Genomic DNA, 72,089 nt, shown 5'->3' on the forward strand with positions numbered 1-72,089 from the left:
TAAAATAAAAGAAAAGAAAAAAAAATTGGGTTGCTTCCCAACAAGCGCCTTATTTAACGTCGCTGCACGACGCCATCACTTTCACCACTTTTTCTTCCACTTTGAGGATATGAATTGCGCCCCCAGTTTTGCATCAATTTTTGTGTCACGTTCTTTGGTCGGTGGTGTGAAAACAAATGAACCAAGTAATAGGTATCGCATCTTGCACTTCTTGGCCTTTAAGTGAGGAATGTCGTTTTGTCTCCTTGACATCACAAATTTAAGAATATAAGCACTTTGTTCCTCATCCATTGACTCCTCTATATGCTCGACTGGATCAATTCCCATGTCACCAACCAAACACAATGTTGAAAAGTGTTTAGAATGAGGTCCAATACGCTCCAACTCCAAAATTGCATAACTTTTGACATCCTCAATTTTGCACTCTTCAACCTCGGCAACATCAACAAAAGCATGGTCTAATGATTGGTATTCTCGTTTTAGCTCCTCAATTTGGCCTAGAAGATCTTTTTCAGCTTCACACAACTCATCACTAATTTGTTGAGCGTTACACGCATCAATCTTTGCACTCAATTCTGCATCCACGTCGCGAATAGAGCTGACAAATTGGTCGATTTCTTGCCTGAGCTCAGTTCTTCCTTCTATTAGTTGTTCTATCATATTTGAAAGACCATCACGTAGAAAGTCATGAGATTTTATCAGTTGAGCTTGTTCCTCTAGCCAAGATTGGCTCACTATATCTATTTCTTCTAAATTATCTTCTAGTGGGAACTCGCTCTCTTCAGCCACTTCCTTCGCCTCGGCCTTCATTCTCATGATTGCTGCACTAATTCTTTGTGCAGCCTTTCGAATTTCATCTTGTTGCTCGACTACCTGCCTCATCATGTCCATAATACGAGCCATGCTTTCCATATCCTCCACTTCCTTGCTCCTATCAAACTCGTAAACATTATTAGAAATATTATAATAAGAACTCTGAGAAGGAAAATAAGAATTAGGACAACCATCCCAATGGCCACCTTGACCACCACACATATTACAAAAATTCCACACATCAAATTGAGATGCACAATTTTGCCACAAGTGTGGTCCTCCACAATATGGACAAGGATCACTATAATAAGAATAACCAATATTTGACCAATTCTCATTCCAAGATGCCATGTCAACAAAGATAATAAAATATTAAACTAAGATTAAAAAAAAAAACTTGAATAGGCAAAACGTAAAAATCTAATCTAGTAGAATAGTTAATTTCTAAGTCCCCGGCAACGGCGCCAAAAACTTGTTGCTCCCTAACGCACACGCAAGTATACGTGGTCGACAAGTAATATATGATTGTAAGTCCAGATATCGTACCCACAGGGACTTGTGATTAACTATCAACTAAATTAAACCAAACAATTAATCTATTCAAGTGAATCCAAAGTATGAATATTTAACTAAAGATAATCTAAAGTAATAAACTGAGAAACAAAGGAAACAAGTTGGTGAATTATAGAGACGAATTCAATCTGAGTGAATATTCTAGAGCTATGGGTTGGCTAACAATCCCGTTGAGTTTTCTACCTAAATTGTCTAATTAATTTATCTAGTTTATTGGTTGACGGGGTTAATATTGCTCGTAGCCTTCTCCCGAAGTACAACTCGCCTATTCAAGCTAACCTAACGCCTATATTCCTATGGAATTAGGATTAACAAGAACGCATTTATAATTCCCGTATAATAACCAAGCAAGGCGATTAGGTATATTCCTATCCTAACCGCAAATCCGCTCCCCCTAAGAGTTAAGATCTTTCTCTAATCAATCTTATATGCAATCTAGAATTCCCTCTCCCGAGTTCAATCTTAGATTCGTAGATAGTATTCAATTGGTGATCAAGCAATCAAATAATTAAGCGCAAGATTGAATAAATAAACCAACATGATAAAATAATAAGAACAATTCAAGCTTCAAACTACAACGTTCATGTAGCACCCAACAACTCTAGAACAAATAAACTATGAAACTAAAGAAGGGAAGAGAAGAAAAACTAGTTGGAAGCCTCCTCCAAGCGCGGTGTGTGTTCCCCCACGTGAATTCCCATTCAAAGTATGTTATTTATCACCAAAGTGGCGTCCTCCCCTTCAAAAAATAGGTTTAGTCTTGCTTTTATACGTGTTGGGTAGGTCTAGGGTCGAAATAACCTTGTCCCGGGCGAAATAGGACACATTTCACGTCACCGGCGCCCAGCACGGCGCCACGCGCCCTCCATAGCGCCCAAATATTTGTGCATGCTGTTTTGGCGCCACAGGTCGCGCCAGGCGCTGCCTGTGGCGCCCAACTGGCCATTTTTCCCAGGTTTCGTTCGTTTTGGCTCAAATCTTGCGCGTCTCGCCCCGTTCTGTTTGGAATTTGGAACAACGTAAAACATGAAAGTTGTAAACCTTTGAGTTATCTTTCCAACCATATATTGTGGAGACCTAATGTAGTTCTGAGCAAAAAGTTATATCCATTTTACTAGACAGTACGCAATATGCCTACTCGATTCTTCGTTCGCTCTAACTATCATCCGTTGACCCCCAAACACGATTCCGGCTTAATTCCTTGAGCTTTTACTCGGACTTCAAAGCTCCAAATCACTTGAATTCATTCCATAACATCTATATAGCTCGGAATCACTCCTACAAGGCATAAAACACACAGTTAGTGCAAGACACTAGCGATTAAAGCTCAAACTCAATCAAAGTGCGGTAAATTTGAGTGTAATAATCGACTAAAATACGCAATTATAGCCTATCATCAACACCCCACACATAAACGTGGTCGTACCATAAGCTTGCCCGTAGTGTATATCTCTACTAATTTAAGCTAGCCAAATCTAGGATCAATTAAGACTTTTAAGGTTGTAATGTAGGCTAAGGGACATGTATGATACAATTAGAAATAGTGGCTCCCTCCTAAGCACTTTAATACACTACATTCACAATTCAAGCACATATTCTTCTCAACCAAATCACTTGCCATACACAACATAGCCCTCTTTTTAATTAAGCACTTCTCTACTTTTCACTAGCGCAAATCAATAAGAATTGGAGGTGTTTTATGTTTCTACATACTTTCACTATCATTTTTTTTCTTTAAATTTTTCTTTCTCTTTTTTTTCTTTTTCACACACTCCATACAATAAGGTTCATTGTCTAGTGACCTTTAATTTCAACTTTAGTGCACCAACGGGCCCTTCCATGGTTCCACTCGAAAGCTACTCCCCAATCTCTAACCTTACTTCTTTTAGCGACTAAGTGCCTTAGGAGGTACAGGTTCAATCAATATCAAATTAAGAACAAAATAGGGGTATTGCTTGTAATGTGGGTGCCAAAGAAAGGTTTATAGGCTCAAAGGGGCTAGCAACAGAAAATTTTATTTTCTGAAGCAGGGTGCGGTCAAGTTTTTTCAAAAAATGCTTCACACGGAATATGCAAACGGGCCAAAATCGTTCATTTCTGCTCACTTGTCTTTGCACGAAAACTCTTCATGTTTCCGGGCAAAGAGGGGCAGCTGTGAGCACGTGATTTTTGCTCTAAGCAATAATTCCCAAATTTCAAATAATTTCTCTAGTATTTTATAAATTTTTGTGAATTTTGTGGCATTTTTTGGTAATTGTTGCATTTTTGTTTGTGCATATGAAAATACAAAATATGCATTTTTGCATTTAGGATTTAATTTCATATATTAGCATTAATTGATTTTAGAACAAAATGTTAAGAAAATAACAAAAAAAAGGGGGTCCATTTTGCATTTTTGGTATTAGTTTGCATTTCCGTTTAGGAATTAATTAGGAAATATAATTGTTAGAGTCAATTTATTTTGGTTTTATTTTAGCATTTTATAAAATCAGAAAAGTAAATAAATACAAAAATAGATAAAAGAAATAAAAGGAAAAGGGGTATTAAAAAATGGTCTTAATTGGAGACCAAATTTGGGCCAAAATCGGTCAGCCCAAACGAAATACCCCAANGATTAGGTATATTCCTATTCTAACCGCAAATCCGCTCCCCCTAAGAGTTAAGATCTTGCTCTACTCAATCTTATATGCAATCTAGAATTCCCTCTCCCGAGTTCAATCCTAGATTTGTAGATAGCATTTAATTGGTGATCAAGCAATCAAATAATTAAGCGCAAGATTGAATAAATAAACTAATATGATAAAAAAATAAGAACAATTCAAGCTTCAAACTACAACGTTCATGTAGCACCCAAAACTCTAGAACTAATAAACTATGAAATTAAAGGAAGAGAAGAGAAGAAAAACTAGTTGAAAGCCTCCTCCAAGCGTGATGTGTGTTCCCCACGTGAATTCTCCTCCAAAGTATGTTAGATATCACCAAAGTGGCGTCCTCCCCCCTCAAAATACCGTTTTTCCATGTATATATACTAAGTAGGGTTGGGCCCAAACAATTATACCTTCTCCAATGTGAAAAAGGACATTTTTCCCGGGTTTGACTAGCGCGGTCGCGCATCTGGGCGCGCTAATGGCCGCGCTAGTTGGACAACTTTCTGTCCTGGGCGCGCTAAAACTAGCGCGATCGCGCATCTGGGCGCGCACTGTTCACCCTATTCCATTTGGAATTTGGAAAAACGTAAAACAGAAAAGTTGTAGCCCTTTGAGTTAGCTTTCCAACCATATATTGTGGAGACCAAATGGAGTTCTGAGCAAAAAGTTATATCCATTTTACTAGACAGTGCGCAATATGCCTGCTCGATTCTTCGTTCGCTCTAACTAGCATCCGTTGACCCCCAAACGCGATCCCGGCTCGTATCCTTGGGCTTTTACTCAGACTTCAAAGCTCCAAATCACTTGATTTAATCTATAATATCTACATAGCTCGGAATCACTCCTATAAGGCATAAAACACACAGTTAGTGCAAAACACTAGCGATTAAAGCGCAAACTCAACCAAAGTGCAGTAAATTTGAGTGTAATAATCGACTAAAATAAGTAATTATAGCCTATCATCAACACCCCACACTTGAACGTTGCTCGTCCTCGAGCAATGGGACTATCTAATAAATCCCCCAACTACGTACAAGTATCAATTATAGAGGAGTACTTATCTTTTACCCACACACTATACCCTAGACTATGATCAATACCGGCACACAAGCATGAACACACAAAAATTCACATTATTCCCGTCTAAGCATGCCCAAGTATAATATTTCACTTCAATCAATTCCAACAACCTATTTGTCACCACCCAACCTCAAAAGCCGACTTGTAACCACTGAGCATCCTTAATTCATGCACTTACCTAACAAGAAAGTTTACAACATTACCAATCATTCATGAGATCATGTGCCCCTCACCAACAAACAAAAGAGTGACTATTTATAGTCCATACATTCAAATATACTTTTGAATATAGATTAAGAACATCGCACAATTGAACCAAATTCACTCACTCTCACAAAGAATTCATATGCACCCCGTGGTCGTACCATAAGCTTACCCGTAGTGTATATCTCTACTAATTTAAGCTAGCCAAATCTAGGATCAATTAGGACTTTTAAGGTTGTAATGTAGGCTAAGGGACAAGTAGGATATATTTTGGAATAATGGCTAACCCTCCTAAGCACTTTAATACACTACATTTACAATTCAAGCTCATATTCTTCTCAACCGATTCACTTGCCACATCCAACATAGCCCTCTTTTCAGTTACGCACTTCTCTATTTTTCACTAGCGCAAATCAATAAGAATTGGAGGTGTTTTATGTTTCTACATACTTTCACTATCATTTTTTTTTCTTTAAATTTTTCTTTCTCTTTTTTTTTCTTTTTCACACACCCACATTACAATAAGGTTCATCGGCTAGTGACCTTTAATTTCAACTTTAGTGCACCAACGGGCCCTTCCATGGTTCTACTCGAAAGCTACTCCCCAATCTCTAACCTTACTTCTTTTAGCGACTAAGTGCCTTAGGAGGTAAAGTTTCAATCAATATCAAATTAAGAACAAAATAGGGGTATGTCTTGTAACGTGGGTGCCAAAAGAAAGGTCTATAGGCTCAAAGGGGCTAGCAACGGAAAATTTTATTTTTATGTGACAAACACATCCATGATCAAGCAAGAAAATGTCTACGTTATCTCCTAGATTAGCACACTTACAATTTCGCTTCAATTAACACACGGGGCAAGTTCTAGACTACACAGGATAGCATAGAAAATCACAATCCCTCACACACACGTTGCACATGACTCAATCAAGACGGTTCTATTCAACTCTCAAGTCAAGTAAGCACACATAATTAAGAATTTAAGCAATATTGCACTATGTAGCATACAAGTCAAACAACTGAGAAAAGGCGTCACAAAATAGGCCATTTACTTTACTTAGGCTTCACAATTCAAACCAAATATACGGGAAAACAGAATGTATGTCATAGCCTATTGTGCCAGCATCAACCATGTCAATGAGTATCTCGGAGTGACTCAGTTTCTTCCTAAACTACTCCTAAAAAAAAATAAAGTACCCGGTTCGAGCTACACCATTGGAAAAGAACCGGCGCCCAAAGAAAAACCAAGGGATACTACCTAACTATCCTAAAAAAAATTCTTTTTGGTATTTTTAATCGGACTTTTATCCCTCTAGAAAATTGTCCAAAAGATCCATCGTCGGGAAAAGTCCGAACTTTTTCTAAATTTTTTTTTGTTTTTATGTTTTTAACAAAAATTACTACACTAAGAACGAGTACTACAACTACACTAAGAACGAGTACTATAACTAAGTTAAGATAGCACAAAAAAAATCACCCAGACAATCCCCTCACCCCACACTTAAAATTGTGCAATGTCCTCAATGCACACTAAAAATAACAAGAGGGTAAAAGAGACTCCCTGGTAGGCCAAAGGCCGAAGAATTAGCAGCTCACGGGATACTCAGACTTCTCCCTGGTATGATCCCTTGTGCGGGTACCTCACACTTAGTTTCAACCACCTGCTCGCTTTTGCACATGCCTCTTGGCTTTGATTCCATGCTCGTACTCCTACAAAATACAAAAATAATACTACAAAAAAAAATATTAACACAATAAAATAAAAGAAAAGAAAAGAAAAAAATTTGGGTTGCCTCCCAACAAGCGCCTTATTTAACGTCGCGGCACGACGCCATCACTTTCACCACTTTTCCTTCCACTTTGAGGATATGAATTGCGCCCCCAGTTTTGCATCAATTTTTGTGTCACATTCTTGGGGCGGTGGTGTGAAAATAAAGAAACCAAGTAATAGGAATCGCATCTTGCACTTCTTGGCCTTCAAGTGAGGAATGTCGTTTTGTCTCCTTGGTGTGGCGAATTTCAGATTGTAAACACTTTGTTCCTCATCCATTGACTCCTCCATATGCTCGACTGGGTCAATTCCCATGTCACCAACCAAACACAATATTGAAAAGTATTTAGAATGAGGTCCAATACGCTCCAACTCCAAAATTGTATTATGTTTGACATCCTCAATTTCGCACTCTTCGTCAAGCTTGGCATCATTAATAATATTTTGGTCTAATAATTGGTATTCCTCTTTGTGCTTCACAAGCTGGCCAGTATCCAACAAAATTGGTTGTAGGGCATCAGACGCCTCAACTTTTTTATTCAATCGATCGTGCAAGTCATGGATATCTAAGCCAAATTGGTCTATCTCTTGCCTGATCTAAGTTCTTCCTTCTATTAGTTGTTCTGTCATATTTGAAAGACTATCACGTAGAAAGTCATGAGATTTTATCAGTTGAGCTTGTTCCTCAAGCCAAGATTCGCTCACTACATCTGTTTCTTCAAAATTTTCTTCTGGTGGGAACTCTCTCTCTTCAGCCACTTCCTCCGCCTCAGCCATCATTCTCATGATTGCTTCACTAATTCTTTGTAAAGCCTTTCGATTTTCATCTTGTTGCTCGGCTACTTGCCTCATCATCATCTCATGTTGCTCGACTACTTGCCTCATCATGTCCATAATACGAGCCATGCTTTCCATATCCTCCACTTCATTGCTTCTATCAAACTCATAAACATTATTAGAAACATTATACTAAGAACTCTGGAAAGGATAATAAAAATTAGGACAACCATCCCAATGGCCACCTTGACAACCACACACTTTACAAAAATTCCACACATCAGATTGAGATGCACAATTTTGTCCTAAGTGTGGTCCTCCACAATATGGATAAGGATCACCAAAATAAGAATAACCAATATTCGACCAATTATCATTCCAAGATGCCATATCAACAAAGATAGTAAAATATTAAACTAAGATAAAAATAAAAAATAAAAACTTGAATAGGCAAAAAGTAAAAATCCAATCTAGTAGAATAGTTAATTTCTAAGTCCCCGGCAACGGCGCCAAAAACTTGTTGCTCCAAAACGCACACGCAAGTATACGTGGTCGACAAGTAATATAGGATTATAAGTCCAGATATCGTACCCACAGGGACTTGTGATTAACTATCAACTAAATTAAACCAAACAATTAATCCATTCAAGCGATTCCTAAAGTGTGAATATTTAACTAAAATTAAACTAGAGTAACAAATTAAGAGATCAAAGAAAATAAGTTTGGCGAATTATAGAGACGAATTCAATATGAGTGAATATTCTAGAGCTATGGGTTAGCTAACAATCCCGTTGAGTTTTCCACCTAAATCGTCTAATTAATTTATCTGGTTTATTGATTGACAGGGTTAATATTGCTCGTAGCCTTCTCCCGAAGTACAACTCGCCTATTCAAGCTAACCTAACGCCTATATTCCTATGGAATTAGGATTAACAAGAACGCATTTATAATTCCCGTATAATAACCAAGCAAGGCGATTAGGTATATTCCTATCCTAACCGCAAATCCGCTCCCCCTAAGAGTTAAGATCTTGCTCTAATCAATCTTATATGCAATCTAGAATTCCCTCTCCCGAGTTCAATCCTAGATTTGTAGATAGTATTCAATTGGTGATCAAGCAATCAAATAATTAAGCGCAAGATTGAATAAATAAACCAATATGATAAAATAATAAGAACAATTCAAGCTTCAAACTACTACGTTCATGTAGCACCCAAAACTCTAGAACTAATAAACTATGAAATTAAAGGAAGAGAAGAGAAGAAAAAATAGTTGAAAGCCTCCTCCAAGCGTGGTGTGTGTTCCCCCACGTGAATTCTCCTCCAAAGTATGTTAGATATCACCAAAGTGGCATCCTGCCCCCTCAAAATACCGTTTTTCCATGTATATATACCAAGTAGGGTTGGGCCCAAACAATTATACCTTCTCCAATGTGAAAAAGGACATTTTTCCCGGGTTTGACTAGCGCGGTCGTGCATCTGGGCGCGCTAATGGCCGCGCTAGTTGTACAACTTTCTGTCCTGGGCGCGCTAAAACTAGCGCGATCACGCATCTGGGAGCGCACTTTTCACCCTGTTCCGTTTAGAATTTGGAAAAACATAAAATATGAAAGTTGTAGCCCTTTGAGTTAGTTTTTCAACCATATATTGTGGAGACTGAATGGAGTTCTGAGAAAAAAGTTATATCTATTTTACTAGACAGTGCGCAATATGCCTGCTCGATTCTTCGTTCGCTCTAACTAGCATCCGTTGACCCCCAAACGCGATCCCGGCTCGTTTTCTTGGTCTTTTACTCAGACTTCAAAACTTAAAATCACTTGAATTCATTCCATAACATCTACATAGCTCGGAATCACTCCTACAAGGCATAAAACACACAGTTAGTGCAAAACACTAGCGATTAAAGCGCAAACTCAACCAAAGTGCAGTAAATTTGAGTGTAATAATCGACTAAAATAAGTAATTATGGCCTATCATCAGCAGCTCTTGTTCTTTTGCTTGTTATTTTCATCTTTTTCTTGGGGGCCCGCTTTTGGCCTTTTTAGGCGCAACTGTCGCGTATGTACATCTTCTGAATAAAATAGTCGTTTTGCCTTTGGTTACATATCTTTTGACTTTCTCTCTCTCCCTTTGTTTTTAAAAAAGATCTTCGGATTTCTCCGCTATTGATACCCAATTTTTCTTCATATATTTTTAAAATGCATATATACTTTCAAAATAGTGTATGAGCATCAACCAGTATTTTTTCATAATTTTAAAAGGATTTTAATTAATTTATTCTAGCATTTTATTATCCAAATAATTACTAATTGCATCACAAATAATTTTATGATGATTTATTACTTGATTTTTTTAATCATTTATATTTATTTTAAGCTGTAATCGTTATATGCATATTTATATTCATGTCTTTAAGCTATAATTGCAATAACTTTGCAATAATAGCCCGTATATGCATAATTACATTATTTACACGAAAAATGACATTTTATATTTTTGTAATATTAAGTAATTATTTTAAATCATTTTTATGCATAAAAATCATTTTTATCATTTATTAACTATTTTTTACAAATCATTTATCAATTAATTGGGTATTTAACAAATAGCCTCTTTTAATTTGGTTTAATTTCGGACCCGGCCCAAAATACTACCCTAGCCCACTTAAATAACCCTGATCTGTAACCCATAGCCCAACTTCCTATTGACCTGCCCAACCCCAGATCAAATCCTGGCCGTTGATCTCAGAGATCAACGGTCCAGGATGTTATTTCCTTTTTAATTAACCCTTAACCCCCCAAACCCTACTCACTTCCCATAACCCGCCGCCCCTGTTTCCCTTCCCTCCTCGCTTCTCTCTCAAACTCTCCCCTAACCCTAGGCACCGTCACCTGACCCCTTCAATCCATTGGGTTTCCCATCGATCTTAGGCCCCATCCGGCCTCCTACCTCTACTGGTTGTTCGATTTCTTCGTTGTTTGATGGAATCTCAAGGAGATTCGAACAATACTCGGTCCAAACCTTTCATTTTCTCGATGAACCTTCCTGTGTTCATCTCTATGTTTGTGAGTACTGTTATCTTCATGTTTATGGCTTAAACCTCTGGTTCCAAACCAGATTTTTTCTCACCTCTGTCATTTTTTAAAACCTTAGTCACTTTCTACTCGAGTCTGTTCAGATCTCTATAGATCTGAGATGATTTTGAGTTTATCTGATATTTCTCTTTAAAAATCTTTTGTTTTTCTTGTTATTAACCGATTTTAGCTTTTCTCTAAAGTTAGGGTTTCATCTTTATGTTTCTGCAAAAAATTTCTAAAAGTGTTTGAGTGTTTTAACTCCGGTTCTCTTTGTTTGCTCGTTTGGTTTTCATATCTATGTTCCAGCCCCTAGGGTTTCTAATCATTTCACTGTTTGTTCTGATATTTGCCCGTTATTCTTTGGCCTTGCCAATTAACAGAGATTAACTGATTTTATTTCCCTAATTAGGGTTCAAAATTATATTTTCTGTTGAAATTGGTATTTCTCTGCGATTTTACTTATTTTTCCTTATTTGTGACTCATAATTGGTATTACTTGCCTTTATTAGGTTACTAGCCTGATTTCTGGGATTCGATTATTTTAATCGGCCCATAAATGGTCTTTGATTTATTTGTGTCACGCCCCGAGACTGGGGGCGAGACGGAACCCAGTGCCTCACCTATCCTTGCATACCACTTGCAACTAAGAGACTCTGAACATGTAATGTCATACTTTGGCCATGAGCCACATTGCAAGATAATGCGCGATGCAAAGTATAAAACTGAATAGAGACTAACGCTGACTAAATGTCAACATAAAGCTGGGCCGGCAAGGCCGTCATAGTTACTACAACTGACAAGCCAACAAAATATACGTACAGGGCCTACAAGCCCAACATACTGCACTAACTGACAGGATATATCTACAAGCCTCTACTGATAGATGTATTGTGATCGGAATAGGGCCTTGACCTACCCTTAACCTATCTACATATATGCACAAGATGTACACCAAACTGCTAGACCCGACAACTCTGAAAGACGGGGAGCTTACCGATAAGGCTGAACTCGGGCAAACACCTACTGAGGAGGTCTACCCGTCTGTATCTCCGAACCTACATGCATGAAATGCAGCGCCCCCAGAAAGGGACGTCAGTACGAAATAATGTACTGAGTATGTAAGGCAATATATTGAAAGTTGAAACTGAACTGAACTGATAACTTGAACATATGCTTACCTGCTGACACTGACTCAATTCTCTCAATATAATAAGTAAAATAGCTGTCCGGCCCAATAAGGCTCAGTATATATATATATATATATATATATATATATATATATATANGGCTCTCTCATAGGCGCTCGGCCACAGTAGGCTCGGTGTATAACTTACCATCTGATCAGAGGTTGCCCAATAGGGGCCTGCCCATCGATTATAGCTCGATGGTAATGAAAATACTTTAATACTGTATATATAAATTCTCTGCTCTCTTGACTGGAAGAAGGAAATACTCAATTGAATATTAATCCCGATAAGGAGAATATAGTAACTTACAGAACTAGGAAAATATACGTAACTTGCGAGACTAGCAAAATATACGTAAATTCCGGGATATGAATTTTTCTTTATGACTCGTTATTAAACTTGTGTAATTACGAGATCATGCAAAATGAAGGAAGAGCTTAGCCTTAACATACCTGGAGTGAAAAAAACCCGTATGATGTTCACAGAAAAGGTTGCATCGTACGCCTTTAGAATCGCAAGATTTTTACGTTGGACTGTGGAAGTTTTCGTTGCTACATGCCTTAAGCACGCTAGTTAATGTGTACAAATTCTTGAGAGAATTGCTGAATTTTTAGGAACTCGTTAGTCTCTGGTTATAAGAACTTAGTTGAATATCTCTCTTAAGAAATCTCCTCTTTTAGCCAATATAAGGGTGTAGTCATTTTGCCTTGGAAATGTTTGTATGAGGTGTAATTTAGTTAGCACCTTAAATTTCCACCTACCCAACATGACTAATGAGTCATTTGGGTTGGGTGGTGGCTTGATGCCACATAAGGTGGCGGAGGGTTTTTATTAAATCTTATCCTATAATTAATAATTAATTAGGTATTGTCCGGCTACCCGATAATTAACCAATTACCAACATAATTAAGAATTATCTCAAATTACTTAAAATTTTACTTATTTTTGATATACTTTATACATCGTATTATCACGGTCATATGGTACATTGTATGGTACTAGTCCATAAATATCGGGTAGTATCGCTTGGCCCGTATTTTATCCAAATTGACAACCTTCAACAAAACTTATTTTCTTTTATTCCTGTACCTTTATCCTTCATGGCCCTTACTTATTGCTTGTTATAAATAACATAAATATGCTAATCTCAAGATAATCTCATCCCCGAGTCTACGTCAATTAACTGAAGACGAAACTTTAACGTACGAAAAACGCGAGATGTAACATCCTTCCCCCCTTAGAAACATTCATCCTTGAATGTTTACTCTTAGATACATTTTTTGCCAGAGTCTCCTCCGTATATTAGACTGAAACCAACTTGTACGCAGCCAGAAAACATACTATACACGCCACACATGGCCACTGTCTATACATAGCAGCACTTGGCTTCACACAACTGTTCATCATTAATTCTGACAGTCAAAATGAGAGCTTACCCGATGAGACCTACTGGCCCGAGTAGAGTTCTGCTGAGGTATCCCTTAAATCTCAAGCCATATCTCCAGTTTGAAATAGGTGGGGGTATTTAGACTTCATTTCTTCCTCCGCTTCCCACGTCATCTCTTCCACATTCTTGCTTCTCCATAAGACTTTCACGGAGGCTACCTCCTTATTCCGTAACTTGCGGATTTGTCGCTCTAGGATGGCAACCGGAATTTCCTCGTATGACAAGTTTTCTGTAATCTGTACATCATCCGTGGGCACCACTCGGGTAGGATCGCCAATGCACTTTCGTAACATAGATACGTGAAAAACCGGATGAACAAACTCCAATTCCGAGGGCAATTCTAACTCATAAGCTACTTGGCCCACTCTCCGAATGATCCTATAAGGTCCAATATACCGTGGGCTAAGTTTGCCTTTCTTGCCAAACCTCATCACACCTTTCATAGGTGACACCTTTAAGAATACCCAGTCATCAACCCGAACTCTAAATCTCATCGCCGCACGTCAGAATATGATTTCTGACGACTCTGAGTTGTCAACAGTCGCTCCCGAATAAGCTTTACTTTTTCTATGGCCTACTAAGCAAGGTCTGGCCCATGTAACCCAGATTCTCCAACATCAAACCACCCTATAGGAGATCTGCACCTGCGCCCATACAAAGCCTCGTACGGAGCCATCTGGATACTGGAGTGATAACTGTTATTAAATGCAAACTCGATAAGAGGTAGATGTTCATCCCAACTCCTTTTAAAATTCAGCACACATGTTCGTAACATTTCCTCGAGCGTCTGAATTGTGCGTTCGGCTTGACCATTAGTTTGTGGATGAAAAGCTGTGCTGAGATTCACCTGAGTCCCTAGACCTTTCTGAAATGACCTCAAAAAATGTGCTGTAAACTGGGCCCCACGGTCAGATATAATAGATATTGACACTCCATGTAGTCGCACTATCACTTTAATATATAAAATTGCATAATCTTCTGCTGTATATGTAGATCTGACCGGTAGGAAATGAGGTGATTTCGTGAGCCTATCGACTATCACCCATATGGAATCGAACTTACGTTGAGAACGAGGTAAACCCGTGATAAAGTCCATGTTTATCGCCTCCCATTTCCATGTCGGTATCTCTATAGTCTGCATTAGCCCTCCGGGCTTCTGGTGCTCTATCTTCACCTGCTGGAAACTAGGGCATTGAGCGACATACTCAGCAATGTTCTTCTTCATATCGTTCCACCAATGCACTTCCTTAATATCATGATACATCTTCGTCGACCTAGGGTGAATGGAGTACCACGAATAATGTGCCTCTGACATAATCCTGTCTCGTAGCCGTGCTACATCTGGAACACACAAACGACCCCTGTATCTGAGAACCCCATCTCCTTTGAGTTCTAATAACGGCTTCTTTTGTTGTGGAACCCGCTCACTCAACTCGACTAACTCTGGGTCCTCGTACTGCCTCTCCTTTACTTCAGCTATGAGAGATGATTTTGCAGTATTTTGGAGTACAACTCCTCCATTACCAGAGTCTATTAACCGAACCCCAAAACAAGCCAGTTGATGAATCTCTCTAGTTAATTGTCTTTTTTCGGCCTCTACATGGGCTAAGCTACCCATGGATCGACGACTTAAGGCATCTGCTACAACATTAGCTTTCCCTGGATGGTAGAGAATGTTAACATCGTAATCTATTAATAACTCAAGCCACCGCCTCTGTCGCAAGTTCAATTCTTTTTGCTTGAAGATATATTGCAGACTTTTATGATCTGTGAATATATCAACATGAACACCATATAAATAATGCCGCCATATCTTAAGTGCATGGACAACCGCAGCTAATTCGAGGTCGTGGGTCGAATAATGTCGTTCGTGCTTCCTTAACTGCCTTGAAGCATACGCAATTACTTTCCCATGTTGCATCAGGACACATCCTAACCCGACACTTGAGGCATCATAATACATGGCATAACCATCTGGACCCTCTAGAAGTGCTAAAACTGGCGCTGAGGTCAACCTGTTCTTAAGCTCTTGGAAACTCTGCTCTCAGGCCTCTGTCCACTGAAACTTAGTCGCTTTCTGCATCAGTTTCGTTCATGGTGCTGAAAGAGAACAAAAACCCTCTACGAACCTCCGGTTGTATCCTGCTAAGCCTAGAAAGCTACGAATCTCTGTCGGAGTGGTAGGTCTAGGCCAGGATTTCACAGCCTCAATCTTCTGAGTGTCTAACTTTATACCTCCGTCGGATACAATGTGACCCAAGAATGCTACAGACTTCAACCAGAACTCACACTTAGAAAACTTAGCATACAATTTATTATCACGGAGGGTTTGGAGTACCGCTCGTAGGTGGTCCACATGCGGATACTGACTCAATTCTCTCAATATAATTAGTAAAATAGCTGTCCGACCCTATCTATCTATCTATATATATATATATATATATATATATATATATATATATATATATATATATAAAACTGCTCTGTCGTAGTAGGCTCGCTCATAGGCGCTCGACCATACTAGGCTCTGTATCTNGCAACACCTACTGAGGAGGTCTACCCGTCTATCTATCTGAACATGCACGCATGATATGCAGCATACCCCGAAAAGGGACGTCGGTACGAAATAATGTACCGAGTATGAAAGGCAATAAAATAACTGAAAGCTTAAACTTAACTGATAATATAATAACTGAAGTAACTGGGGGTCAAAGATAATCTGAAGATATGCTTACCTGCTGATACTAACTCAACTCTCTCAATACAGTAAGTAAAATAGTTATCCGACCCTATAAGGCTCGGTATATATATAACTGCTATGACGTAGTAGGCTCGCTCATAGGCGCTCGACCATACTAGGCTCTGTATCTCGGCCAACTGGGCTCGCTCATAGGCGCTCGGCCACAGTAGGCTCGGTGTATAATTTACCATCTGATAAGGGGTTGCCCAATAGGGGCTTACCCATCGATTATAGCTCGATGGTAATGAAAATACTTTAATACTGTATATATAAATTCTCTGCTCTCTTGACTGGAAGAAGGAAATACTCAATTGAATATGAAGTCCCGATAAGGAGAATATCGTAACTTATAAAACTAGGAAAATATACGTACTTGCGAGACTAGCAAAATATACGTAAATTCCGGGATATGAATTTTTCTTTATGACTCGTTATCAAACTTGTGTAATTACGAGATCATGAAAAATGAAGGAAGAGCTTAGCCTTAACATACCTGGAGTGAGAAAAATCCGTATGATGTTCCCGAAAAAGGTTGCACCGTACACCTTTAGAATCGCAAGATTTTTACGTTGGACTGTGGAAGTTTCCGTTGCTACATGCCTTAAACACGCTAGTTAATGTGTACAAATTCTTGAGAGAATTGCTCAATTTTTAGGAACTCGTTAGTCTCTGGTTATAAGAACTTAGTTGATTATCTCTCTTAAGAAATCTCCTCTTTTAGCCAATATAAGGGTGTAGTCATTTTGCCTTGAAAATGTTAGTATGAGGTGTAATTTAGTTAGCACCTTAAATTGCCACCTACCCAACATGACTAATGAGTCATTTGGGTTGGGTGGTGGCTTGATGCTACATAAGGTGGGGGAGGGTTTTTATTAAATCTTATCCTATAATTAATAATTAATTAGGTATTGTCCCGTTATCCGATAATTAACCAATTACCCACATAATTAAGAATTATCTCAAATTACTTAAAATTGTACTTATTTTTATTATACTTTATACATCATATTATCACGGTCATATGGTACCTTGTATGGTACTAGTCCATAAATATCGGGTAGTATCGCTCGGCCCGTATTTTATCCAAATCGACAACCTTCAACAAAACTTATTTTCGTTTATTCGTGTACCTTTATCCTTCATGGCCCTTACTTATTGCTTGTTATAAATAGCATAAATATGCTAATCTCAAGATAATTTCATCCCCGAGTCTACGTCAATTAACTGAAGACGAAACTTTAACGTACGAAAAACGCGAGATGTAACAATTTGGTTACCTTATTAAACCTCAAACTTGGCTGTTAATTGATCCTCCCTAATTTAAGGGGTCTTTCCCGGATCCTGCTGTGTTAATTGATTGTGTCTAGCCCTAATTAACTGGTTAATTTATTTGCATGCCTTATGTGTGAACTCTTAACTTTCTTTGCCTTATTTCTTTTGCTTTGCTGAATGCTATATAAACCTCCATATTCTGATTTTTTAGAACACACGAAAATCACACAGAAAGATATAGAAAGAAACACCTACACACACATAAACTCTTACTCACACACTCACAACTGTAGTTCTTTCTGTTACTTCTATTTGCTATTCTGTCTAGCCGGCTAAAAGCCAAGGCTAGACTCTTGGATTCCACTTGCCTTCACCTTCCTGTTTTCTATCTCTTAACTGGTATGCCTCAATTTCTGTTATCATGCTTTCCTCGATATGCTATGTAGTCAGTTCATTATGAATTTCAACATGCTTCTGTTTGCTCTATGTTCTCATTTATTGCTCTCTTAACTAGCATGCCTTAATTCCTGTTAACTTATCCTGTTCTACATGTTATTATGATTAGTTTACCTTAGCATGTCTCTGTTTAGTCCATGACACTTGTTACTTGTTTATGAAAATAGCATGTTTAAATCCTATTACCCCACCCTGTTTTGTATGGCTGTTTGGCTAGTCATTTTAATTTCAGCATGTTTTCCTCTGCTTAATACCTGTCTGCATGATTCCACCTAGTGATAACCAGTAAATCGAGTTAACTCCAGCAATGTGAACTTTGTTTTGATTACCTGGTCCCTATTAAGAAGTTTTTTAGGGATTATGAATGTGTGTGGTCAGTTCCGTCTATGATTCAAGTGTTCCTATTTTGTTGTGATTGTTTAATAATTTGTATCTATATCTGAACCAATCTGCGGGAATATGGTTCTGTTCTGCTTCTGTTCACTTCTGAAAAATCAAACTGCTTTCTTTCTGAAACTGTCCCCTACCCTTATACACTATTTTCAAACTTCTACTCTTAGTTATCTAGGGTCCTACCACCCCTAGTGTGAGCACTGCCTGGGGTCCATGAGTCTCCTCCGAACTCTAACACACTGGGGCTGGCCTTCCAAACTCTTTACAAAACTATTTCTTTGAAAAGGTTCTGGTGTGAGCATTGCCCGGGGTCCCTGAGGCCCTTGGGAACTTTGACACACCCGAAGCCCATTTGTGTGTTATGAACTACCTGTGGACATCAGACTTGCTTGAAGGCCTGGCTTCCAGTTTGACATTGGGCCTGCCAAGGGTCCCTATAGTATAATGATTTTTTCATTGTGTAATTTATTCATAATGGTCTGTAATAATGTAATAATCTTTGTAAAAACAGATATGGGGTTATTTGTAAAAACTGGGGAGGGATGTTTATATATTTTTGTTGAGTTCGGGTAGAAATCATGCCTATAGGTTGTTGTGATTCTTTATGCCATTAGAAACCATGCCTATAGGACTTATCTCGTTATTTGTAATCCTGAATTTTCACTTTGCATCCTAGAAATCCTATTTCTAGTCAGTTTTATCAATTCTGCATCAAGAACCATATTTTTCAAACCCGCATGTGTGCATTAGAGATCATCTCCCTAGGATATTCTTTATTGAACTCGCTTGGAAACTGGTTAATGCCTATACCGCTTAGATATCACGCCTATAGGAAATAAGCGTAAAAACAGTTTCAACACTTAGATATCATGCCTATAGGAAATACATATAAAATCAGTCTTGACACTTAGACATCAGGCCTATAGGAAGTAAGTGTAAAATATCAGTTTCTGTGTTTAAATATCGTGTCTATAGGAAATAATGCTTATAATGAGTTTCAGCACTTAGAAAGCATGCCTATAGGATCTAAAAAGATAAAATCTGCCTGTCAAAATCAATCAGTGGTTTATAAACTGTAGTCGTTAATTAACAGTTTTAGGATTCTGCTCTGGTCCTCACTTAAGAAAACTGATAGGGTACTTAAAGAAGTCTGGGACTAAAATTGTGATCTCCTGCTGTTTGAAAACACGTCCAGATTCAGAATATGAACAAAAATCAGTAGGCAAACTGATAGATACTGTTGCCCGCTTTAATAGAGCTGTTATGTATTCTGTTCATGCTCATCTAGATATCCTGCCTATAGGATCCTAAACTATAAAACTTTGTTTGTTTGAATTGCGTGCATTGGTTGGCTATTTGTGGAGGTTAACATGAGCCCCTTTATTTGCTCCTTACATGATAGTCCTATCTGAATTTTGTTTGTCGCTTAGTTTTCTCATTTTTAAGCAACGTAGGTGAGTCTAGATCTATACAAAATAGAAGTCCTAAACACCTCCAGGACTATAGGTAAGGTACGGGTAGTGCACGCATAAGGTACGCATTAGAAGCTATTAGAACGCTTAGGTAACAACTAAAAGATAGTAACGGGGTAGTAAAGGAGATGATAACCTGTGCGCTAATGCTACGCGTAACACCCCAATTTGGGGAAAGTTACCAAGTATTGCATGAAAATGATCCTATAGGCTAAAAAACGTAGGACCCCTTTAATTCTTGTTTTGAAGTAATTGTCTATTTGTTTTAAATTGCTTAACTTTCCTTTAAAGACTAATTCGCTTAATTGAGTTTGGTTGGGACCCACCGTTGTGGACCTCGAGGGGTGCTTAATACCTTCCTCTCGAGGTAATTTTGAGCCCTTACCCAATCTCTGGTAATGTAAACTGGTTTCACGAGTTAATTGTTCTAGGTGCCCTAACGCACCTTAATCCGTTAGGTAGAGACTCTTCAAATCTCTTACCCAATTCCAAAAGGAAAAGAGTTGTCCCAATATGTCGAATCCCGGATTCCGCAAGGAAAAACGGGGCGCGACACCCGCGATGAGTCCTTGATTTTTAATTGGGAACTCGAATGCGGTTTCATTTCGCTTGATTCGAGCGAGATCGAAGTCAGGCTTGCCAGCTTGGGCGAGGTCAGTTTTGACTTATAAATTTGAGCGAGGTCGAAGTCTCATTTGCCAACTTGGGCGAAGTCAGTTTTGACTTATAAATTCGAGCGAGGTTGAAGTCTGACTTGCCAACTTGTGCGAAGTCAATTTTGACTTGTAAACTCGTACATTACTTCTGCTTGGCGATGGCCAGGGGCCGTAAGGGTGTAAATTCGAGCGAGGTCGAATTGTGGCCCGTTATGAATTCGAACGAGGTCGAATTTCACTTTCACTTGGCGATGGCCGGGGGCCGTAAGGGTGTAAATTCGAGCGAGGTCGAATTGTATCCCGTTGTGAGTTTGAGAGAACTCAAATTTTACTTTCATTGGAGAGTACTGTGTTGTATGGTTCGTATGCGACGGTGGAGTCCCAGTTTATCTGGTCCCTTCGTTGCTCGGCCTGGAGAGGTCATTGACGGGACGAGCGAGGAACTTATTGCTTGGGATACTGGGCACCCTGGGGCCATCACTTCAAACGACGTTCGGACGTGATTTGTAATAGTTAGTCGGCCGAATTGGCGTAGGATTGTCATGGTGAGTATACGTGCGAGCTTTTCGAGTTCATGTTCTGCCTGTGTTGGAGAGGCTATGCGTACAATGGGCTTATTACTCAGTCCCAGGTTATGGAGATTGTTTCTTAATAATGTTGGCCTGTTCTGAGCCGTTTCTGTTATTCGCAATATGGTATGGCGCGGAGGGTTTTGCTTGGTGCGTTTAGTGGTGTTTGTTCCTTGTTCGCGCACCTGTGAGAATGCTCGTGTTCCTATCCCAATCCAAAAAAGAAAAAATGACAAGTTAAACCTAAAAGAAATTGCCTGTTACCTTGACCTGGTAAGTCGGCGAGGGGGGAGGGCGCTGTAGGGCGACCCGTTTCATCCCGTACTCAAATGGCGGTTTCAGATCTGGCAGCCCCGTGTTCGGCTTCGCCGTTAGTCGCGTCTAGGCTTCTTATGGGATGAACTTACCTTGCCCGTTGGGATCTCGAGCCCGAGTCCCGGTCTGATTTGCGCAAACAATAAGGGAAACGTGTTATACTCTGTACATAAATTACACCGTGCGTACGGGTACAAAAAATAAAGCAGGATAAGCTGGTTATTTCAAAGAATCATACAGTAGGCTATTGTCCCTTCCTAAGAGGTGAAAGTATAACGTTAATACGGAAAATAGGGTTTCAGATGTGCTAAGTGAGTAGTGGCCATAATCCCACTTTGAGTACTCACACGACGTGCCAAACCCATCGCTACAGGCGAGGCGTGGGTTTTGTATAGATATCAGACATAATTTCGATTTCATGTAGAGACCTGACCTTGATTGGTTTGGTTATTTCCAAAAGCTTGCCTGCAACTTTCTCAAGTTGGTATTTATACTAAGAGGGTGAGGCTACGACAACCGGGAAGTGAAACTCTGGTTAGCTTTAGATCTAGAGGGAACTAAGATTTTGGCTAGAAAATCCCCACAGACGGCGCCAAATTGTTTGACCAAAAAGTGTTAAGCTTTTTGTTAAACTAATTAATAAGAAAATAGAGGATAAATACTAGCCAAGGATAATTAACTCTAGATCAAAACACATTGAATAAGAAAATAAGATATAGTTAAGCTCATGAACTTTTAAGATTTAAAAGAGATATGGAACATAAATGACATGCTTATCTTGATGTACTGTTCCATAATGTAAGAGCAAAGAAGGAAAAGAAGGAATGCCATTAACAACTGCGGGATCTATCTTTATTGATTCAAGAAAGATGATTACAAAGATTTGTCAATAAGATCCGAAACTTCTCTTATTTTTCTCATGCAGCCTTCTCCGATTCTTCCCCCTCTCTCTTCAGAAGCAGAGCCCCCCATCTATATAATGAGTATTCCCTTTTACCCAACGGTTCTTAGCCATAATACCTTAATATGTTGATTGTCCGTTGGGTCGTTCCCCTTAAATGTCACGACATATGCTTCGCCGTACAAGCTTTCTGATAGTTCGGTCCCGGCAGCGGCTGAAATACTCGTCGTTACGATGTCTTACGAATATGACCACGGCTTAGTCGGCCCCTCGCCATTCCTTTTAGTGCTGATCCACGTGTGGTCAGATTTCGACCCATACACCAGTATGTGTTATGGTTCCACAACATAGAAATCTCGGTATCCCAATTCTCAGTAGAGGAGTCATACTTGAATGATAAATAAAAGAAAATTGATGACAAAAACAGTAACAAGGAAACAAAAATACATAGTGCCTGTTAGACCATCAAAATGTAGACTTGAAACTTGAAAAAATCACTGTTAGGAAAACACCAAGTGCGCTTTTTTAACCACAAGCTCGCAAGTGGACTTAAATGAAGAAAGGTGCAAATGAAAAAAGAATTAATATAACTACATGTAATGCAAGGAGAAATAACTATAAACACAAAAACAATTATATGGACAAATGAACTGACAAAACTACAGTTAAGTGAAATATATGAATAAAAATCATATATATAGTTCAAAAATCAATTTAAATATCTGATTCAGGTTTAATTAGTGGTATTCTTAATTAACCTTCTATATTCCTAGTCTAGCCACTATTTCAAAGAACATGTGTTATCACTTTTCCAGTTGTAGCTATTTTTTGGTCGGAACAGTTTTATAATGAGGTATACACGTTAGCACCTTGGTGCAAGTACTGAAGCACCATCTAAATTGGCAAAGCAACTCAGCTGTGTTGCACCTAACTTCAGTGCGCTTCAAGTGAGCTTTAATAACACCAGAGTATTAGATTTTTTGGGTACAATGGAAAGAACAATACCGCCTCTCTACCCTTTTCGGGGTAGGGTAAGGTCTGCGTACGATCTACTCTCCCCAGACCCCACTAGTGGGATTTTACTGGGTATGTTGTTGTTTGTTTGTAATGGAAAGAACAATACCAGAGTATGAGAATAATGACACTGGCGTCATCTTCCCCAGTTTTAGTCTTTCAGAAAGGAGGTACCGATGCTTCTTGAAGTCCATGGTTGCAAGTATATAAACAAGAAAAGAAAGGAAAATCTATGTTTAAGTACTGGTTGTTCTGCAGTCATATATGAGACAAGTATTAAAAACCTCTAAAGCATATTAATGAGTCACCAGAGGCTGTAGGAATTAACATTGGTATACTTATTCGCGCTAACACTTCTGCTGCAGTAATAGGAACATAATGAAACATGGTCCAACTTTCAAGCAAGGAAGAAACTAAAACTTAACCTTGTTAAGAAACCAGTTACAGGGAAATGGAGATGAACAGTGGCATGTCTCATCGAGGTTAGGTTTGCTTATTTTGCCACACAGAATACTCATGGTGAACAGAAAACCAAAAAAAAAAAAATATATATATATATATATATATATATATATATATATGTGTGTGTCTATATACAAACAAGCGAAGAAACAAATTGTTAGAAGTGAAACTAATCTCAATGAACAAGGAGCATATAACAGGTGTTACAGAACGGCCCAAACACCACCTTTACCACCCTCAGGAATCAATACATCAAAATCACTTACAGTCCATTCAGCAGTAGCTCCTTGGCTGCTAACGTATATTTCTGTACCAACATTAAGTGAAGACCACACACGCTTTGCCGGTTTGGTTCCTGGATCCTGTGTAAGTAAGATTAGAAGAAATCAGTCACCTCTCTGTATATCTAGAATACACAATCTACCAGAACGCCGCAGCACTGTATATCTACAATTAATCTATGCAATACTGAATGGATAAGCAAAACTGACTTCCCCATAAAGGGCAGCAAACACGAAAATAAAGGCAGGGTTGACTAATTAGCTCACAAGTACAAAATTAAAATGCATTCTAAAGCTTAAAGAAATTTTAAATCTGAATCAACATACTTTCTTATCATCAGGCAATACAGCTGTCACACGCCCTTGTAGTTTTCTCACTATATTAGACTGAGATGCTAAACAGGAAGTAAGCTAACAGGTTTCTGAAAAATTAAGGTACAGTAGAACCGTTTTGATCAATGGAAAACCTTTTATGCTTGCATCTTAGATTCCTTGTTTCCCACAGAGTTAAAATCAAAGTAGAAAATTGTTGGAGCCCCAAAAACATAGGAAAATGAGTAACCAAATGTATCATCCATGTTTGATTCCAGAGAACCTAAGTGAAAGCGTTGGACTCGGCAACAACACCATAAAGAAAAGAAAAGGAAAAAGAACACCCCTTTCCACAAAATTCACAAACCAGATTATGCAAGAATTAGGATTACCTGGTAAAAGTATAACCGATTGGATAAAGCTCCTACATCAAGCTCCCAACTCCTAGCATCCCCAATCCACCCCTCTCCTTTTTTTGACGGATAACCGTGCACAGCCCACTCTGGATGTGGCAGTATTTGCACCAATTCTTGAGCTTGTGGATTGCTGTATGGGTCACATATATCATATGGTTTCTCTAAATAATTTGCATTTCCAGGAGCACAATAGAGATGATAAGCAGAGTAAGGGAACCGAGAAGTATCATTTCTGTATATTATCTCCCCATTAGGGATAACGTGGTAGGGTGGACAGGACACAAGGTTATCAGGACGACACCAACTTGTGGTTGCTGGATTGATAATCATCTCACTATATCTTGTCACATCTGTTAAAACATCTCCATCACATGGATCTCCATTATTTTTCCAGCAGCTTCCAATGTCGAGAAGATAAAACTGGCTATTGGAGCCTCCTCCTTGTCTAACTTCAAGTGTCAACTTTACCTTGAAGTTGGGTGACTCCGGAAGCTGCAAGTGAAAAAGAAAAAACGAATTTGCTTAAATATGAACTTACAGCTCTTTCCCCTTTCTGAAAGTGAGAAAAAATCACAGCATGAGACTGATACCCAAGTCTTTAAGAGTCATCCCGTGATGGTGAGACAAAATCACTACATACACTTAGTGCGCAAGTTTCATATCAGTAAAATCCTACATTTATAGAATAAGAACTTCCATAGGGAACAAAGCTGTACTCACAAACCTTTCTCATAATTCCACGGCCACTATAGTGATATCCTCCATTAAACCCTTCTGCCGCATCTGATCTTAGATACAACATAAGCCATGGATACTTGAATGATGTCGTCAATTTGTTTGAGACAATCCAACTACCTGTGCTTAAATTCTTTTGCCATGAAACTGAGAAAAAAGATTTTCCATCTAGACCGGCAGTTAAATTGGCGTCAAGGTCATATGTTCCATAGAAACCTCCAATCAAAGATGCATGCTTCCCGTAGACTATCCTTGAGTAGTTATGGTATACAAGTGGCTGATTCATGCAGCCCTCACCAAAACATGGAAAATTTCTACCAGTCACTATCTTAGAAACTTTCCGACCATTTTCAGGACAAAGAGTTGTGTTCTTGTCAAAATTTCCGTTTTTGAGCATTATCATCCAATGATACCATGGCTCAGCAGAATCATGCCCTTCACAAAGTGAACCAAGATACCGCTCCTTTTCCGCAGCATAAAGATCAGGATCCGTGTAAGCTTTATAATTCCCATCTGGAAATTTATCTCCAACTCCTAATCTATTGTCTACTTCTGTCACTTTATGGTGTACTTTACAAGTGCTCCGTTTTTGAAGAAGTGGATCGCCCAGAATATCTTGGTCACCTCACCATAAAACCAAACCCAGTAAGAGCGGGCAGATCATACAGTTGGTCTATGCTAGCATTTACACAAGGCAATTAAGTCTATGATTCATGTAATTGAGTTCATCTAACAATATTCTTCCCAAATCTTTCTGCTTTTTCTTCACCATGAGAATCAGATTGTATATAACAAAAGAACTACCTTTAGAAAAGGGAAAAGAAAGGGAAGAACAAAAGAAGGATAAACGCTTCAAAGGAAAATTAGACTGTTAACCTTGAACATAGTAGCAATGATGGTTAGTTTATAAGGGAAACTATATCAGGTTCAATTTCTTTTCAACGACAGTGACGGCAATAATGAAGCTAGGACAACTAATAATAGCTTGGAGCAATGAATAGATGACCATTAAAGCTTCTTGAACTCTGATTTAATGACAACTTAAAGCTGCAGACTGCAGTACAATGCTCATCCAAGTTTGGATATAATAGCATCAGACATTTTTTTACTATAAGATGCCACAACAAGAGAAAAATTAAAATATCGGCCAGTTCTTTTCCTCCATAATTTGTGGCACTGGATTCGACCTCATGGCTCGTATAGAATAAACAGTGCGAAAAGAAAGAAGGGAATGTTGTAGTCGGATATCCCCAGGACTAAATGGTCCATCTTGCTACAAATTACTGTTCCAAAGGGAATGTATTCTAGTAACAGTCAAGATTTAGTAAAGTCAGTTTTTCTCCCATACAAATGGTAGTCTTGATATTAAAGAAACACTATGTGTCAAGTGTTAACTACAAAAACCCCTCAATTCCATCAATTATATAGAAATCAACTTATGTATCAAGCATGCTATCAATCCAGTAAATTACGACGTAATACAACATCAACCTCATACAAGTTCATGAGTAATGCCGAATTCAAGATTTGTCTTTCCAACACATTCCCATGGTTTAGCAGGTATCAATCAATTATAGACTCACACACTTATGCATGACATATTACCATTCTCCACCACTTCAAAGATAACAGAGTAAGATCTTCTAAACAAAGATTAGGACTTTTCTAATATCATATGAATCAACATCAAGATTCTTCATTCAACTCATTTTTTTCAAGGGAGCTTAGGCACTACCCAAAAAAAAAAAGAACTACTAATATTAATATCAAATATTAAATTATACTATTTCCCAAATGCAAGTCCATACCTATAGATACATGCTTCCCTCTATGTTTACGAGTTTCTGATTCTCATATTTACCTCGGTGATATTGGTAAATTATACAATTTTGTGAACTCTCTCGTCTAAAAACTTAAATTGCCAAGGATGCAATACTTTGATTCTTTTTATTGGACCACAAACATGAAGAATCTTTGTTGATGCTCGACTGCAATATGAATTATAGCACCCAGACCTAACAGTCAATGAGTGGATAAACACTACGGGAGACTAGGGTAAAAATCCTAGCAAAGACTCACAGAGGTCAATTACTCAATATTAGGGGTGTTCAAAACCGAACCGAAACCGAAGCTTAATGGCTTATTAGTATCGGGTTAACAGTTTAACGGACGGGGAACGGATTGAAATTTTTTTATTAACGGCTTATCGGTTTGGGGGCAGATTATTCAATTTTCTTAACGGATAATCCGTTAACCCGTTAAGAATATATATATATATACATATAAAATTTATTTCTATCCATATATATATTAAATAATCAAAAACCCTTCTTCCACTTCCAGTACTCTATCTCTATTCTCTATTACTAATTTACTATTAGACAAATTTTAATTTCTTGCTTCGCGCATTCTTTCAATCCTATCAAACCAAACACAATTTACTTGATTGCTTCACGTATTCTTACCACCTCCAGTAGGTGTAGTGGAAGTACCAAAACTTAACAAACAAGAGATAGTTTAACGAGTTGAATCTGCTGTTAAATTGGGTTTAACACATACATCTGTAGGTTTGCATGTAAAAAAAAACGTCAGTCCGCACACATTTCGGCAGGTGGTCTTGGATTGTTTAGAAATTAGAGCGACACCTAAAGAAAATTGGAGCAGTTATAAAACAAGAGCAAGAAATCCCATTCTTTGACCAACATCAACATACATTTGAAGCACGACGAAGCAAATTTTGGACCCTCGCTAAATTTGGTAAATTGCGTCATGTTCAATATAGATTGAATTAGGCCGATAACCGCCCAATAAGAGCTAAACCAATACCAATCCGCCCAGGATCAATCTAAACCAACCCATCATATTATGTATACGATTCAACATGCCAACTATTAAACAACTTATTAGAAATACAAGACAGCCAATCAGAAATGTCACGAAATCCCCCGCTCTTCGGGGGTGCCCTCAGCGTCGAGGAACATGTACTAGGGTGTATGTGCGACTCGTTTAGATCATGAGCTGGCACAAAAGCAAGAAAACGACTTTTACAGTATCAATGATCAGTACCGGTGAATGGGATAGGATGGAAGAAGGAACTCCATTCATTATTAAAAAAAAACTCTATCATATCCCTCTATTGTGTATGAAGTTTATGGTTTCCGTTGGTGTAAATCCAATCACCTGAATTTAAGATGATAAGAAATTCTCCATTGGTAACAAAATATCTTATCGGGTGGCTAGCGGATTAATACATCTAAAAGCCGATAACCGATAAGCCAAACCGTTAAGAGTAAATAACCGCCCAATCCACCCGATAAGCAGCCCTACTCAATATAGGATGTAGCAAGTACCTTATGAATAGTTGATGTGGCAAGTTGACTAAGACACCACAGTTATTAAAAAAAATAATAGAATTATATTAACTACCTTATAGTTTTGGAGCAACGGTAAAGTTATCTCCATATGACCTTTATGTCACGGGTTCATTAATGTATGCATTAGGATAAACTGTCTACATCACATCCTAGGGGGTGTGGCCCGTCCACGGACCCTGCGTGAATGCAGAATGCTTTGTGCACCGGGCTGTCGACATTTTTAGTTATGAGGTCAGCAATATGATATAACAGTAAATAACTAACTAGTGTAAACCTGTGAGAGAAGGAGAACAGTGAAGATCAGCACAGTCAGCAAGTCTGGGGCTGCCCATAAGGGGAGCTTCATTTCCAACTTCATTGCAGAAATTCCAAGCTTCCAATGCAAATCTGGCATTTGGGTTTCTCATTCCAGGGTCACCAATTGCAGAAACATAGGAATCTTGGACTGCATCACAAATATGAAGGAGCAGAGTGAAAAGTAAAGTTAAATAGAAATAACCCATGAGATTTATTCTCAAAATCCTTCACTGATAAAAAAACAGCAAGAACCGTGAATTTATTATGCTAAGTGTTGTTTCATTTTCATTTTCATTTTCAGTGATTGATGATTAAGGAACAAAATAGACTTCCCTTTTGAGTTACTACTGATTTTGCCGTCCAAGCTAAGAGTTCCATGGAAAAGTCCAATTTAGAGGAAAACTATGTATTGTAAAGATTTTTTACTTTATACCCCTCAAGACTTTAATAATCACGAAGGGGGAGTTGTGGACGGGTAAAGTTGTTTTTGTATGATCTATAGTGTAGACGTACAAAATTTTATTAGATTTTAGTCCATAAGGTATTCGGATTTAATCTTAAATAAATATATTTTGGTCCAAATAAATGTTATGGGCTAATATAATTGGATTAATTAGTTAAGTCCAATAAATATTGGTTGGGCTATACAAGTGATGAGCCATTTTATTATGCCCAATATATCATCTTCCTAGGGGCCCAATTTAGTGTCACGTGTTGTCGCGCTCTCTTTTTCTCGCGAAATCGGGTTTATGACATTTGGGAGGACAACTCATTCCTTTTGGGAGTTGGGTTTGATTTGAAGAGTCGCCACCTAATGATCATGGTGCATTAGGACACCAAGGAGATTTGATTTGAGTAACCAGAGATTTGGTAAGGGCTTGAAATTATTCTAAGGGGAAGGTGTTAGGCACCCCTCAGAATCCACTAGTGTGGTTCCCGGCCAGACTATTATTGTGAATTTGGGTACAATTAGCATACAAACAAATAGGGCTCAAATAAGAGGGGATTTCATCACATAAAGGTTTGAAAGTAAACAAGGTTTGAAAGAATAATTAGAAAAGCTGATTTTAGAAACAAAGAGTTAAAATGCTGAAAAGAAAGAAATAAAGAATGAAGGGAGAGGGGTCCTAGGTTTATTAATAATATGGATCACCCCACACAATGCCCGATAATATACTCCTCAATGAGGGGCTACACGTGACATTATCGCGTGGTCATCATATCCATATCTACCCTTCCCACCCCGTTAAGGTATTAAAGCGCGGAATGGTCTCGTTTACCTATTGCATGCTATTACCCGTCCCAATCCTATCAGTCCCGGAGGTATTAGGACTACTAATCCTAAAGGGAAGGGATGTTAGGCTTATTTGTGGTTTCAAAGGGGAAAAATTCTAAGGCGACATACAAAACACGTATAACAAGTTGGGGGAAAGCACATAACAAGCAAAGGCTCAAATATACCCCCTTTAAACAAAGAAGCACGTAATTAGCATGACTTACACATACTGTTTAGGGTCTGATTGAATACTAAACGTGAAATAACTTACAGGTTGAGGCAGACTGATTTATTACATAATTCAGATAAGAAGCCCAAATTAGGCCTGCTAGCTGGTTGTAGTTAATAGACCAGATTCAGTTTATAACTTTACCATAAGGCTTGCCTAAGTGTTGGACAAGGATCCTATAGGCATGGTATCTATTTAATTCAGAAAGCAATGAAATAACAAGGTCTAAAATAAACTAGATACGTACTGGTTAACAGGGAAGTCAGGTTATTTAAAAGAGAGGCAAGTTTTAATGAGGGTTATAAGTTCTGCAACTGATAGTACCCATTATTACTGATTTTAGCTCTATTCGTGAATGAAGCGATTCAGATTCGATTAGGAGTTCCTATAGGCATGATTTCTAGGCGTTGTTGATTGTAAGCCTTTGCAGACATGGTATAAAATGCAGAAGACTCATTTTTAAGCCTATGAACATGATATCTAGATGCAGAATTTGTTTAAGACCTATGAACATGATATCTAAGTGCGAAATTTGTTTAAGACCTATGAACATGATATCTAGGTGCGAAATTTGTTTAAGACCTATGAACATGATATCTAGGTGCGATTGAACGTACAGATTTAGATAATCCTGTAAGCATGATTTCTATATGAATGTAGTAGTCCTATGATCATGATTTCTATGTGAATGATGGGTATACAGAATTCAGAAGGACCTATAGGCATCATTTCTATGTGCATATGCAGAATTCAAAATTCCTATAGGCATGGTATCTACCCTTTTTGCATACATAGTTACCCGTCCCTTTTTACTAACCATCCCCAAGAGTTTATTACAAGTTATTACAGCCCGAAATAAGGTAAAATACATCAGAAAGAAAATAAATAAAAGTACAACCAAGGAGAGCCTGATTCAGACTTCATGTCCGAAATACGAGGTAAATCAACTCCAAGAGATCAGGATCCAAAGCCTTTCTCCCATTTGAGTGTGTCAAAGTTCCCTAAGAGCCTCGAAGGGACTCCGGGCAATGCTCACACCCAAATGTATTATCAGATTGGGGATGAGTGCAGTGTGGAAGGGCCAGCCCTCAAGTGTCCAAGTTCAGAGGGAACTCAAAGGGTCCCAAGGCAGGGCTCATCGGAGGGGGCAGAACTTAAAGACTAAGAAAGTGTGCAAGTGCAGAACAAAATGCTAAAAGGGGAAAGGGAGGGGGAAACGGCTACAAGTAAGCACACATAAGGGGTTCAGGGGAATATGGAGATTGTAAAGAGCCTATTGCTTAGGCATGGGCAGACTTTAGGCATGCCTAGCAATGGAGAGTGCTAGCACACCTATAAGCCTGCCAGAACACACACTATTAGAGGCTAGGATCCCAGGGGATCAAGTCTGATTCATGGATAATAACTTGCAGTATTGCCATGCCTCAAACCATAGCATGAACACATAGGGGTAGGGGTTTTGGATTCACAATAGAACAGGCAGAAAGAAATCAGTATGCTAGAGTAAGTGTTGAACTATACAGAAGCAGTAAGCAAACAGGGGTACAAAAGCAGTAAGAAAAACACATTGTTGTGGTGCTACAAAGCTTAAATCAGGACATACCAGTTTCAAAGTAGCAAATAGAGAAAGCAGGCAGCAAAACTTGTAAACAGGCCATAGTACAAACAATAAGAGAGAATACTTTTTGAGTGTAAGTATAAGTTCAGAAAGACTACGAATGATGGGGTTTCCTGTGTTAATGAAAGAGTCGTGTACTTATAGTGTGAAAAACATGAAGAAATAAGGTAAGAAAACAATTAAGGAACTGGGTATCAATTAAAATCAATCAGTGCAAGACTTCCTTTAATTAAGGAATTCAGACTTACACGGTAATGAGCAAGAAAATTATTTAAGGAAAGAGATCAAACAAGCATCTTGTGCAAAGCAGGCAATTAGGGGTAAATACATCGGAGTTTATTTAAGGGCAGAAATTTGAAATACACGGTTACATAAATAAGGTAGAAAATCAATTAGTACACAGTAAATCAAGGAGTCAGAGGTTTGTAATTATTGGTCCATGAATAAACCAAGTCAGAAAAGCTAAGGAAAGTTTTCGACTCAAACCAAGCAATAGGAAAATCGGCAAACAAGGAAAGAAGATCAATCAGATTTTCACAAAGGAAGTCTGAAATCAATCAAAGAAAGCCATTTTAGAGGAGAGTTCAGCACATATAAAGAGCACACAAACATGCTAAGCTGAATTTAGGGCAAATAAACGTCATGCCATTGCAAAAATGGTAGTCACATAGGTCAGCGGCGTAGAAGAGAGATAGTATCAAATAGCATACAAAGGGTCTAGTATAAGGACCTTAGAAGAGTTTAGTAGAGAATCAGAATTGCCTAAAGAAATTGAGATTGAAACAAAGATTTCAAGATTCAGTTGAGCAACAGAGGAAACAAATTTAGAAACTCGAAATAGTTAGGGTTTCTAAAATCAAACAATTTCCAAGATGAAGGACAAGCATACCACATAGCTAATGGTCTCAAAACTCGGATGAACCCCCAAATTCTAGGGTTTTTATCATCAATCGAGTGCAGAGATGAGAGGACAAGTAATTAAGGAAAAAGATACTAATCGAAACAGGTTCAGGGGTCTCAGAAAAGAACTGAGACCTTTAACATGCTTTTTCAGTAGCAGGAACTCATGAGAAGCATAGTAAAAGAACAACATGCGAAACACAGTAGAAGAACTCAAAGAAACATAGTAGAAGTAACTAATAAGAACAGAGTAGGAGAAACATATAAAGAAGCATAGTAGAAGAAACAAGAACACAGTAGAAGAAACTTAATAAGAAACATAGTAGAAGAAGCACACAAGAGAAAAAGAAAATCAGAGAAACATCTAAATAACTCAAAAACCCTAGATCGGAAAAATAAAGGTTTTGAAAGCATAGTTTTGCAAGAAATATCAAGAAGTCGTTTAAAAGTTTAGGGAAAACACGGATCTAGAACAGATCTAAAGAACTCAGAAGAACCTCAAAAACTAGGGTTTCAGAGGAACCCAAATGGTGAGAAAGGCTTGGATAGTCGTTGATCTAAGCAGGAGGAGTCGAGGTCAAGCTCGAAACAGACATGGCTTGCCGGAGCAAGGCCGGAGATGGCCATAAAACTTGAATCAAGCAAGGTCTGGATGAAGCTTCTTCGCGGTCAGGCCATGAAACTTCAGCAACCAAGCGTACAGGAACCATAGAAGGCTGGTAGGTGGTGAGACCACCATGGATTCAGGCCAGGAGGTGGCCGGAGAAGGCGAGTGAAGCTCATCAGAGCGGAGGGGAAAGGGGAAGGTTCTAGAGAGAACCAGAGATAGAGAGATAGAGATGAGAGTCGGTTGAGTGAGGAATGAGAGGGGTTTGGGGGGGGGAGGGGGTCGGTTTGTTTAAGTTTAGGTTAGGAAAAGGAAGTCTGGACGGTTCGTAGTACTAAATTAAGTGTANGACCGTTGATCAAAATTGATCAACAGCAAAGATTTAATCTGATTGGGTCGGGTAGATTTAGGGATTGGGCTTGGGTCTTTGGGCTGGTTTAATTAGGGGATATAAGCTGGTTTAATTAGGCTAGATTAGAAAGCCAAATCTGGCTATAAGTTAAATAGCCCCTTTTTCCCATTTAATTTATAGAAAATAGTAAATAAGTTTCTGAAAAATTAATTGAAAGCACTAAAATGATTTATAATATATAATTATCAATTTAAAAATATGAAATCCCATTTTATAAACATGAGACGAATTTAAATCTAAAAATGGTTAATATTGCAATTATGCAATTTTATCCTTAAAAATACTAAATAAATTTGTAAAAATATCTTAGCTATATTTTAGTATAAACATGAGAATCCAATAAATGAATCACCAAAAATGATAATTTTGGGGACAATTATTGTTTTTTCTTGATAAAATAGGGCAGTAAATTGATTTAAAAATATTCAAAAAATTAAGGAAAAATAATGAAACCTTGGGATATGCTTATATATGCATATACAGACTGTTTTGAAGGTATTTTACATATTTAAAAATACAGGAAAAAATTGGGTATCAACAACTGCCCCTCTTTACCCGGGAAGGATTAAAGAGTTGTCGGGTAAAGATATGATGGCCAATTTTGACCGAACGAAATGGTTTGAAGAGGTTTGGCCGTGCTTTGGCTTCTGAGCTGCCTACATATCCCTGGTCTTACAGGAATCGGGCCATATGTAGTTCAGGATCCACCGGCGGAGTATGCCGATGGAAGCTTTCAAGCACGGACGCAATATTTAGGATAGGGCTGCGGGGAACTGGAGCGAAATCGCTCCTGCCGAGATGGCCGTTGCTGGCTGGTTTACCTGCAAATAAGCAAATACGTGCATATATTGTGCATAAATTTAAACGTGATGCAAATTCCCGTCGGACCATGAATGTTGTCTTTGGACGGTTAGAATGACGTCCTTAAACCATGATGTCCTGGGCCATGAAGCGTATAATAAAGGATTCGCAGGCCATGAAATGATGCTCTCGGGCTATGGGAATGATGCCTCCGAACCATGATGCCTTTGAATAATGATATGCAAAAGATTAAAAGGGGTCCTTAGGCCATGATATGGTGTTCTCGGGCTATGACAATGGTGCCTCCGAACAATGACGCCCTCGGATAATTTGGCGATCTTTCAGCCCATGAAATGCAATATTTGGCGATCTTTCAGCCCATGAGATGCGAAAGGTGGCGATCTTTCAGCCATGCAAGCGTAAATAAAAGTGGCGATCTTTCAGCCATGCAGAATGTGAATAAAGTGGCGATCTTTCAGCCATGCAAGCGTAAGTAAGATGGAGATCTTTCAGCCATGCAGAATGTGAATAAAGTGGCGATCTTTCAGCCATGCAAGCGTAAGTAAGATGGAGATCTTTCAGCCATGCAAGTGTAAATAAGGTGGTGATCTTTCAGTCATGCAAATGTAAATAAGGTGGAGAAATTGTTTAGTCTCGGAAGGCAGAATGGTAGCCTTATGCAATGCAGAAAAATGCAGATGGAGACAGTGTTTAGTCTCGGAAGGCAGGATGGTAGCCTTATGCAATGCACAAAAATGCAGATGGAGACAGTGTTTAGTCTCGGAAGGCAGAATGGTAGCCTTATGCAATGCAGAAAATGCAGATGGAGACAGTGTTTAGTCTCGGAAGGCAGAATGGTAGCCTTATGCAATGCAGAAAATGTAGATGGAGACAGTGTTTAGTCTCGGAAGGCAGAACGGTAGCCTTATGCAACGCAAAAAATAAAAATAAAAATAAAATGGCAAATGGTAATAGAGTTCTTAGCTGATAGTAGGTTGCGATATTGTGACTGCTGGGGATATCGCGATATAGGGAATATTGCCGGCGTGCGTGGATAGCAAATGCTGGTAAATGCAAGAATTCTGAGGGTTGCATTCCTGAACAACGTTTGTCTTGTGAGTGTATAGTATGTCAGGTGATTTAGCAATCTAAGTGTCTGCATCCAAAGAAAAATCATGAGTTTTGTAGAGGGGAGGTTAGTTCGTATCCCTACTGGCCATGTTTGACCCGTTCGACTTTGATCTGGTGATACGGTATATACCATTGGGGTAGCGTTGCTAAACAAAGCGACTTCGATAATAAACAACATGAATTTGTAAAAGTATATATATGACATAAGTATATATTTATAAAACAACTTTTAGATGAACCGACGACTGTGACGTGGCTCAAGACATTACAACCTCTCTTGCTATGGAATTTTGAGGGTCCTCCTCAAAATTCTGCCCCAGTTTAATGGGTTGATGCTTCTGACGGCTGTTTGCGATAATTGACTGAAATTACTTCGGAATTTTGAGGGTCCTCCTCAAAATTCTGCCCCAGTTTCCAATTGCGGGGGAAATGAAATTTTTATTGAATTGTGACCGAACCCATAAGGCTGCCTACATATCCCCTCTTAAACGGGAATCAGGTCAGACGTAGTTCAAATTACATCATATAGGAAAGCACAAAGATTACACATAATAGCGCTTGACTGCATCTGAATTAATCGGTTTCGGCCAAACTTCTCCATCTATTTCTGCAAGTATAAGGGCTCCTCCTGTCAGAACCCGGTGAACCAAGTATAGACCTTGCCAGTTGGGAGAGAATTTCCCTTTGGCTTCATCTTGATGTGGGAAGATTTTCTTTAATACCAGCTGCCCTGGTGTGAACTGTCTCGGCTTGACTCTCTTGTTGAAGGCTCTGGACATTCTGTTTTGATAAAGCTGACCATGGCAAACTGCATTCATTCTTTTTCCATCTATAAGAGCTAGCTGTTCGTAACGACTCTTCATCCATGCTGCGTCGTCGAGCTCAGCTTCTTGTATGATCCTTAAGGAAGGAATTTCTACTTTGGCGGGAATGACTGCTTCTGTACCATAAACCAACATATAGGGGGTTGCCCCGGTTGACATGCGGATAGTGGTGCGATACCCCAATAGAGCAAACGATAGCTTTTCGTGCCATTGCTTATGCTTCTCTATCATTTTTCTCAATATCTTCTTGATGTTCTTGTTGGCGGCTTCTACGGCTCCGTTCATCTGAGGCCTGTAGGCTGTAGAATTCTTGTGTTTGATCCTCAAGGTTTCACACATAGCTTTCATCAAGTCACTGTTGAGGTTGGAGCCATTATCAGTAATGATCGACTCTGGAATCCCGAACCGACAGACGATACGATCGCGGACAAAGTCTGCCACGACTTTCTTAGTCACTGCTTTGTAAGATGCTGCCTCGACCCATTTGGTGAAATAGTCAATGGCTACTAAGATGAACCTGTGCCCGTTGGAAGCGGCCGGCTCGATTGGTCCAATAACATCCATTCCCCAAGCGGCGAAAGGCCATGGTGAGCTTGTTGCATTAAGTTCATTTGGTGGCACCTTTATCATGTCTGCACGTATCTGGCAGCGGTGGCATTTCCGGACGTACTGGATGCAGTCCGTTTCCATAGTCATCCAAAAGTAACCAGCTCGGAGTATCTTCTTGGCTAAAATAAAACCGTTCATATGTGGACCACAGGTCCCAGCGTGAATCTCCTCTAGTAGTCTGGATGCTTCCTTTGCGTCGACACACCTTAATAATCCCAAATCAGGGGTCCTCCTATACAGGATTCCTCCGCTGTGAAAGAAGTTGTTGGATAACCTCCGAAGTGTGCGCTTCTGGGTGTGATTGGCAAGCTCCGGGTAATCTCCTTTCGCCAAATATTCCTTGATATCATGAAACCAAGGTTTTTCGTCAGCTTCTTCTTCAACGTGGGCACAATAGGCTGGCTGATCATGGATCTTTACTAGAATGGGATCGATGAAGTTTTTGTCTGGATGTTGTATCATGGATGACAGGGTAGCCAATGTATCGGCAAATTCATTCTGGATTCTGGGAACATGTTGGAATTCCGTCTTCGTGAACCTCTTCCTCAGTTCTTGCACGTGATGCAGATATGGGAGTATCTTAGAGTTCTTGGTTGCCCATTCTCCTCGTACCTGATGTATAAGCAAATGTGAATCTCCGATTACTAGCAATTCTTGAATGTTCATGTCAATAGCCATCTTGAGCCCTAAGATGCAGGCTTCGTACTCGGCCATATTGTTGGTGCACGGGAACCTGAGTTTGGCAAACACCGGATAATGCTGACCGATTTCTGATACTAGGACTGCTCCCACGCCGACTCCTTTGAAATTCGCTGCTCCGTCGAAAAACATTCTCCACCTATCATAGGATTCTGCAATGTCTTCTCCTATGAATGATACCTCTTCATCGGGAAAATACGTTTTCAGGGGTTCGTATTCTCCATCTACGGGATTCTCGGCAAGGTGGTCTGCCAGTGCTTGTCCCTTGACCGCTTTCTGAGTTATGTAGACAATGTCGAATTCACTCAATAGGATTTGCCACTTGGCTAGCTTGCCGGTGGGCATGAGCTTCTGAAAAATGTACTTCAAGGGATCCATCCTTGATATGAGATATGTAATATAGGCACAGAAGTAGTGCCTTAGCTTCTGGGCCACCCAAGTTAGAGCACAACAGGTGCGCTCCAACAGGGAATTTCGGGCCTCGTACGGAGTGAATATCTTGCTGAGATAGTAAATGGCCTGTTCCTTTCTCCCTGTTTCATCATGCTGACCCAAAATGCAGCCGAAAGCTCCATCTAATATTGCGATGTAGAGTAGCAGAGGTCTACCTGGCTCAGGCGGGACTAAGACTGGTGGTGTTGATAGGTATTCCTTAATTCTGTCGAAAGCTTTTTGGCAGTCATCCGTCCATTTAGTAGCGGCGTCCTTCTTTAACATCTTAAGGAGTGGCTCACAGATAACTGTAGATTGTGCTATGAACCGACTGATGTAGTTGAGTCTCCCCAAGAAACTCATCACGTCCTTCTTGTTCTTTGGCAGTGGCAGTTCTTGGATAGCTTTGACCTTTGATGGATCCAGTTCTATTCCCCGGCGACTCACAATGAACCCAAGTAATTTTCCAGCAGGAACTCCAAATGCACACTTTGCGGGATTCAGTTTTAGGTTGTATCTCCGCAATCTGTTGAAGAACTTCCTCAAATCTTCTATGTGATCGGTGGCCTTCTTTGACTTAATGATGACGTCGTCTACGTACACCTCGATCTCCTTGTGTATCATATCATGAAAAATGGTGGTCATAGCCCTCATGTAGGTGGCCCCTGCATTCTTTAAACCAAACGTCATCATCTTGCAGCAGTACATTCCCCATGGCGTAATGAAAGACGTTTTCTCAGCATCTTCTTCATCCATCCAGATCTGATGATAACCAGCGAAACAATCCACAAATGATTGCAATTCATGCTTAGCGCAATTGTCGATCAGGATGTGTATGTTTGGTAAGGGGAAATCGTCTTTCGGATGGCCCGGTTGAGATCTCGGTAGTCGACACAGACTCTAACCTTCCCATCCTTCTTTGGCACTGGCACAATGTTAGCTAACCATGTTGGGTATTCCACTACCCTGAGAACTTTGGCTTTGACCTGCTTGGTGACTTCTTCCTTGATTTTCAGAATCATATCTGGCTTGAACTTTCTGAGCTTCTGTTTTACCGGTGAACATGTCGGATCAGTTGGCAGTTTGTGTGCCACAATAGATGTACTCAGACCAGTCATGTCATCATATGACCAGGCGAATATGTCCTCATATTCTCTTAGAAATTCTGTGTATCTTTGATAAATTCCATAACTGTTTTAAACATTGAAGATCTTATTGCGAAAATTTAAAATACGAAAGAAAAACTAATAAAATTAAAAGATAGTGCATGATGCTTGTTCAGCCTTGCTACCCCGAGGCTCGTCGGGCTCTGGTGGTCCTGATGGTCCAGTTATTTAGGCATGCTCCTCTGCTCACAGCCTGTATGGAAGGGCCTTCCTCCCCCTCCTCCTCGAAAACGACACAACAATCCATATCATCGTCTTCCAGGAACAAATTCCTCATTGCCGCCAGTGCTTCCTCTTCTTCTGACCCATAGATAACTTCGGCCGGTTGGAAAGTCTGTTCCAAGCATGGTATTGGCTGCTCCAATGGATAATAAGGGCCGCGCCATGGTGGCGACCAGTGGTTGAATTCCTCCCAAGTATACTCATATCCCAATCCGAAGGTGGTGCCATGTTTCTTGAGTTTGATAGGCTTAGCGATTCCTTGGAGGTTCTTGCCAAGTCCCTTGCCAAGTTCGTATCCGCTCCAGTTCAATATGCTTTCAATTTTGTTGTCCCACCATTTGTCTTTATCAACAGCGTTGACCCGCTCGATGTGGTGATAAGTCTCCCCACCTATCTTTCTTCTGCCTCCTATTGCCGGGATGGTTTGACGACTGTATATGGGATTACTACCGTCGCCGTGAATGATCACCTCTTGGTGATTCCACTCAAACTTCACTTCCTGATGTAGTGTTGACGCTACGGCCCCAGCGGCATGAATCCATGGTCGTTCCAACAACAAATTGTAAGATGCCGGCACGTCTATTACTTGAAAGTCAACATCAAACCAAGTAGGCCCCATTTGCAAACACAGGCTAATTTCCCCAATGGTGGACCTTTGGGAACCGTCGAAAGCTTTGACATTGATGGCCCCGTCCTTGATCTCATGCAGTCCCTTTCCCAATGTCCTGAGTGTTACCAACGGACAAATGTTGAGACTGGACCCTCCATCAATCAGGATTCTGGCGATAAAATAATCTTCGCATCGCACGGTGATGTGCAACGCCTTGTTGTGACTCAACCCCTCTGGTGGCAGCTCATCTTCATGAAAAGTGATCTTGTGACTTTCCAATACCTGGCCTACCATGTTAGCCATCTCCCCGCCGGTGATGTTGCTCGGTACATACGCCTCACTCAGCACCTTTAACAGGGCATTCTTGTGCGCATCGGAGCTCTGTAGCAAAGCAAGGATAGAAATTTGCGCCGGTGTTTTGTTCAGCTGATCAATGACCGAGTACTCCTTGGCTTGTATCTTTCTCCAGAGATCGTCGGGCCCAGTTTCAGTGATGGTTGGTCGACTAGAGGCCTGCTTGCTTGACTCAGCCAAATGTTCCGGGGTATAAACCCTACCGGTTCTCGTCATACCCTGTGCCGCAACAGCTTCCCCGAACTTGACCTTCCCTTTTCTTCTTGCCTCGGCTGTGTAGTCCCAAGGTATGGCATTTGTATGGAATGGTGTTACGGCCAACATTGCTACTGGAATTGGCGTGGCTATCTTTACCCCGAACGGAGCATGCACCTTAGGCGGTAAAATTGCAACTTCGAAGGGTGTAGGTGCATTTGCTAGTGACATAAATTCGACCTCAATCGGCGCTGGCGTCTTTGCAGAGGATGGTGCTTCAAACTCAAGTGGCATGGACATATTTACCTCGGCGTCCCCAGAGGGCTGAATCTGGACTACAATCGGATTAAGGGTGACTATTGGCTTCTTTGGATCGTCACCTTCTGTGATCAAACCGATCGATCCCTTGGGGTCCCAATCATCCTCTATTTCAATCATGTGAACGCCTCCACCCTTGTGATCTGGCAGAGGGTTATTGCGGACATTCGGAGCAGGCTCCTTTGCCACAATGATCTTGTTATCAATTAAAGTCTGGATCTTATCTTTCAGAGCGTGGCATTCATCAATAGTGTGTCCTTTCATGCCGGAATGGTATGCACAGGACTTATTTGGATTAACCCACTGAGAAGGGTTCTCAGGAGCAGCAGGGATAGGGGTGACGTAACCAGCAGTTTTGAGTCTTTCATACAATTGGTCGATAGGTTCAGCAATAGCCGTATACTATTTTGGGGGTCTTCGGTCAAAGTTTGGTCGGGGTCTAGGGAAGTTTTGGCGGGGAGGAGGGGATTGGTAGTGGGATGGTTGAGTGTTGTAGGCTTGGTAAACGTGTGTTGGTTGGGGATATTTGGGTGAAGTGGGCTGATATGCGGGAGGTGATTGATAGGTGAGTGGTGGATCTTGGTAAGAGGGTGAGGGTGCTTGGTAGTTTGGAGTAGGTTGATATGTGAGTGGAGGCATTGGGTAGGTTTTGTATTTGACGGGAGATTTGGTTCTCTGTGCCACCATTACGGCTCCTACGTCCCTTTTCTTGGACACACCGCCTGACTGTAAGGCCTTGTTTGTAGCTTGTAAAGCCTCGAAATTAGTAACCATACCGCTTTTGATGCCCTCTTCGATCCTTTCTCCCAGCTTGATAATGTCAGAAAATTTGTGGCCCTCGATCATCATCAACCTCTCATAATACTGTGGGTCCTTGGCCCGGACGAAGAATTTGTTCATTTGTTCTTCCTCTAAGGCGGGTCTAACCTTAGCAGCTTCGGACCTCCAGCGAGTAGCATACTCGCGGAATGTTTATGTGGGCTTCTTCTTTAGATTTTGAATATAGAACACATCCGGCGCATTCTCCATGTTGAACCTGAACCTGTCCATAAAGTCGGACGCCATGCTTACCCAGTTCGGCCACTTCTTCGGATCTTGGCTAATGTACCAAGATAAAGCATCTCCCTTCATGCTCCTCATGAAAAGCTTCATGCGAATTTTCTCGTCTTTTCCTACTCCAACCAGCTTGTCACAGTATGTTCTCAAATGGACCCTTGGATCCCCTATACCATCAAACATCTCGAACTTAGGAGGTTTGTACCTCTTGGGTAGTTCGACATTGGGCTGTATGCAAAGATCTTTGTAGTTCATCCCTTCAATTCCCTTACTTGCCTCAACGCCTTGAATTCTACTAGTCAATTTTTTCAGTTCTTCAGCCAGGTTCTTGATAAGCAAATCTTTTTCATCATATTCGGGTATGTTTGAGATGGGTGGGGTGGAGTGCGGCACCGTCTCCACGTAGATGGGGGTATTATGGTGGGTGTGGCAGTGATCATTTGTGGAGTTTTGTGGTTCTGGGATGAGCAGCGAGGTATTGTTTGAAGTATAGCTGGTGTTGCAGTGGTGGTGAGGAGCGGTGTGGTTTTGTTGCTTTGGGAGACTCTGTGGAGGTGTGGGGTTCTGAGCATTTGGGAAATTGATATCTGGAGTAGTGAGGGAAAATGACAGATTCGCCAAATTCCGGACTTGATCAAGTTCTTCCTGAAATTTCAGCAGCTTTTGCTCCAGTTGGGAGGCATTCTCCTTGGGGACCAAAGTACCATGACCGTGAGTGACCTCTACCCGTCAGTTCTAGATTCTTCTTCAGACCCATCATTTTGAGGAAACCCCTGCCCTTGCGGTTTTCAGGCATCAATAAACCTGGAGTCTCCCATACCAAGCCGGCTAATCCTCCTATTTCTTCTAGCAAGGGTGTCATCTCATTCTCCCCGAAGCGGAAGACGGACCTTTCACAATCCCAAAAGAGAGTAGCAGCTTTGATGATCTTGTTGTTGGGTTGGATTTCCAGGAGGGAGGGTAGATTCCCTAGATATTTTCGGATAAGAGTCTGGTCACTGGAATGAAAATCTTTCCACCAGCTTAGCAGTCTTGGGTAGATGTTGGTAACCATGCCGAATCTGGGGATTTCGTGCCTCATTATCTGCAAGAAAGAAAGGTTAGACCCTACCCCCACCGGACTCGACTATTTAACATCAAAAATTGGCATAAAAGCATTTAGTTCTCCAAATAAATGCACAGAACGTGATAGTGTCCGTTTGGGTTTTAGGGAAACCCAGTGGACTTTGGACAAGGCTATCTTAAAGAGTCATTATGCGGACAACATAACTGACTTGGCTAGGTTTGACCATGATGCATGCACAGTTAAACAGAGTGAGGTTTCTATGGGGTTTTAGACTGGTACCCTTGAGCGGACAACTCAAGCTGGAAAGGCACGGAACCGTCGACTACACCGTTGATCGACTGGTTTTACCGCAAATACGCCTTTTCNTCGGGTGTGTTTGAGATGGGTGGGGTGGAGTGCGGCACCGTCTCCACGTAGATGGGGGTATTATGGTGGGTGTGGCAGTGATCATTTGTGGAGTTTTGTGGTTCTGGGATGAGCAGCGAGGTATTGTTTGAAGTATAGCTGGTGTTGCAGTGGTGGTGAGGAGCGGTGTGGTTTTGTTGCTTTGGGAGACTCTGTGGAGGTGTGGGGTTCTGAGCATTTGGGAAATTGATATCTGGAGTAGTGAGGGAAAATGACAGATTCGCCAAATTCCGGACTTGATCAAGTTCTTCCTGAAATTTCAGCAGCTTTTGCTCCAGTTGGGAGGCATTCTCCTTGGGGACCAAAGTACCATGACCGTGAGTGACCTCTACCCGTTCAGTTGAGTTTTCCTTTCTGGCGTTGTTCAAATCTTCCATCTTTCCTTTGTTCTTGTTTTTAACGGGGCTGAGAGAAGGAGTGGGTGGAGGGCCCTTGGATCGTGTGGAATAGGATGATGTTGCCAGAGTGCTCGAACTAACCCTTGGGGAGGGGAATAATCAAAAACAAAAAATAAACAAAAGGTAACCAAGTTAGTGAGGTTCATGAAAAATCGATGCAATATTAAAACACATAATGCGGGAATGTAAATCGCGTCCTAATTTGGGTAGGCCTAGCGACAGATTGATTTGGAGAACTTGGAATGCTAAATGCCTCATTTTATTGATAGAAAATAAGACGAATCCCAAATATCGACACTAAATAACAGGAAAAATAAAGTCACTAAAGGCCATTGGCCTTATTACATTTAAATACCGAAAAGATAAAGTCCTATCTACTTGGTCCCTGAAGGACCCTCCCCAGACTCGACATCCCTGGCTTCGTCAAATAACTTCCCCAGCTCACGAAGTCCCAGCAATAGGTAGGCTCTGGCTAGATTCCGCCTTCGTTTCCCACAGCATTCTGACAGTCTTCGGCCCTTTTAAGAAACCTTCTTTCCAGTTCCACTATGCCTCACTCCAGGTATCCCAGTCGCTTCTTGGCATTGATGGCCATGTCCTTCCATTCCTCAATTAACTTTTGATTGGCTTCTTGTATCTCACGGTGCTCACTTTCGCACTCCCGAATTCTTTTGCGTAGCTGATTGTATTTGACTTGTGCCTCGGCCTTTTCATCTATGATCCTGTTACCCCGAAAAAACCCAAGTTGACTCAGACCATTGTGATTATCCTCCAACTAGCCGGTATAGTAGGGAGTACAACCGGTGTGGTATCTATCTGGTTCGATGGTATATTTCCCCATGACGATCATACAGTGCTATCATCATCCTGGAAATCAGCTCGGAAGTGACTCATCTTGTCGACCTTGGGTAAAACCTGCTTCCTACCAGCTTGCCTCATAACTCGGAGAGGGACGTAAGGGTACGTTCCTCTCAGACCGATCAATATCAGAAAAGGTGCGTCTCGGGATCGGACGATGAGTTCTTCGGTTGGAAACCATTCGAACATCCATTGTACTTGTTCCTCGGTCAGACTACGAATAGCTCGAACCATCCTTTGGCATCCTCTGGTTGAGCAAGCATATCAGGGATATAATTCATTCGCTTTGGGTGATGGAAAGCGATATGATCATCCCAATCCCTTCGTTGAATGCCTTGTCGGTATTCACCCTTTTGTAGATGCTCCACGAGCCACAGCTGAAGTAGCAAATTGCAACCTTCAAGTGACTAGCTCCCCGTTAACACTTTTCTAGGGCTCGGTATATTTCTGCGACGATCATGGGCACGATGCTGAATGGTTACACTCCAATTCCTTCCATTAGGGATTTAGTGACCATGGCTAGTCGGGTGTGGATTCTCGCTTTCTTCATTGGAAACACAATCAACCCCAGAAAACAGAACACGAATACAAAGACCCTTCGATGGATATGTCCCAATGAGGTAATGGCAAACTCATCACGATAGGTACGGTAGGATCTGTTGTGACCGTACCTCTCGTACAAATAGTCAAAGCGGATATAGGATTCTTTGAGGCATGTCAGTTCTAGATTCTTCTTCAGACCCATCATTTTGAGGAAACCCCTGCCCTTGCGGTTTTCAGGCATCAATAAACCTGGAGTCTCCCATACCAAGCCGGCTAATCCTCCTATTTCTTCTAGCAAGGGTGTCATCTCATTCTCCCCGAAGCGGAAGACGGACCTTTCACAATCCCAAAAGAGAGTAGCAGCTTCGATGATCTTGTTGTTGGGTTGGATTTCCAGGAGGGAGGGTAGATTCCCTAGATATTTTCGGATAAGAGTCTGGTCACTGGAATGAAAATCTTTCCACCAGCTTAGCAGTCTTGGGTGGATGTTGGTAACCATGCCGAATCTGGGGATTTCATGCCTCATTATCTGCAAGAAAGAAAGGTTAGACCCTACCCCCACCGGACTCGACTATTTAACATCAATAATTGGCATAAAAGCATTTAGTTCTCCAAATAAATGCACAGAACGTGATAGTGTCCGTTTGGGTTTTAGGGAAACCCAGTGGACTTTGGACAAGGCTATCTTAAAGAGTCATTATGCGGACAACATAACTGACTTGGCTAGGTTTGACCATGATGCATGCACAGTTAAACAGAGTGAGCTTTCTATGGGGTTTTAGACTGGTACCCTTGAGCGGACAACTCAAGGGGGAAAGGCACAGAACCGTCGACTACACCGTTTATCGACTGGTTTTACCGCAAATACGCCTTTTCCAGATTTAGGGGGTGATAATATTGGAAGAGTGCAACCATTCATTATAAGCGTTGCTATAGGATTTGTTTGGCACGAGTGGAATATGATGTCGAGCATGATTATGCAACAATTAAAGGCATGTTGTCACGTATTTGCATGTTTAAGAAAGCAGTAAATACAACAGTTTTCATAATTTAAAGCAGTAGTAAAGGGGAGCAGAAAAGGAAAGAAACAAAAGACAAGTCAGTTTTGTAGTTGAAAAGGAAATTGAATGCTTAAAGAAAATAAACAAATAATTGCGCATAAAGAAGCATAAGTTCACAATAATAGCCTGAAATGGTAAAAGCCTAAAAGAATCCCCAGCAGAGTCGCCATGCTGTCGCGCCCCCTTTTTCTCGCGAAATCGGGTTTATGACATTTGGGAGGACAACTCATTCCTTTTGGGAATTGGGTTTGATTTGAAGAGTCGCCACCTAATGATTAGGGTGCATTAGGACACCAAGGAGATTTGATTTGAGTAACCAGAGATTGGGTAAGGGCTTGAAATTATTCTAAGGGGAAGGTGTTAGGCACCCCTCAGAATCCACTAGTGTGGTTCCCGGCCAGACTATTGTTGTGAATTTGGGTACAATTAGCATACAAACAAATAGGGCTCAAATAAGAGGGGATTTCATCACATAAAGGTTTGAAAGTAAACAAGGTTTGAAAGAATAATTAGAAAAAGCTGATTTTAGAAACAAAGAGTTAAAATGCTGAAAAGAAAGAAATAAAGAATGAAGGGAGAGGGGTCCTAGGTTTATTAATAATATGGATCACCCCACACAATTCCCGGTAATCACTCCTCAATGAGGGGCTACACGTGATATTATCGCGTGGTCATCATATCCATATCTACCTTTCCCACCCCGTTAAGGTATTAAAGCGCGGAATGGTCTCGTTTACCTATTGCATGCTATTACCCGTCCTAATCCTATCAGTCCCGGAGGTATTAGGACTACTTATCCTAAAGGGAAGGGATGTTAGTCTTATTTGTGGTTTCAAAGGGGCAAAATTCTAATTCGACATACAAAACACGTATAACAAGTTGGGGGAAAGCACATAACAAGCAAAGGCTCAAATATACCCCCTTTAAACAAAGAAGCACGTAATTAGCATGACTTACACATACTGTTTAGGGTCTGATTGAATACTAAACGTGAAATAACTTAAAGGTTGAGGCAGATTGATTTATTACATAATTCGGATAAGAAGCCCAAATCAGGCCTGCCAGCTGGTTGTAGTTAATAGAACAGATTCAGTTTATAACTTTACCCTAAGCTTGCCTAAGTGTTGGACAAGGATCCTATAGGCATGGTATCTATTTAATTCAGAAAGCAATGAAATAACAAGGTCTAAAATAAACTGGATACGTACTGGTTAACAGGGAAGTCAGGTTATTTAAAAGAGAGGCAAGTTTTAGTGAGGGTTATAAGTTCTGCAACTGATAGTACCCATTATTATTGATTTTAGCTCTATTCGTGAATGAAGCAATTCAGATTCGATTAGGAGTTCCTATAGGCATGATTTCTAGGCGTTGTTGATTGTAAGCCTTTGCAGACATGGTATAAAATGCAGAAGACTCGTTTTTAAGCCTATGAACATGATATCTCGATGCAGAATTTGTTTAAGACCTATGAACATGATAACAGAAATTTGTTTAAGACCTATGAACATGATATCTAGGTGCGAAATTTATTTAAGACCTATGAACATGATATCTAGGTGCGATTGAACGTACAGATTTAGATAATCCTGTAAGCATGATTTTTATATGAATGTAGTAGTCCTATGATCATGATTTCTATGTGAATGATGGGTATACAGAATTTAGAAGGACCTATAGGCATGATTTCTATGTGCATATGCAGAATTCAAAATTCCTATAGGCATGGTATCTACCCTTTTTGCATACATAGTTACCCGTCCCTTTTCACTAACCATCCCCAAGAGTTTATTACAAGTTATTACAGCCCGGAATAAGGTAAAATACATCAGAAAGAAAATAAATAAAAGTACAACCAAGGAGAGCCTGATTCAGACTTCATGTCTAAAAAACAAGGTAAATCAACTCCAAGAGATCACGATCCAAAGCCTTTCTCCCATTTGAGTGTGTCAAAGTTCCCTAAGAGCCTCAAATGGACTCCGGGCAATGCTCACACCCAAATGTATTATCACATTGGGGATGAGTGTAGTGTGGAAGGGCCAGCCCTCAAGTGTCCAAGTGCAGAGGGAACTCAAAGGGTCCCAAGGCAGGGCTCACCAGAGGGGGGCAAAACTTAAAGACTAAGAAAGTGTGCAAGTGCAGAACAGAATGCTAAAAGGGGAAAGGGAGGGGGAAACGGCTACAAGTAAGCACACATAAGGGGTTCAGGGGAATATGGAGATTGTAAAGAGCCTATTGCTTAGGCAAGGGCAGACTATAGGCATGCCCAGCAATGGAGAGTGCTAGCACACCTATAAGCCTGCCAGAACACATACTATTAGAGGCTAGGATCCCAGGGGATCAAGTCTGATTCATGGACAATAACTTGCAGTATTGACATGCCTCAAACCATAGCATGAACACATAGGGGTAGGGGTTTTGGATTCACAATAGAACAGGCAGAAAGAAATCAGTATGCTAGAGTAAGTGTTGAACTATACAGAAGCAGTAAGCAAACAGGGGTACAAAAGCAGTAAGAAAAACACATTGTTGTGGTGCTACAAAGCTTAAATCAGGACATACCAGTTTCAAAGTAGCAAATAGAGAAAGCAGGCAGCAAAACTTGTAAACAGGCAAAAGTACAAGCAATAAGAGAGATACTTTTTGGGTGTAAGTATAAGTTCAGAAAGACTACGAATGATGGGGTTTCCTGTGTTAATGAAAGAGTCGTGTACTTATAGTGTGAAAAACATGAAGAAATAAGGTAAGAAAACAATTAAGGAACTGGGTATCAATTAAAATCAATCAGTGCAAGACTTTCTTTAATTAAGGAATTCAGACTTACACGGTAATGAGCAAGAAAATTATTTAAGGAAAGAGATCAAACAAGCATCTTGTGCAAAGCAGGCAATTAGGGGTAAATACGTAGGAGTTTATTTAAGGGCAGAAATTTGAAATACACGGTTACATAAATAAGGTAAAAAATCAATTAGTACACAGTAAATCAAGGAGTCAGAGATTTGTAATTACCGGTCCATGAATGAACCAAGTCAGAAAAGCTAAGGAAAGTTTTCGACTCAAACCAAACAATAGGAAAATCAGCAAACAAGGAAAGAAGATCAATCAGACTTACACAAAAGAAGTCTGAAATCAATCAGAATTGAAAGCCATTTTAGAGGAAAGTTCAGCACATATAAAGAGCACACAAACATGCTAGCCTGAATTTAGGGCAAAAAAACGTCATGCCATTGAAAAAATGGTAATAACATAGGTCAGCGGCGCAGAAGAGAGAGATAGTATCAAACAGCATACAAAGGGTCCAGTATAAGGACCTTAGAAGAGTTTAGTAGAGAACTAGAATTGCCTAAAGAAATAGAGATTGAAACAAAGATTTCAAGACTCAGTTGAGCAACAGAGGAAACAAATTCAGAAACTCGAAATAGTTAGGGTTTCTGAAATCAAACAATTTCAAAGATGAAGGACAAGCATACCACATAGCTAATGGTCTCAAAACTCGGATGAACCCCCAAATTCTAGGGTTTTTATCATCAATCGAGTGCAGAGATGAGAGGACAAGTAATTAAGGAAAAAGATACTAATCAAAACAGGTTCAGGGGTCTCAGAAAAGAACTGAAACCTTTAACATGCTTTTTCAGTAGTAGGAACTCATGAGAAGCATAGTAAAAGAACAACATGCGAAACACAGTAGAAGAACTCAAAGAAACATAGTAGAAGGAACTAATAAGAACACAGTAGGAGAAACTAATAAGAACACAGTAGGAGAAACATATAAAGAAGAATAGTAGAAGCAACAAGAACACAGTAGAAGAAACTTAATAAGAAACATAGTAGAAGAAGTACACAAGAGAAAAAGAAAATCAGAGAACATCTAAATAACTCAAAAACCCTAGATCGGAAAAATAAAGGTTTTGAAAGCATAGTTTTGAAAGAAATATCAAGAAGTCGTTTAAAAGTTTAGGGAAAACACGGATCTAGAACAGATCTAAAGAAATCAGAAGAACCTCGAAAACTAGGGTTTCAGAGGAACCCAAATGGTGAGAAAGGCTTGGATAGTCGTTGATCTAAGCAGGAGGAGTCGAGGTCAAGCTCGAAACAGACATGGCTTGCCGGAGCAAGGCCGGAGATGGCCATAAAACCTGAATCAAGCAAGGTCTGGATGAAGCTTCTTCGTGGTCAGGCCATGAAACTTCAGCAACCAAGCGTATAGGAACCATAGAAGGCTGGTAGGTGGTGAGACCACCATGGATTCAAGCCAGGAGGTGGCCGGAGAAGGCGAGTGAATCTCATCGGAGCGGAGGGGAAAGGGGAAGGTTCTAGAGAGAACCAGAGATAGAGATGAGAGTCGGTTGAGTGAGGAATGAGAGGGGTTTGGGGGGGGGGGGTCGTTTGTTTAATTTGGTAAGAAAGGATCTGGACCGTTGATCAAAATTGATCAACAGCCAAGATTTAATCGGATTGGGTCGGGTAGATTTAGGGATTGGGCTTGGGTCTTTGGGCTGGTTTAATTAGGGGATATAAGCTGGTTTAATTAGGCTAGATTAAAAAGCCAAATCTGGCTATAAGTTAAATAGCCCCTTTTTCCCATTTAATTTATAGAAAATAGTAAATAAGTTTCTGAAAAATTAATTGAAAGCACTAAAATGATTTATAATATATAATTATCAATTTAAAAATATGAAATCCCATTTTATAAACATGAGACGAATTTAAACCTAAAAATGGCTAATATTGCACTTATGCAATTTTATCCTTAAAAATACTAAATAAATTTGTAAAAATATCTTAGCTATATTTAAGTATAAACATGAGAATCCAATAAATGAATCACCAAAAATGATAATTTTGGGGACAATTATTGGTTTTTCTTGATAAAATTGGGCAGTAAATTGATTTAAAAATCTTCGAAAAATTAAGAAAAAATAATAAAAAATTGGGATATGCTTATATATGCATATACAGACTGTTTTGAAGGTATTTTGCATATTTAAAAATACAGGGAAAAATTGAGTATCAACACGTGTCAAATGACGTAGCACGCAAAGTCAAATGAAAGAGCCAATAGGATCGTGTCACGTGTTAAAATGACAAGGCATGCCAAATCAAATTAAAAGACCAATAAAAGCGTGCCACATGTGCAAGTGACATGTTCTAGCCAATCAAATGCGATCTTGTCACGCTTCAATCTGATTTGTCGAAAAGAGTTTGTTTTCATCACAACTATTCCCTCTCACAACTATAAATAGGGGTCTGTTGCGGTCAGACGCACACGCAAGTATACGCGTTCGTTAAGTAATAAAGTGACTAGAAGTAGGATGTTGAACCCACGAGGACTTGTGATTAACTATTAACTAAATTAGACTATCCTAATTATCTAAACAAGAACTAAACCTAGAAATATTTGATTCTAAACTAATTAAAATAAAGGAAAACAAATAATGAATTCTGAACAAAGGAATAACAGATTTTTATGTTATCAATGTAATGAAAACGATCTAGGGTTATGGGCTATATAACATTCCTATTGTATTCTTCAATTGAATTGACTAACTAATTCATCTAGCTTATTGGTTGACAGGGTTAATACTGCTCACTGTCGAGTTCTTACTCGCCTATTCAAGCTAACCTAACGCATATATGTCTATGGAATTAGAACTAGCAAGAACGCATTTATAATTCCTGTACATCAACCAAGCAAGGCAATTAGGTATATGTCTATCCTAACCGCGAATCCATTCTCCGATGCGCAGGTTCAAGAACATGCTCTACTCAATCCTATATGCAATCTAGAATTTCCACTTTCGAGTTCAATTCTGGATTCTTAGATAGTATTCAATCGGTGATCAAGCAATCCAAATAATTGAGCGCAAGATTGAATAAATAAACTAATATGATAATCAAGAAATCAAAATCAATATTCGAATAACAATAGTCATGAAAGAACCACAACCCTAGAATGTGAAGTTTAGCTCCACATAGACATGGTAGCCAAACAACAAATCATACAAAAAAATATAAAAAATACTAAGTTTGGTGAAGAAAAGATGAAACCCGGCCTTCGCGGCAGCTCTGTGGTCCCCCTAGGTCAAAAGTTTGTCAAAAGTTACAAATATAATATTTTTACATGTATTTATACTAAGTAGGGTCGGGCCCAGACGAAAAATACCTTTTCCTGCGAACTGGGATAATAACTCTATAAATTGCACAGGCGCGCCGCATGGGGCGACGCGCCAGGCGGGGCAATAGTGGACTTTACCAAAGAGCGTGCAAAATCAACTAGCAGCAAAAATGGGCAGCCGCGGCGCACCACGCGCCGCCCCACGCTCCGCGGCTGTGGGTTTTTCTCAGAGTCTGCCTTTTTGCTTCGTTTTTGAAGTCCAGACGTGGTTCTCGACCCCCGAACGCGATCCCTACTTAATTCCTTGGGCTTTTACTCAGACTTCAAAGCTCCAAATAGCTCGAATTCATTCCATAACATCTACATTGCTCGAATTCGTTCCATAACATCTACATTGCTCGAAATCACTTCTACAAGGCATAAAACACGCAATTAGTGCAAAACACTAGCTATTAAAGCTCAAACTCAATTAAAGTGCAGTAAATTAGAGTGTAATAGGCGACTAAAATACGAGATTATAGCCTACCATCAGGGTCTTCATAACTCAGAAAAAGGACCAGAAGTTATAACAAGAAGACACAAGGGAGCTCGTGGACCAAAGGGTATAATTCTCTGCAGACTGCAAGTGTTCAAGCATGCAAGCACTTCGACACAAATTTCAAGTATTCAAGATCAAGGCTACTTGTTCGTGATAGAATTTGTGGCAACCATCAAAGCACAAGATCAAGCTCAAAGACCCTTGAATTTATATTGGAAATGCAGAATCAAAGGATTCATAGAGATTGTAACACTCAAATTAGAAATAAAATACTACGATTGTTGCAATATCTTTCGATCTTGATTTTATTTTCTTAACGCAAATTTATTGTCTACATATAGGTTACAGGTCCCTAATGCTTGTATTAGTGTAAGTTGTCTACATCATCCCTTGGGTTGCAATCCTTTTCCGGACCCCTGCATAAATACGGAATGCTCCGCTCATTTCCAATTAATATATTTAGAGATGACAGCACTTTTTGGTCCATATTTTATTTGATAAGACTTGTGTATATTCTCTTTTATGTAAAAAATATGCTATATTTAAATTAATTTTAGAATTATATTACCGTCAAATATGAAGTAATAATATAAGTTTAACACAACATGTAGGTAACTAAATGATAAAACAGTTAATAATTCTAATACATTTCTGAATGTTCACATGGAAAGGGATGAAACGTAGTATTAATCCTTATATTTTAAACTTCACCAGCTGTAATGGTTTGAGCTTTCAAAGGATCACTTGAACATTTCTACTAAAAATACGCCTAATTTATCATTTTATCTGCATTGCGTTTTCCCTCTCTTGATTTACAATAGGTTTAAATAGGTTTTGCTTATTCTCCTGCAATGTATAAATAAATACACAATGCAACAATAAAATGATTTAGCTATGAGAGAAAAATGAAAATTGAAGTTTACCTACCTTTTAATTATTCGACAATTTTTACGAATTAGCAGATGGAGAATATTGGATATTGGACATTTTACTCTAATTTTGGGCAACTTGATGCGAAAATCCAACCATTATCTATCTACTGTCAGTCTCAGTAATGAAAAATCAGTATTACCTAATGTTGTAGGTACATAGGTACTACCAAATATTGACGGAGAAGTCATAGTCTCATAGATTATTTAGGCAGATATACCTTTTGTTGTTGTTGTTGTTGTTTTTTTTTTTTTTTTTGGGGTTTTCGGGGGGGGGGGGAGGCCTAAATTTACTCGAGAAAAAAAAATTCGCACGTATTCTTATCGTTTGACCATTGTTTAAAATTATCATAGCTTAGGTTCCGTTAGGGGTCAAGGGCAAGCTAAAAAGCTACTTCAGAAAAAAAATTAAAGAAAGAAAATAATTGAAAAAATAGGAAGGGAAAAAATACAAAGAATACGGAAAGGTTGAAAAATAGGGAATAGACAAGATTAGATCATAACGATGGGTTAGGCCAAAAATTTACACGGAATATAAAGTTATTCAATTCCGAATAGTATATAGACTTTTTCCGTTGTTTTTCTAAATAATGGCATTGCGCTATTCATAATTGCTTAATGAATTTTATTTTAAAGTTCAATTATGTTGGTGCAGGTCTACACTTTTCAGAGAGAGACAATTGTCAGTTTTTTGTCTTCACCACATCCCTAAAACTAAAGTAGTATTTGAACTCACTTTCATTTATACAAATCCCTTGTGGTCCTTTCTTTCTTTAAACATAAGAGTGAAAATTATGGAGAAAATCAAGGATAAGGAAATTTGGTTGCCTAAAGAAGGCAATTTGGCACCTATAATTTCCTAAAGCATACTTGTCCTCTTTTATTTGGAAAAATTGCTAGTTATAGTATCCTAGTCCTAACAACCAACTTGATTGAGAACTAAAAGTTTCACCTTAGTAAATCAAACGATAAAATAAAGCAAATTAAATTGCATGGTGCATACATAAGGGGCATTATGACTTGACATAATTGTTATCCTCCTCCGGCTTATTATCACTGTTCAGAGTTCCAAACTCAACGATGACAACAAAACACGAGCAATTACCTTCTTTATGAAACTTAACAGAACACCTCATGACAAGAGCTGACGAGAGCCATGAAATCATGTGAAATTCTTTTTGTTGTCACTTTGACTGATACGAAGTTGCAGTACTCTTCATGCAATATACCATTTTGAAAGGATGGATCGATCCATACAAGATTTAGCTATTGCAATAGAACAATTGACCCTTTATAAGTGAGTAAAATATAAGCAAAAAAGGAAAAATTTTATTTTGTGTCTCATACAACTGACAATAGTTGTGTGAGGTCTCTTTTTTGTCTCACAACTGTGTGGTCCCAGAATTTTGTGGACCCAGATGTGTAAGAGATGAGTCCACAAATATGTGAGATAAAAAGAGACCTCATACAACTAGTGTAAGTTGTGTGAGACACAAAATAAAATCACTCGCAAAAAAGGGATGGAGTACAAACTAGCAGCCGGTAACATACACATAATATTCCGATCATTTTCCTTTCTCTGCTTTTTCCCCTATTGTTTTGTTTTAAAATATTTTGCGCATTATGGTTAGTACTTTTGAACTGTTTTCAAACATCGACATTAAGTTTTTTCTTTCAAAATTTTAAATTGACAAGTGAGAAGTATTATTGCACTGACTATTTCTTTGTAATAATAGATACGAACTTAATATGAATACGTTTTTATTAGGAAATTTTACCTCCTATAACAAAGCTTTACACCTATTTATTATAAATAAAAGTCTTTTTAAAATATTATTTTCTATAGCCACCTTTTAGTTTTTATAGCAAAATATGTATTTATGGACACTTCCTACGGTTAAGCCATTAAATACATTGTCTAATATTTTTCTCTCTCATTCTTTCAGTTTATTCTCTCCCAAAATCACCGCTTAATATCTTATTTCTCTCTACACGATCTCTCTCTCACAGCACCATTGTCTTCCCCATTGTTGAACCACGATTCTCTCCTTTATTTGCAGGTTCTCTCTCTAGATTGTTCTCAAACCCAAGAGTAGATTTTGCGGACGGGTGATGGCGAAAATTTATTGACAAATCCCTTATAAACTTGCACTGTAACAGCAGCAGCATATCAAAACTCCACCTTGATTTCCCCTTCAAACATTTTTTCTCATCCGATGTTACTGTCTAGGTCCTTTTCGCCATCACCCATAAAGTCAAAGAACTCAACTTGATTTGCTCCAGTGAATTGACAGAGGAGATTTTATCCAGTGTACAGTGGTTTGTTGAATTGATTTTGAATATTGACATGGGAGAGGAAAGGACAGAGGAGACGGTGGCAGCGGTTAATGAGATTAGGATTAGGTTTGGGATTTTTAGTTTGTACAATGGCTTTCTCTTCTTGTATTTATATGTATTCGATAAGGCACATATTTATACAGTGGTTTTCTCTTCTTGTATTTAGATGTATTTATATATATTCGATAAGGCATACACTGATTTTTATTTTGTACAGTAATTTTTGACTGTTGTATTTAGATGTATTTATATGTATTTGAGTTCATACAACAACATTTTTAATACATTGCTAGTTATATCATTTTGATGTTATTCATCAATTAGTTATGCATTCAATCTAACTGTATTCATCTGTATTTTCAACCTTTTGTATCCATCTGTATTTAAAACAACAATACAATAAAATACAGTAAAATACTCTCAATACAAATAGAAAATCAATGAATACAACCAATGAAATATACCCAATAAAGCAGTAATACCATGTATTAGGAATAAATAAAATATTGTGAATACAAAAATAAATTTGAATACATTGAACAATGTCAGGAAAAAACTTGAACTGTATCAGGAAAAAAAGAGGGACTGAAACTCTAAAGAATGCGTTGTTTTTGGGTGTTTAGCGTCTGATAAATCTTCTCATTAATTAGATTGATAATGTTTTGTGTTAAAATTTTGATTTAGGTTATATTATGAGTGTATCCCGTTAAATTAGCAGCTTTCCGTTATTAAACAACTGAAGAGACCTATTATTACGTTGTATTCATGAATACATGTGAATACAGTGGCTGACAGCTAGACTGCCATGTTTTTTAGCCGATTTTTGCTAGTAGTTCGAATACATCGAATTTAGCAACTGAAAGGTAGCTACGGAAAGTAATTATGTATACGATAGCTATAGGTAGTTAATAGGCACTAACCAATAGTCATTTCTAAAAATTCCCCTTTTTATTACGAGGCTCACTATCATAGGCATAAAGAGCCGTCCTGTAGTTACCCGCTTTGGTCATCTATTGCCATAATGTGGTACAAATGAGCTTATGCGAGTTATAAGTTGCTCTAATCTTGAGCTTTATACCGTAACGTGATCTTAAATGCAACACTAGGGTGTAAAATTTAGCTAAAACCAAAAGATGTAACATGTAAGAAAGCATTAGTGATGAATTAACTTGAGTTATTCCCAAATTGACCAGTTTGATATCTAATCTATCTGAGCAACCAATGTCAAAAAGGAAGTGTCCTTTTGTTTGTTCTTGGTATTTGTCTACCAAATTCATCAAAGAATACATCTTCTCGAGATAGACAAAAAAGGTAAACTACATAGTTTATCCATCTTGCACCCAAATCCCTGTTACACACCTGTTGACTACGGGTTTAACGTTACACACCAAACATTTCAAAAGTGTGTCAATAACACACCACTTTTGACCCATGACAGGCGCATGTTTTACACCGAAAGCAGGCGAGTGAATAATAAAAAAATGTATATGAAGCCTCATTTTAGCGCCACATATCTAGTTTTTTTTTCTTCATCTTTTTCTATCATCATCTTTATTGTCAGGAGCATAAAGAAACAAGCAACAACGATGGTTAAGAAATCACCTGAAAAGAAACCAAAAAAAAAAAGAGAAGAAATCGAAGGAAACCCAGCAATGGTTAAGAAACCCATTATCTCGATTTCTCGACTCGCAAATCCAAATCATCCTGAATCGGGTTGATTAAAATTGATTCAAAACCAACCTAACAAAATCACCGATTCTAGGTGAAACAGTAGTTTTTTAGTAATTGTCGGCCTGATTTTCTCGAGCGTCGGAGTAGTTCTCATCTCTGGGACTAAAAGAAGTTAGAGTCGAAATCCATCATCAAACTTGTTTGAATGATTGTTTTTGTTTTTCTTTCCAGTGCAATTTTGGGTCTAACTATGTCTTTTTCAGTCTTTTTCTCATCAATCTTTGGTCAAGCTTTCATTGTTCTCGTCCTTGCTCCAGCGATGGAAATAAGTTTTATGGCCACCGGTGAATCTGAAAATTATTGAAAAAGATAATAGGGATGTAGGGTGGGTTGGAGGAAGACGGCGTGCAAGTGATACCGGAGGAAGAGCCAGCGTGGAGGTAGGATTGGGGAAAAAGGGTGGGGGTGTTGAGGAAGACATATAGCAACTTTATTTTGTTTTTTTAAAGCTTGTAAATTGGGATTTATTTTAAGCTTGGGTCGGGTTGTCCATTTTTAATTAAAAAATTGTTTGTTTTTAATTTAAATAAGCGCGTGTATACACAGCATTGAGTGTTAACTAGATTGGTCCAAAGTGGTGTGTCATTGACACAATTTTAAAAGGTTTGGTGTATAACATTAAACCCGTGATCAACAGGTGTGTAACAGGGGGACTTGGGTGCAAGGTGAATTGGTAAACTATGTATTTTGCCGACAAAAAATGTGTGAAACAAATGGGACGGAGAGTAATTGCTATGTTTAGTTATCAACAATATCATTTTGACTAACATGATAAGAAAATGCTTGAGCTGAATAAGAGTGAGAACGAAGGAAATAGTATCATAATTCATAAGAGCTAATAAGCATAGTTAATGAAAGCCTTTTCATTTCACCGTCATACATAACTCAAACAGGCATCTAGTCCAAAAAATGATATGGTTTCAAAGTTTCTTGCATAAAGATATAATCTGCGGAAGAAGGCAAAGATAAAAGACAAGCACGTAAGATGTCTAACTTCGAACCAGAAAACACTAGTTCATTCTCTGAGCAGCTTCCTTGGCGAGAACTCTCTCTTTAGCCTTGGTTCTGGCTTGTGATTTGGAGCCCATGACACCACCACCCCATTTCTTTCTGTTCTCCTCGTACTTATCATTGAAGTTGGCCTGAAAAGTAAAATGAGCATCAGATCAAATCGAAAGTAAATAGAAGTGTAAAGATCACCAGCTAAACCAAGCTAAACACGCTTTAAACTTAAGATACCTTAATTGCCTCCAAAATTCTACTGAACTCCATTTTATCTTCATTCTTCACAGTTGTCAAGCATAACGCTGAAGCAGTTTTCTTATGCACAATCTGGAAATCAAACACAATGATCAGTATCTAATCTTTTCAAGAGGGTAAACTTGATTACGATCCTTCCTTATAAAATGTAAACCAGATGTGGCTTACCGATCCTAAACGTGCTTTTCCCTTCACAATACAATATGGAATTTCCATCTTTCTGCACAACGCTGGGAGCCAGACAACCAATTCTATTGGGTCAACATCATGTGCAATCACCACCAACTGTGCTTTATTCTGCAAAGCCATTAATAGCAAAAAGTCATTTTTTGAAAAATTAAACTCCCAAAAGGATTAAGGGCTTAGCTATACCAAAACAAACCTGCTCGATAAGGTAGGTGATGTGCTTAAGACCATACTTTACAATAATAGGTTTCTTGGTTTCAGGAGTTTTGCCTTCTGCTTCGGCTTGAGCTCTTTTAACAAGGCGCTCCTTCTTTGCAGCCTTATCCTCAGGCCTGTATTTCAAAAGCATCTTGAATAGGTTTGTAGCTGCAAATAAACAAGGGCAAAAGCAAAAGTTCAGTTCAGTTGCCATGAAACTACTTGCACCAAGTATTCTTTTTTTCACCAAAGCTTGCACCAAGTACAGCAGAACAAAAGTAGGGCCTTATTAAAAAAGATAGCTGATATTCAGTTCATGAACTTAAAGTAGAGGATAATTAGTTTATTTACTATGTAACCAGACCCCACTTTGGGGAATTTTACTGGGTAGTTGTTGTTGTACTATGTAACCAGACTACAAAAGTGGAAAGATAAGTAGAACAGCTTGCAATGTAGGAGCTAGGGACCACGGCAGCATTACATATCAATCAACTTGCCTAAATGTAGAAATAATAAAATGCCCCTGAGTTTCATCCTATTTCGACTACATCTAAACTGTCAAGAGACTGGTCTCAATGTCCCAAAAAACATGAAGGAACAATCCAGCTGGTCCAAAAGTGTCATACTTTTCAAGATAGAAAAAGCTCAGATACATTATTGATCATAGTGATACTAATTGATGCCAATGTCGTGACTCCAAAAATAAAGAAAACAGAATAATGCTCTCCTTTCTATTTTTTGGGAGAATAAGTGAGTTATTGAATCCCAAACAATAGGAAGGAACGCGGAATAACCATTTTTTACAGATAAAAACAGATCCATATGTCTATTCAGAAGACAGTGGAAAATGCAAACAATTGGCTTTTTCAAATTCTCAACATTATCCACCCGACAAAATTTCAGGTTTTCACCGGCTCCCACTTCAGTACACTGACAAAATTGAAGAACGCCTAAGAAGCTAGGAACAGACACCCACCCTTCGACGTTGTTTAAGTAGATACTCAGTTCATCCCACTGTAATTAACTTATAGTTGAAATAGTCAAACATTGACACTTCTTAACCATGAAGAAGATGGGGATTCTTCATTAATTGCATGTTTATTATATGAATTGAGTTATACATACAACATCAAAAAATTCATCACATTTTCAATGCAAAACACTTTCCACTTGTTGAAAATATGATCAATCTTTAATACTCCCTCCGTCTCCATTTAGTCTATCCAAAAAGAATGACACATTTCTATATGTAGAAACCATCTAACTTTAACGATGATCTATAGCCACATAAATATCTATAACGTGTTTTAGACTACAAGTTTTCGAGACTTTCTTCCTAAACTATGTGCCTAGTCAAACACCCCGCACCAATTGGGACGTAGGGAGTAAATATGTTGCAGAAAATATTTTCAAACTCACCAACCAAACACAAGAAACATTGTTATTTTCCGACAAAAACATCTTACTTTCATGATACTATTCTACTTCATGGTTCAGCTAAGCACTTTGCTAATCAAAAGAGCATTTCCACCATTAAAAAAAAAACAAATTACCATCACAAATTAGGGTTAAAAAACCAGAAGAAATTAGTGGCTCTACTCACCGAGATTTTTGTCGAGGGTTTTAGAGAACTGATTGAGAGCAGGAGGAACCTTCAACCTCTGCTTAAGGATCCTCCTTTTCCTTTGAATCCTGACTACCTGAGGCCATTTCACGAACCGGGTTAGATCCTTCTTCGGCGGCAATGCACCACCGATTCCGAACTGCTTCGGCCGCTTCTCGAACAATGGGTTCACCACTTTCGCTACTGGCTTCTTCTTTGCTGCTACTGCTACGCCCTTCTTTGGAGCCTACAACCAACAAAAAAAACAGCAAATTTATATATTGAAAGATTCAAGCAACAAACAGTGAGAAGAACGTAACAATGGATTTAGGTTTACCATTTTCCTTTCAGACGGCGAGGCGAGCGGAGGAGGATGAAGAGCTACAACTGTAGGGAATAATGGAGTTTATAGGGTTTAAGGTCTGGGCTGATTGGGCCATCAAACAAGGCATGCTGTTGGGCTGTAGAATAATTTGGGCCCCAAGCCCACATTTAATGAAGGACGAAGCCCTTTGTCTCATTGATAGTCCTAAACGCGGTGTTTAAAATGTGAATTCTTAACATGTAGATAACATCTAAGAGGTATTTACCTACGGTAACTATGATTTTAATTAATTGTCAATTGTAGTTATACTAAGTATTTAATTAACAATCGTAGATATACCATATATCTAAAAAGAGTATTACAAGAGAGAAAAATACATTGAGAACAAATGGTGTCTCATCAACATTAGATATTTTATGTATATATACAACAACAATATACAGTATTATCTTACACAATGGGTTCTGGGGAGGGTAGTGTGTACGCAGACCTTACCCTTACCTTGTGAAATAATATAACACTAACTGTTGGTGTCCATGCTCTAATAAGGTTGAACGATGCACTTGTTTAAAATTGAGTTATTTAACAAGAGAAATAGGGACCAATTCTCACTTAATACATTTTTTTCTCCCTTTTCTAATAGTACACCCATGTACTGAAAATCATTGATTCGCCTCTGCGAAGCAGTTAAATTATAAGCAACATATATGCTCCCAAAGAACTCAACCAACATAAATTAACTAATTTTAATGTAATGTATATTCTGATTTCAAATACCAAAAGATTCTCAAAATAAGTATCAAAAAATAAGTAGAGCCACAAAAATAAATTAAAAGAATATCTAACCTAAATACAAATAAAAATATTCTGTTCAAGCAATATACGTATAGTGGTAGCACTTTTAGCATCTTTACTACCAAAAAAAGAAGTTGATAAAAGTACAAGTAAAAAATAAAATGCAAGGGGTTGTTTAAAACTTTAAATTAACAAGGACTAATCTCATCAGTTACATCGCTAGTGAAAGGAATATACTGGTTTCATATTCAATAAAGTACTAAAAATCTATAGCATTTAGAAAGAAAAAAAAATCAGACTAAACCTTTCTAATACGCAAACAAATATATTTGTTGAATTATAACATGAGTTATATTATACGCTCTGATATCACGTGTTAGGGAATATGACTTTCAGCAAATCGTAGTTCCGAAATTGTTTGTTTTTTTAACTTATTGTATTTATCTTTGTAAAAGTAAAACTGTGAAAGAGTTTGTTGGATTTTAGGAAGCATGTGGAACCTAATATCTACTGGAGAATGGGAGAAGGCAAAATTCTATTATAGTGGGATAAATGATTTTCAAATGGTCCCGTTGTCCAACAAGTAAACTTGACTTCTAATCCAGGCAACACTAAAGTTCTTGACTTCATTCATCAAAATGAATGGAAATTAGATGCTCTCAAGGAAATCATTCCTGATCAAGTGCTTATAGTGGTTCTCAAAATCAATACTCAAAGAGAAAATTATATTGATAAGGCTATCTGGGGCATAAATGGTGATAGATATTTTTTCACAACTTCTGCTTATAAACATTATAGACAGAAGAAGAACACTTTTCCATGCCTCGCCAAATTATGGACTAAGGAAGTCCCTTTCAAAATTTCATTTCTCTGTTGGAGAATCATAAAAAAGAAGATTCCACTTGATGACTCTCTACATAGGTTTGGCCTTACTGTTGTTTCTATATGCACTTGTTGTAGGAGTCCAAGAGAGGAAACCATCACTCATGTATTTTTACAGAGTGAACTGGCTACCAGGATTTGGTGAATAGCGGCAGATCCTCTAGGAATTGACCATTGTAATTTGAGTATCAACCCTACACTACACAAGTGGTGGAACGTTAAGCCCAACAATGCTATTCACAGATTGCTTTTACATATCACCCCTCTTATAGTTCTTTGGGAACTATGGAAGGCACGATGCTCGAAAAAATATGGTCAGAAACCTATCTCACTCAATAGAGTATCGCATAAATTTCTTTTTCAAGTTAAAGTGTATTTAGGGAAAAGATTTAGAAAAGATAAACTTTCAACGGAACTGGAATAATGTATGCACTGTGGCTATTAACTACGGACCTAGACTATCTAGTATCATGGTGAGATGGAACAATATGCAGAACAATTTCCTGATTCTACACACTGATGGCAGTTGTATGACCTTTCGGAAGTTAGCTGGAGTTGGAGGTATTGTTAGAAAAAGAAATGGAGATATAGTGGCCTTTGCTAATCCTCTCGAATTCTCAACTAACAATTACAATGAAACACAAGCTACACTATTTGGTATTGACTGGTGTTGCAATCAGAACTTATCCAACTTCTCTCTTTGTTTGGATTCTCCGTTGGTGGTTAACATGATCCAAAGGAAGATCAAACCACCTTGGCAACTAGAAAATAGTTTGGAACATATTATTGATAGGGTGAGGGAAAGGAATATTAAGGTTTCTCACTGTTATAGGAAATGTAATAGGTAATGCATTTGCTAAACACGCTACCACAATACATCAAAATACCATGTTTACGCAAGAAGGTGGTCTACCTAGAGAAGCTTAAGGAGCTCTTAGAATGGACAAGCTGGGGCTGCCAACATTCAGAATCAAACCAGTGAAATATGAAGAACTTTGATCCACCGTGAAGTTACATGTTTTTTCCTCTATGACCTTGTTCCAGTTTTGGACTAGGTCTTTTGTAACAATTTTCTTTGAATTGGTCCTTGTCTTCAGCTTGTTTATCAAGGTAGATAGGTATTAGTTCTAAGACTCTGTTAGTTTTAATTGGCCTTGATATAGAGGAAAGGTTTATGCCCCCTCTTGTTGTACTTTTTTAGTATGTTATAAATAAGGTATGGGTCATTGCCAAACTCCCCACCACCACAGGAGGTGAAAGCCTGGGTGATGGCTTTAATAAAAAAAATGTAGATTCTGATCCAAATTCCAGAAAATTCTCAAAATAAGCATTAGAAAGCAAGTAAAGCTGCAAAAATAAATTAAAAGAATAGTGCCAGCTTATATTCGTTTTCGGTCTCATATCTCATTGTTGCATGTGACATGATTATTTTCATTATACTAAATAGTGACTTCCACTGTCATGAGATTTCTGAAGACATAGGTATCATCTCTAAATTTAGAAAAATATCACACAAATTTACTAATTTCAATTTCTCTCAAGAAGCAAGATAATGTTCATCCTGCAATATTTCCCAATCTATTCTCAGAACCGCCCAATGGAAGACCTAGAGACATAAAATGAGCATAAACTATTTCTTTGTTTTCGAGTTTTGTGAAGGCATCAAGCCGGTGTTTGATTTTTCACGGTAAAGCCTAACTGTAATTTTCAGTTTTTGCAATAAATAAAGAGAAAGTCAAGGGCGAATATATAGGGGAGATTATGAAACAAGTAAACCCATGGTCTCTCCTCAAAATTAGATATTATGTACATTTTTTTAAAATTGGTATAATATTAACTGTTGACACCCATGCTCCATGAATGTTGAATAATGCACTTGGTTAATGGTTGAGTTACTTATCAAGAGAAATATGGATCAGTTCCACTTAATATATTTTTTCTCCTTTTTTTAGTAGTGCATCCATATACTGAAAATCGTAGATTCGCCTTTGCAAACCAGCTGCATTGCAACATATATGCTCCCAAGAAAACTCAACCAATATCCTTTAACTAATTATAATATAAAAGTAATATACATATAGTAGTAGTAGTTTTAGTATCCTTACTACGAAAAAGAATTTGGTAAAAGTATAAGTGAAAAGTAAAATTCAAGGGGTTGTCGACGCCCCCTTTTTCTTCCAAAATGGAGTTCGGAATCGGGTATACGACATTCGGGAGGACAACTCTATTCCCTTGCGAGAATTGGGTTTTTAATTTGAAGAGTCGCCACCTAATGATTATAGTGCATTAGGACACTTTAAGGAAGAATTTGAGATGAAGAACCAGAGTTTGGGTAAGGGCTAGAAATTATCTCGAGGGGAAGGTGTTAGGCACCCCTCAAGATTCATTAGTGTGGTTTCCGGCCATGCTACAATTGTGACTTTGAATGCAAACAAACAAGTAAACAAGCAAGCATTGCAAATACGAGAAAACTATTACAAATAAGGAGCACAAAAGGTTAAAAAAATGCTGAATTTTAAGGAAGGAGCAGTTTAGTTAAAAGTGCAAGTAGGAAGAAGTCAAGTACTTAGTGCGAACAATCTGAAAATTATGTGAAAAACAGAAGTCGAAAGTGCAACAACTTTTTAAGATTCAGAAAATTGTTAAACTAATAAAGAGGGAGGGGTCCTAGGTTTATATATTACATGGATCATTCGCACAACACTGGTACTCAATTGAACGCATAGTGTTATCGTGTAATGATCATCTCCATGTCTACCCTTTCCCACCCCGTTAAGGTATTGGAGCGCGGAATGGTATCGTTTGCCTATCGCATGCTATTACCCGTCCCAAGCAATCAGTCCCGGGGCATTAGGACTTCTAATCCTAAAAGGGGAAGAAAGGGATGAGGGCCTTAATGGAGTTTAAAGGACAAAAATTCTAATCGACATTCAAAAACAAGTAACAAGTAGGGGGAATGAACAGACAAACAGGTAAGGTTCACATAAACCCCGTAAATCAGATAACATCTAGTTCAGCATACCTTTACACATATTGGTTTGGTCTTTGAAATTAAAAAATTAAGCAGCGAGCGAACTGGTTCGATACATACGTTTAGACAGGAAGCCCACATTAGGCAACTTGGATCCAATTGTCAGAACTTAAGGAAAGAGTAAACTGCAGAACTGCTTTAAAGACAATTTCAAGAAGACCAAAACTTAGTTGGAAAATGTTTAGGCAGAATTTTAGAAAGAAACCATTTCAGAAGAGGTGCTGATTTGAAGAACTCAAATGTATACTGAATCAAAAGAGTTTTTGTCAAAGATTGAGGCTGAAAACATTAAGACATTAGAGACCAGTTAACAGATTGTTATTGCTTAAGAGGAATCGGACGAACTTGATGCGGAATCTTATGATATCTATATCTGATTAAAAAAAATCTGTTAAGAACTGGTAAGAAGAGGTAATTATTTAATCACCCTACAATTTGCCTAATGCATATGCATTCCCTATAGGCATGATTTCTATATGCACTGATTACATGAACGTTAAGGTCCTATAGGCAGGATCGATGACTTATATCATAATTAGACGTTAAACCCTATAGGCATGGTATCTAGATGACTTGAATCAGAAACATCGAACCATCTTATGTACAGTATTTCTAGTGAAAAAAATTAAAGTCTTAAAGTCATGATATCTACCCTTTATTGATGCAAGAAAGTAAAACCCCTCCCACACCCTTTTACTAGATTCCCCGAGTTCTATACAAGTTATTACAACCCAATGAATCAACTGAAATAATAGAAATACACCAAATACTAACAGCTAGATCCAAGCAGCCTAATTCAATCTTAATGTCCAATAATATGTATTTAACCAACTCCGGGGTCCAGATCTCCAAAGCCTTCTCATTATCTAGGGCGTTTCAAAGTTTCAAGGAACCTTAGAGATTCCAGGCATTGCTTACACCCAGGATGCCATTATGAACAGGATGGTGCAATGTGGAATAGCCAGCCCTCAGGCATCCAAGTTCAGAGGGAGCTCAGGGGTCCCAAAGCATGGCTTGCAAGAGAGGGGCAGAACTTATAGCTAGGAGTAAGTGCAAAGTGAAAGGGAATTAAGGGGGCCATGACAAGTGGTGGTCATACCTAGCCATAAGGTAGGCTGGCACACCCCTGACCACTTGCTAGATGAACAAGTTAGGAGCAGACCTTTTGATGGTCAGACAAAGGTCTGGATAGTGATTAGGACACTATCAGACCTAAGTCAAGGCTCAAGCACATAATGGGGAGAATGGGAAGTGGGAATTGATTGAGTTGAGGAGTTCAATGAACCCAGTTTAGGATTATAGACAGCAATATTAGGGTGCTGCTATGCCCTGAACAATAAACTCACATACAAAGGGGTAAAAGGGGTAAGGGAATTGATTGAGTTGAGGAGTTCAATGAACCCAGTTCAGGATTATAGACAACAATATTGGGGTGCTGTTATGCCCTGAACAATAAACTCACATACAAAGGGGTAAAAGGGGTAAGGGAATTTATAAAACATCATATTCACAACAAACAAACAACTGCACAGATTATTTAAATGCTGGACTGTAAGAGAAGGGGAAACACGTTATAATATGCTAGAAAACATGTGGACAGAATTAAACACATTGTTCTTGGGGCGTATAAACTAATTGAAACATACCGGTATAGAAGTAAAGAATGCAGAAGAAAGCGAGCAAAGTCCACAGCAGTGTGAGTATCAGAAAGAGAGAGTGAAAGGGAATTGTGAACTCAGATGGTATTCTGTGTTCGTGTGTTCAAAGAAAAGGGAGGAGAGTATTTATAGCTTTGAAAACGTGTAGAGAAATAAGGTAACAAGTACAAGTCTATCACAAATATGGCATGGTCACAAATCAGAATCAAATTAGTACAAGACTCTCCTTTAATCAGGGGATTCTTATTCAAACGGATACTAACAGGATTTAAATAAGGAAAGGGAGAATAAGCCTTGTAAATAGAATGGCTGTTGCCATAAGAGAAGCAGTAAGGTAATACAATGGGCAATTAAGTCTAAGTACAAGGTTTGAAATTATTTTTGGAAAGATTCAGGGAGGCCAATCAAGGAAAAGAATCAATTACTCCTTAACAGGCGAGTAAAAATCAGCATTTCACAAAGGAAAAGTTTTGAAAATTGATCACAAGTTTTGAGAATCAATCACAGAAGGAACTCAGTATATATAAATGAATGCACAAGTAATAGACACGTGAAGCCAAGTTATGGCAAAATAACAGCATATAGTAGTAACCAAAAGAAGACATTCGAAGCATGATGGTCAAGTTTCAGTGTTTTAACAATAAAGAAGAAGATCAGAAGCATGCAAAGAACTCAGAACCAAAATAGTCAAGAGAATTGAAGCATACTGCAATTTCAACTGACGAGTTGCACAAACAACTTCAAAGAAATTGAATAATCCCCAAAGAGACTAGGGTTTTCAAAAATCAATCGAATTTAGAGGAGATAAGCAGATAAACAAATAAACAGGTTCAGAACCTCGGATAAGCCCAAAATTAGGGTTTTCAACATGCTAACTCAGATAAAAATAAGGCAAATCAAGCGACCATTAACAAACAGACCAAGAAACTCAAACAAAATCCCCAAGAAAATTAGGGTTTTCAACATGCTAATATAACACAAACAAAACACAGTAAAACATGTCGAGAATCAGAGAAGAGATTTGAAATAACTTGACATGAAACCCTAGTTGAAGAATAAAGAATTTCTGAAAGCAAAAATTAAGAATCTTCAAGAAAAACGCATAGAAGGTTCACACACACATAGATCCAGGACAGATCTAAAATAAATCGAAGGAACCTTAGAGATTAGGGTTTCGTAAGAAACCCAGGTGACGAGATAGGCTTTGGAAACCATTGATCTGAGCAGAGAAGTCGAAGATCGAACTCGAATAGCCACGACTGGCCGGACAAAGGTTGAAGACGACCGGAGAACAGTCATCGAACAAAGGCTTGGTCGGAACCCTTCAAGATCTGGTCATTGGACCTTTAGAAGCGAGCACACAGAAGCCATGAGAGGCTAGTATAGGCCTCCGATGAGCCTGAGAAGCCATAGATTAGGGTTTCGAGGAGAGGCGGCGGCTAGGGTTTGGGGTAAGTTGAGAGAGAGTTGAGAGAGGAGAGGATTCAGAGGCGGCGGTCGAGAAAAAATGAGGTAGGGTTTTAGGGTCTTTTGAATTAAAAAAGGAAAGGGAAGAGGAGAGCCGTTGATCTAAAGGATCAACGGCTGGGATTAAACGGGTTAAATGGGGAACGGGTTTGGGTATGATAGAAAGGGTATGGGTCAGGTAGACGTGTTAATTGGGCTGGGTAATTGGGTTTTTAAATTGGGGCTGAGATGGAGTGCCAAATTGGCTAAAATTGAAATGCAATAAGGCCAAATTGTAAATAGCCAATTATCCCCTTTTAATTTTATAAAAAATGGTAATACTGATTTTAAAAACAAATTAAACGTGCTGGATAAATAAGTATTATATAAATATTAATTAAAAAAATGCCGGGACTAATTATATAAACGTAAAATGTCATAAATCACAAGATGGGCTATAATTGCAATTACATGCAATTTTGCTTTAAAAATACCAAACAAATTTGTAAAAATATAAAAAAAAATTACCTTAATTATATTTGGTGTAAATATGAGAATAAAATAAGTTATTCACAAAAAATGATAATTTTGGGAATAATTATTGGATTTTGTACTGTTAAAATAGACAATAAATTGATTTAAAATAAGGAAAAATACCAAAACTCTTGGTAATGCTTATATATGCATGTATATGCTATTTTGAGGATATTTTGAGTACATAAAAATACTTAGGGAAAAATTGGGTTTCAACAGCTGCCCCTCTTTACCCGGGAAGGATGAAAGAGTTGTCGGGTAAAGATATGATGGCCAATTTTGACCGGAAGTGGCGATTTTCAAAGAATTTGACCGAGCTCTGGTTTCTGAGCTGCCTACATATCCCTGGTTTTACAGGAATCAGGCCGTATGTAGTTCAGGAACCATTGACGGAACATGCCGATGGAGATTCGAAAGGACGGACGCGATGCTTTTGGAGAGGCAAGAGGTATTTGGGAAGCTGATTAGCTGCGAGAACCGGAGCGGGACCGCTCCTGCTGAGACGGCCATTGTTAGCCGGTGTACCTGCAAGTGAGCAATATAGGCGTATATTGTGCATAAACTAAAACATGATGCAAGTTCCAGTCGGATCATGAATGCTGTCCTCGGACGGTTAGGATGACATCCTCGGACCATGATGTCCTGGGCCATGAAGCGCAAAATTAAAGGATTCGCAGGCTATGAAATGACGTTCTCGGGCCATGATGATGGTGCCTCCGAACCATGATGCCTTTGAATAATGATGTGCAAGATATAAAGTGGGGTCCTCGGGCCAGGGCATGGTGTTCTCGGGCTATGAATATGATGCGTCCGAACGATGACACCTTTGGACAATTTGGCGATATTCCACCCCATGAAATGCAAGGTTTGGCGGTATTTCAGCCGATGCAAAAATGTAAATGGCGATGTTTGAGCCGACAGAAAATTTAAACAAAACAGGCGATATTTCAGCCGATGTGAAAATAAAACTGGCGATGTTTCAGCCGACAAAAGATTGAAATAAAGTTTGGCGATATTTCAGCCGATATGAAATAAAATGGCGATATTTCAGCCGATGTAAAAAGTAAAAAGGCGATATTTCAGCCGAACGAAATTTAAGTAAAGTTTGGCGATATTTCAGCCGATTGCAAGGCGTGAGGTGGCGATATTTCAGCCATGCAAGAAAGATAAAGTGGCGGTATTTCAGCCATGCAGGTGGAGGTAGAGCTTAACCTCGAAAGGCAGAAAGGTAGCCTTACGCAATGCAGGGAATGCAGGATGGAGACAACACTTAGTCTCGGAAGGCAGAAAGGTAGCCTTATGCAATGCAGGAAATGCAGATGGAGACAACGGTTAGTCTCGGAAGGTAGAAGGGTAGCCTTATGCAATGCAGGAAATGCAGATGGAGACAACGCTTAGTCTCGGAAGGCAGAAAGGTAGCCTTATGCAATGCAGGAAATGCAGATGGAGACAACGCTTAGTCTCGGAAGGCAGAAAGGTAGCCTTATGCAATGC

The 72,089-nt window shown here is 39.0% G+C and overlaps 2 protein-coding genes across 3 annotated transcripts; both read right to left on the reverse strand.

Annotated features, from left to right (window-relative positions):
* Positions 1-23,325: 23,325 nt before the first annotated feature.
* On the reverse strand, positions 23,326-29,650 carry LOC109237934. 2 transcript variants are annotated; one of them, XM_019404332.1, is made up of 4 exons: positions 29,218-29,650; positions 25,559-26,184; positions 24,811-25,326; positions 23,326-24,187 (listed from the first exon to the last, which is right to left on the reverse strand). In XM_019404332.1, the coding sequence occupies exons 1-4, from the start codon at positions 29,444-29,446 to the stop codon at positions 24,029-24,031; spliced, it is 1,530 nt and encodes a 509-aa protein (XP_019259877.1). In that variant the 5' UTR covers positions 29,447-29,650; the 3' UTR covers positions 23,326-24,028. The 2 variants fall into 2 exon arrangements, with proteins under 2 accessions (XP_019259877.1, XP_019259876.1); XM_019404331.1 differs by having other exon boundaries at positions 25,559-26,193.
* A 29,826-nt stretch (positions 29,651-59,476) lies between these two features.
* On the reverse strand, positions 59,477-62,344 carry LOC109237936 (60S ribosomal protein L7a-1). Its single transcript, XM_019404333.1, has 6 exons — positions 62,262-62,344; positions 61,925-62,171; positions 60,320-60,489; positions 60,106-60,234; positions 59,917-60,009; positions 59,477-59,819 (listed from the first exon to the last, which is right to left on the reverse strand). The coding sequence occupies exons 1-6, from the start codon at positions 62,262-62,264 to the stop codon at positions 59,688-59,690; spliced, it is 774 nt and encodes a 257-aa protein (XP_019259878.1). The 5' UTR covers positions 62,265-62,344; the 3' UTR covers positions 59,477-59,687.
* Between the last annotated feature and the right edge of the window lie 9,745 nt (positions 62,345-72,089).

This window comes from Nicotiana attenuata, unplaced genomic scaffold (assembly GCF_001879085.1).
Source record: "Nicotiana attenuata strain UT unplaced genomic scaffold, NIATTr2, whole genome shotgun sequence".
NCBI lineage: Eukaryota > Viridiplantae > Streptophyta > Magnoliopsida > Solanales > Solanaceae > Nicotiana > Nicotiana attenuata.

Coding starts and splice junctions, on each gene's coding strand:
- LOC109237934 (XM_019404331.1), bottom strand. CDS start 29,446: ATGGGTTATTTCTATTTAACTTTACTTTTCACTCTGCTCCTTCATATT. Junction 26,194..29,217: donor CTGTTCTCCTTCTCTCACAG/GTTTACACTAGT, acceptor TTTTATGGTGAG/GTGACCAAGATATTCTGGGC. Junction 25,327..25,558: donor GCCGTGGAATTATGAGAAAG/GTTTGTGAGTAC, acceptor TTTCACTTGCAG/CTTCCGGAGTCACCCAACTT.
- LOC109237936 (XM_019404333.1), bottom strand. Junction 60,490..61,924: donor AACCCTCGACAAAAATCTCG/GTGAGTAGAGCC, acceptor GTTTATTTGCAG/CTACAAACCTATTCAAGATG. Junction 59,820..59,916: donor GAATTTTGGAGGCAATTAAG/GTATCTTAAGTT, acceptor TTTACTTTTCAG/GCCAACTTCAATGATAAGTA.